General features: G+C 37.4%; 6 protein-coding genes and 1 long non-coding RNA gene across 12 annotated transcripts; 3 read left to right on the forward strand and 4 right to left on the reverse strand.

The window, feature by feature from the left end:
• The first annotated feature begins 268 nt into the window (after nt 1-268).
• Nucleotides 269-20,339, forward strand: LOC113742235 (transportin MOS14). Of its 5 annotated transcripts, none has more exons than XM_027270027.2 (26): nt 269-763; nt 4,011-4,088; nt 4,426-4,488; nt 5,508-5,555; nt 5,640-5,786; nt 6,967-7,098; nt 7,361-7,401; nt 8,779-8,870; nt 10,242-10,369; nt 10,912-10,987; nt 11,184-11,304; nt 11,380-11,479; nt 11,934-12,015; nt 13,686-13,768; nt 14,784-14,903; nt 15,097-15,148; nt 15,387-15,542; nt 16,239-16,362; nt 16,442-16,523; nt 16,630-16,718; nt 16,799-16,873; nt 16,978-17,032; nt 17,385-17,504; nt 17,577-17,815; nt 19,430-19,607; nt 19,705-20,339. In XM_027270027.2, the coding sequence occupies exons 1-26, from the start codon at nt 641-643 to the stop codon at nt 19,981-19,983; spliced, it is 2,883 nt and encodes a 960-aa protein (XP_027125828.2). In that variant the 5' UTR covers nt 269-640; the 3' UTR covers nt 19,984-20,339. The 5 variants fall into 5 exon arrangements, with proteins under 5 accessions (XP_027125828.2, XP_071904165.1, XP_071904167.1 ...); XM_072048065.1 differs by lacking the exon at nt 269-763 and adding an exon at nt 4,244-4,276 and having other exon boundaries at nt 4,021-4,088; XM_072048064.1 differs by lacking the exon at nt 16,799-16,873.
• Nucleotides 20,340-20,827: 488 nt separating this feature from the next.
• Nucleotides 20,828-25,836, forward strand: LOC140006159 (serine/threonine-protein kinase AtPK1/AtPK6-like). Of its 2 annotated transcripts, XM_072048067.1 has the most exons (6): nt 20,832-22,199; nt 23,314-23,396; nt 23,487-23,607; nt 23,731-23,904; nt 25,065-25,172; nt 25,260-25,836. In XM_072048067.1, exons 1-6 carry the CDS (start codon nt 21,492-21,494, stop codon nt 25,542-25,544), a joined length of 1,479 nt encoding a protein of 492 aa, XP_071904168.1. In that variant the 5' UTR covers nt 20,832-21,491; the 3' UTR covers nt 25,545-25,836. The 2 variants fall into 2 exon arrangements, with proteins under 2 accessions (XP_071904169.1, XP_071904168.1); XM_072048068.1 differs by lacking the exons at nt 23,314-23,396; nt 23,487-23,607 and having other exon boundaries at nt 20,828-22,199.
• Nucleotides 25,837-26,600: 764 nt separating this feature from the next.
• On the reverse strand, nt 26,601-28,864 carry LOC140006160 (transcription factor MYB1R1-like). The gene is made up of 3 exons (XM_072048070.1): nt 28,402-28,864; nt 27,803-28,011; nt 26,601-27,313 (listed from the first exon to the last, which is right to left on the reverse strand). The coding sequence occupies exons 1-3, from the start codon at nt 28,763-28,765 to the stop codon at nt 26,882-26,884; spliced, it is 1,005 nt and encodes a 334-aa protein (XP_071904171.1). The 5' UTR covers nt 28,766-28,864; the 3' UTR covers nt 26,601-26,881.
• Nucleotides 28,865-31,880: 3,016 nt separating this feature from the next.
• On the forward strand, nt 31,881-33,911 carry LOC140005681 (uncharacterized). Its single transcript, XM_072046706.1, has one exon. The coding sequence runs from the start codon at nt 31,881-31,883 to the stop codon at nt 33,909-33,911; it is 2,031 nt and encodes a 676-aa protein (XP_071902807.1).
• Nucleotides 33,912-46,217: 12,306 nt separating this feature from the next.
• Nucleotides 46,218-50,814, reverse strand: LOC140006161 (pentatricopeptide repeat-containing protein At1g74850, chloroplastic-like). The gene is made up of 4 exons (XM_072048071.1): nt 48,731-50,814; nt 47,560-47,874; nt 47,323-47,430; nt 46,218-47,091 (listed from the first exon to the last, which is right to left on the reverse strand). The coding sequence occupies exons 1-4, from the start codon at nt 50,548-50,550 to the stop codon at nt 46,752-46,754; spliced, it is 2,583 nt and encodes an 860-aa protein (XP_071904172.1). The 5' UTR covers nt 50,551-50,814; the 3' UTR covers nt 46,218-46,751.
• Nucleotides 50,815-51,718: 904 nt separating this feature from the next.
• Nucleotides 51,719-53,585, reverse strand: LOC140005810 (uncharacterized). The gene is made up of 3 exons (XR_011813377.1): nt 53,369-53,585; nt 52,150-52,540; nt 51,719-51,988 (listed from the first exon to the last, which is right to left on the reverse strand). It is a non-coding gene; the product is annotated as an uncharacterized lncRNA (long non-coding RNA).
• A 571-nt stretch (nt 53,586-54,156) lies between these two features.
• LOC140004566 (uncharacterized) lies at nt 54,157-61,609 on the reverse strand (the record flags this gene model as incomplete). Its single annotated transcript, XM_072046708.1, has 9 exons — nt 54,157-55,024; nt 56,215-56,265; nt 56,441-56,646; nt 56,724-56,982; nt 59,127-59,381; nt 59,463-59,522; nt 59,695-59,884; nt 60,511-60,576; nt 61,449-61,609. Coding segments are annotated over 9 exons (1,539 nt in total), but the record flags the coding sequence as incomplete, so codon positions are not given.
• Nucleotides 61,610-70,820: the final 9,211 nt, after the last annotated feature.

Consider the following 70,820-nt stretch of genomic DNA (forward strand, 5'->3'; position numbering starts at 1 on the left):
TTCTAATAAAAGTAGTAGGAGCATCTTTTGCCACTAACGGTTAGAATGTAAGTATTTGTATTCCAAATCTATACTTGTAGTTGTCAAAAAGCACTTGGTTAATGTATTTTCTTAACTTAAATTCGAAGACAAGAAAAGAAAGAGAGAAAAAAAAAACAGCTTGAACGATGACTTTTTTCGCTACTATGCTGCAATTCTTTGACGATTTTTTTTTTAAAAAATAATCGTTTAAAATTTTTTTTCCTCTAATAAGTTTGTGGAACTGGAAAACAAATAATAATCAGAACCGACCATATCTGAGAGTGAAATAAATCGGACGGCTGGAGTTCATAGTTGTGCGCAGTCGGCCGGACGGATGACGGATGGAAAAACACCAATAAGCCCCTTCTCTAACTGAAGCGCCAAAAAAGTCCAAAAATATTTTACAGCAAAATCATACACAGATTTCTCCTCTTGTCGTCCTCTCCTTGGGAGCAATACATTAACCAGAGACGGAGAGGCTACTCAGAATAGGAGCTGCCTGTTATTGATATAGTATATGCTATAGCAGTAGTAGTTGTAATTGGAGGAGAAGTTTGGGGATTTTGTTTTTTGGGTGGGGGGAAACGAGACGAGACGAGACGAGACGAGACATATATTGATGGAGCTGCAAAACACAGTCACAGAAGCCCTAAACGCACTTTACCACCACCCGGATGACGCCGTTCGCATGCAAGCTGATCGATGGCTTCAAAATTTTCAGCGAACAATCGATGCTTGGCAGGTTCATTCATTCTTTTTTTTTTCCCTTCTTCTTTTATATATACATATATTTTAATTGCTTACCAGTTCGATCTTCATTTCTTATTTTATTTTAATTGGGTGCGTAAACGATCCGCTTTCCATCGTTAGTTAGCTGGAAGATTAGATTGATTAGCTCTTGTGTAAGTTTCTATTTTCTTTTCGCTATAAGAAGATTTTGAACTCATTTTCCGTCTAATTAGGGTCAGTGTTGGTGGCGCTTTTTCTGTGAGAAAAATTAAGACTTTATATTAGGGGTTCCAAAAGAAGAGCTTATTTGCTGGGTTTATTGAGGGAATTGCTCTAGAAAGGGATTGGCGTTTTTTGGAAGCTTCATTTTGGCTGTTATTGAGGTTTAAGTTTCTTTTCTCATTTGTTTCATAGGCTTAATTTGGTGCCTCGTTACGATTCAGATGCTCCATTTGGACGCAAGCACTGGGTTTCTTGTGTCTGAGTTTCATCACACGCAATTCCATTTCAAGCATTCATTCTTGGCACGGATTATAGTGTCTAGTTGCCATACCTTTTTTCCCCATACTGAATTACCACTTTTTCTGCATTTGGCATGATTGCTTGAGGTTGCCGGCAGAGGGTTGTTCTTTTTCTGATCTTCAACTCAGTGCTTTTGGTTACTTTGTCAGCACTCGTTACCGAACCAGAGTCTTGAACTGCGGCGTTTTACATTTTGCGCATCTGAGGGTTGTAGCTTATTAGCTAGTGTTGATCTATGATGGTTCAACCTATTAGAAGTCATCTCAATATGTTTGCTCTTGGCCAAGTGGGTCTGAGGTAATCTTTAGCCATTGAAGTCAAGGCAGGCTCTTTATCTGCCAGCATCAAGTAAGAAAACCTGGAACTTTTAGCACTTATGGAGGTTTTATTTGTCTTGATGGAACAAGATATTCTTTCAATGTGAATGGTTCATTCTGCGAATGCAGATCATAGATGCATTGAATTAGGTTCATCCTCAACCATATCATGGCTTGTCTTTTTGTTAAGCTGCTTATCAAGGAATGTTAAAGCTTCGAAAGCTTTTAATTTATGGATTCATTGCCTCTTTAGCTTCGAATTTTTGAAATATCTAAGAGATTCTCTGTGAATTTTTTGCTAGTAAATAAACTTGAGCATTCTCAAGTGTTAAAGAATGAAGTCTGAGGAGGTTTGAGAAGGTAGTTCAGAGAGATTGCGTTGACAAATTGGTGGATATGACAAGTATGGAAAGAAGATGTCTCTGGTTCCTTTTTGTGTAGCCCTGAATGGATTGGTCCTTTCTGCTTATTGGAGGGAATTCTTGAAATCTCTACAAGAGGGCATTCCTGGAGATGAAACTGTTGCCTTAATAGTCAACCCTAAAAACATAACATCATGTGGTAGTAGACAAAAAAGAAGTTGATCTTCCGTCTACTAAGCCTGGTTTAGCTTAGTAGGAGTTCTAGTCACCAGAGCAATCCAGATGGACGATAATCACTCCCTCCATCCTGTGTTACACGTCATGTTTACTAGTGATAATTTTAGGGTAATTATGCAAGCATAATGTTGTTAGCTCACTTGTCTAGGTCAGAATGGACGTTTTATTGTTAGGGTTTAAAACTGATGATTTTGGGAACATTTTATTTCATGATTCCATCATTTTTTTAAATAGCTGTTAAAAGATATTCTTAGGCTACCAGAAGCTCTATCTGTAGTTAAATATCCTCTGCTTTTTGTATCTTTTCACTTGATGGAGCCTTAAAGAGGACAAAATGAAAGGCCAAAAGAAATGCTTGACAATGATAACTAATGAATTAATTGTTTCAAAACCTAGTATCAATGTCTTTGGACTGGGTCTTTCAGCCTATATTTTCAGGTACCTTAGATTTTCTTCAACATTATCTACTTAAGGGGAAGAAGGAATTTTAATGAAGTCAACTGACTATGCACCATTTTGTGTTTCTTCCAAGATAAGGATGTTAAATTCTTATCTAGATGGATCTTTTAGATCTTTTAGGAAGTGAAGGATGCCAATTGTGTTAAACATCTTCCGTAATGGATACCAGAAAACTTTGCTCAAATAAGTTTTTTATTCTCCTCTTCCTCGTGCTTGTCTGTTTGTAAAGGGTGGGTGGCTGGTAAATCAAGGGAGAGTATGCTGTACAACATAGTGACCACTGATTTGGTGTTGGTTATGCAGCTTGGAGATGTTATTGATCGGGAGTTTAAAAGATACTTTAAGAGATTGACCCAAAACAGTTCTTTGAGCTGATTGAAAGAAATCAACACTCTTTTGAGATTGCCATCTTTAGAATAATTTTTAGAAAAATAGTACTGTACTTCTGGAAGAGTGTATTTGTGATAAGAAAAGTTGGTTTGAAAATGTGTTAACTGAATCTTCTGTGAAAGAACAAACCAAACAAAGTGTCCATTTTTCTTTCTGAAGCTGGCATAGATCTGTTGGTTATTTTGTCTTTCCCATGCCCTCTCTTTCTCTCTTGTAAAGTATGTACATCTGTATGTGCCTTTGTACTTACTGTTGCATGTATCATAAAGTTGGGCACAGTCATTGTATATCTGTATGAATATCATTCTCCTGTTACCACTTATTTTATTTGGTTGTGATATCTGGAAAAGAGTGCTATTATGCCTTTCTTGTTACCCTTTTCAAATACAAGCTCCCTGCTCCAAAACAAAGAAGGAATGAAAAAAATTAAGACATGTTCAAAAAAAAAAAAAAGAAGAAAGATCTTTGATTGTTGCCCATTTGGAAAACCCAAAAATGAAAAAAAATACTTTTTTTTGAATGCTTTTATACCTCTTGCATCTGAGAAATTGGTAATGCAAATATCCAACTTCTTGTGGAATCTATGTTGGTGCATTCAGAGGTTAGATAACTACATAACTTAAAAATGGAGGTCAACCTTTAGCAAATTAGTGCATGTACAAAAGGAAAGCTGGAGGCACTCTATCATGTAATTGTGCTTGGAAATAATGAACTGTACAGCAGTCTCCTGAATTATATGTATCTGTTCTCTTTAATGGATTTCTTGTTTGGCTGTCTCTGTAGTTCAATATATACTTCTTTGCCTTTCTTGTGCTTTAGAATGTCACAGTTTTACAACTAGAATTCTTCCTCCCTTCTCTTTTATTATTGTTATTTTCACATATCACTGTCTGGTGCATTGTACATATAGTTTTTGTTTCCTTTTTCAAATTATTTTTCCTTAACATCTTTTGATGCTTTTATGCTTGTTTAGGTGGCTGATAATCTGCTTCATGATACTGCTAGTAATCAAGAAACTCTGATCTTCTGTTCACAAACGCTTAGAAGCAAGGTAATATAATTTTTGTGTTATCACTTCAGGTTCGGGTAGCCTTGAATTTTTTTTTTTTGTATATTACTCATTTTAATTTCTAGCTGTAGCCGAGTGCTGTGTAATATGTTCTACTACTGCCTTGTGCTTAATGAATGTCAATCACTATGAAACAGACTCCTAGCTTCAAGGTTGTGGAATGACCAAGTGTATGTGACCTTGCTGTTGCAAACACAAGGAGTCTGTTTCCGTGTCTGGAATCATGTTTTCCTAGTTATACAGAGCTTGCAAGAATGCAGAGTTTGGTTTTTAAACCCTCATTACCAGTTTATTTTACTTTTTGTTTCTGGTCCGACAGGTACAACGGGATTTTGAAGAATTGCCTTCTGAAGCTTTTCGTCCTTTACGAGATTCTTTAAATGTATGTGAGAATATACTAAGTATTTGCAATCATTTTATGTTCCATTGCATAACATTTGGAATGTTTTTTGAAGTGGTAAAAATTTTGGACAAGAAAGTTGTGTTGTGAACCTATAAACTGCTAGTTTGTCCATGTATTGCCATAATTTGGGTAAACAGCACACAATTGCTGAAGTACCTTCTAGGTTATGATCAGCAGCTAAACTGGTCTGAAATCCTAATGGTATAATGCTTCACCAAACAAGTTGGAGCAAGAAGCATATGTTTTGTCTTCAGGCTTTTCTCTTTGGATGGAGGTGTTACGCCCATTTCTTCCCTATTTCCAATTACAAATGCGGCCATTCAATTGTGTAGTTAAATGCAAAATGTTTTCTGTTGCCTCAACTGCTTTTTGGGATGTTGGAATCTGGATAGCTTTTTAAGATATATTTGTTGTTGTTTAGGAAATCTATTTTTTAATTCAAGTACTGGGACAGGGGGACTTACCAAATTGATGCACAGGGAATATGACCATGTTTCTTATAGTTTGAACTTACAGCATGAAATGAGTGTTGAAAGTTAATTAGTTTAGTTGCCTAGGCTACCTTTCTCCTGAAAAGACATAAAAAAATGATGATGCTTACAAATATTTGCATAAGACTTTAACTTGATTTTCAGGTGTATAATATCATGGATTTGAGTATAAACTGGTTGTACCTCTTATAACTTTTGTACAACTTTATTTGGGTTATCTCCCACAAAACCATCTGTCCACTCAGGGTGGCATAACATAATTTAGGGGGAGTCTTATGTTGAGAACTGGTTTTACTTTATCTGTTCTTGAATGTCAATGATTTTTGCTGATCTTTGCTGACTTTCTTTGGCTAGGTTTTATTATTATTGTTGTTGTTGTTGTTGTTATAACCGTGCTGTATGCGATCGGGAATGATTGGATGTGTTAAATGTGCACAAAGATGCAAGTTTCAAGTTTATTTAATTTATTACCTTGGTTTTTGTAATCCAATGACTTTTCAAGTGCAGATGCTACTGAAGACATTTCACAAAGGTCCCCCCAAAGTTAGAACACAGGTAGCTTTCAAAGTTCTTGTCTAATGCATCCTGCTTTGTTTAATATATTAAATGGACATTTTGCTAAAGTATCTTCATTTATAGATTAGCCTTGCAGTTGCTGCGTTGGCTGTTCATGTACCTGCAGATGATTGGGGAGATGGTGGTATCGTTAATTGGATAATGGATGAGATAAACTCTCATCCTGAATATCTTCCAAGTTTTCTGGAGCTTCTTAGAGTCTTGCCCGAGGTATATTAAGAATACCATCTTGAAGAGACACTTATTTACATAATTTTATTTATATTTTGTGGATGATTTCTTGGCTTTTAGCACCAAAAGGGATTTCACTTGAAGAGACACTTATTTACATAATTTTATTTATATTTTGTGGATGATTTCTTGGCTTTTAGCACAAAAAGAGATTTCACAATGGTTTTGGACTCTGATTGACAGACACATTAGGTGTTGTTGTGACCATATATTGGGTTTAATGAACATTAGCGAAAAGCTTTGTTCATGCTTAAATAAACTGGTTTGAACTATGATGTTATGGGATCCTAACGAAATTTCTGTGGATTGCACTTGTTGTCCAGCTGACTTGAACACCCTACATGACTCATCTGTCCTTGGACACAAGATTTCAACTTTATAGTAAATGAGCAATTACAAGCAGTTGGCAGAACTCTTTATAGACTGACATTTGATAGTACTGGATAAGTATGAAGACCATGTCTTCTATCCAATGGATTGCAGTCCTGCTATGCCAGGTCCCTTCTTGCAGTTTGCGATGGAAGTATATATGGTCGCCTGTGATAGACTTGAAGCGGAAGAATCATTTTTTACTTGTATAAAAACTGGGACAATCTGTAATTAATTTTTCTTTTCTCTCGGCTTTGCAAAGTTTGTGATATAACCAAAATTGGTAAAGAATTTTTCTATAAATTTCCATCTCCCACCCTTCTTTTTTACCATATAAGTGTGGCCCATTTGTTTGTCATATTCTTGAATATAAAGTTTTATGCACTAAGATAAACTTGAACGGAAAGCTAGTTTTACATGGAGGTAGTGGAGCATGTCTCTGTATCCTACTTCCTTTTTGTAGTTTCCAAAGAAGGGTGCAGGTCAGGGGCCCACAAAAAATGACAAATGTTTCAAATTTGGATTAGTTTAGAATGCAGGCAATATTGGATCTTGAGGATCAAAAATTCAAATGGACTCTGCTGTTACTAAAAAGTGGATGGGCAGAGGGACTTGTGCTTCACGATGACCTATATTCACCTTTTAGAGATGAGGAGTTCTAAGTTGAATGTCTAGTTTCTCTGTGTTGTTTGTTTCAAAGTCCTGATAGTTGAATATTTCGAGTTTGATGTGCCTTCTTTTCTTCCTTTAGTTGCATTTTGAGAATTAAGTGCTTCTATGCTATTATCAGGAAGCATTCAACTACAAGATATCAGCTCGGCCCGATAGACGCCGTCAATTTGAAAAAGAACTTGCTTCTGCCATGGAGGTTGCCCTTAGCATCTTGACTGCTTGTTTGAATTTCAATGAATTCAAGGAGCAGGTTGGGCCTTTCTTTTTTCTCTTGGCTGTTTATTGCTGTTCATATATTTCAAATACTAATTTTCTTATTTTTCACATAAAATTTTCTGACAAAATTTATTGATCATGTGCTTACTTGGTTGTTTTCAATAGAATTAAAACAGTTTGATGGAAGTTGTAACCTTGGAGAGTCAAAAATGGATTAAAGTTAGTTGTTTAATATTTCTAATTGATGGATTTATCGATATTGGTGAATTTTATGCTCTTCACTTTTTGCTTGGCAGATCCTTGAGGCTTTTGCTTCTTGGCTACGGCTAAGGCATAGGTACCACTTTTCTTCATTTGTTTACTTTCCAAGTTACCTGACTTGCACCATGTTAAATGCTTCTAATCGATATCTATTTTAATTATCTTAATCTAGAAATTACTGTTTGATGTCTCCTTTAGACTTTGATTATGATGGGTTTTGCAATAGTTAACTCTGGGAGCTGAAATCGGATATTATTCCAATTTGATTTCAAGAGTCATTTGTCTAACCTTTCTACTTTAATTTTTCAGTATACAAGCAGAATTGATACGTTAAGAAGAAGGCATTTAATGACAGTCCTACTGAGTTGTGTATTTTTTTTAAAGAGGCTAGCGTCCTTCAATTTTAAGCCAGCTCTATTTGGGGAAAGCATGAAACATTGGGTTTTAAGCCAGCTTTATTACATCTGGTCTATTAGGGTGAAGATTGTAAAATCCCAAAGCAGCATGTCCCACAATGGATATCTGGAGATCATTTAAGCGGTTTATGAGACTTTGGTTTTGGGTTATACTAACTATTTTGCTTAAGCATTCAAAAAGTTTTGATGCTGGTTAATCTAGGTGGTCATGATTTTTGGTGGCACTTTTTTGTGTAAACTGAAAATATTAGGTGCGCTTTTCCCCAAAGTGTGCCAAAATCAATTTGGTTCCTTTTCCCATCTCTCTTTCTTTTGCTAACTTCGTAAGTGGAGGTTATCTTGAGTATTAGTGCTTCTTAATGCAAGTTGTGGTAGTCAGCTCCTTATTTCAGTCACTTTTGGTACTTATTTGTCCAATGGGCTGGTCAAGCATACTCAAATTGCCAACTGAATCAAGTTGATGCAAATGCTGAACTAACGCTGTTTCCATGTTTAAATTGCAAAGTGGGGAAAATGAGTTTATCCGATGGTTGGTTGAAATGCCACTCAGTAGCATGGAAGGTGATCAAAGAATTCTTTACTAGTCTTGCTGGCCAAAAAGGGATATGCTTGCATTATAGACTTTCAAGTCTTTCATGTTTTTCACATTTTCTTGGAGTTTCTGAAGCTCATAAGAAGCTTTTACTCTCTGTGTATTTTGCATGGCAAATTACCTGCATTCTTATTTATGCCTGTGGTTAATTTCTACATTTTAGGACGAGTGTCGAAATCACTAGCTATTCATGCATACTGTAGTACCTTCATTGTATGTTTTGCTTATTCAATAAGGAGATTAATTTTTTTGTTGCTTAATGCTTAGAAAGATCTAAATTGTCCAATCTTTTTTTTTCCTTTAATTCATGAGCTTGCTTCTGTTCTCTTGAATGCAAAGCATTTATATAAAATACCTTATTCTGATTGTTGACTTTTACCATTTTGTGTCACAAGCAATACTGTGGAGTATGACTCTTCAACCTTAGTATATGTCATTTTTTCAGGATCCCTGCATCTATGCTTGCTTCAAATCCGCTAGTGCTTACAGCTCTCTCAAGTCTGACCTCCGATGTGCTTTCAGAAGCCTCAGTTAATGGTACAAGTACTTGTTGATGGTAACACCATTTAATTTTTCATGGTTGATGAAGAAAAGGTGAACTTGTGGTATTCTAATTTGGAATGTCATTTATGAGTGTGTCTTGGGATATGATAAGGCTTGTCTTATCTCTACAAAAGCACAAACTTATTATGCTCGGAGTTGTAGTATGGATGGGAGAATTTGGGTTTTATACAGAAGTAGTCAGGTTCTCGAGATTATGTTGATGAAAACTTCAAGGGGTGCATAGTCTTTTGACTTTGATTGCCCTTGAAAACCCTGTAGGCATTTTTTCAATGTATAAATTCATTTTCCAATTACCATGAAAAATGAGTTAATAGACACACACTTGTTTTTGAATTGAACTAGACCTTGATAAGTCGGGATCAAATAGGCAGAGGTTAAACTGTGTTTGGTTAGACCCTTGTATATTGGAAAACTTACTAAAGACATTTAGTCCATATGTACTGTCTGTTTATTAATCTTCTTTATGGTAAAACAAACAGAATTTGTCGGAGGTGAATCTGAAAACTTAAATGAAGACTAAGTTCCCACTGTTGCTTAGTGTCAATTTTCTAGATTTATTCAAAATCTTATTTCTCGTAACTTGCTTTTCTTGGTAAATTGAGCTAGAATTTTGTCTTAAAAATAATAGCTGTTTTGAAAATGTTGATCTATAATAGTGCTTTTCAGAAACAACTGTGTATATTCTAGATTAAAATGAAAGGCGAATATAAAGCTTCAGAAGAAATTTTGGCTTGTAAAACTTGTCATCCTACATCCTATTCATAAATAAAGAAAAGAATCCTGAAAAGAAAGACAGATATCACAGTAATGGGCCCCTCATCTGGATATTTTCCTACTCTGAGTTGCTTTAGTGATGGCATCAATTTTTAACGTAATAATTAGGTAAATTCTCATATCCGTCAGGGCATCATCTGATGAAACCTTTTGGCAATGCAATCTCTCTTTCCCCACCCTTTCTCTCTCTCTCCCTCTTTCTCTCTCTCTCTCTCTCTCTCTCTCTACTCTCTCTCTAGGTTTTAGCCAGTTCATCCAAAGTTCAAGCGTAGGCTAGATCTCTGGTCCTGTCATTCAAATTTTGTAACTTTACAGGAGTCACAGGACCCCCGTTTCCTGTTATGCTTGTCGATAGCTGCTAATGTTTATTAAGAGAGAATTTAATCCATGCAGCAATTATAGGATTCTGGGAAAGGTGCTGGGTGGTATAGCATGGTGGTTGAAGTGCTAGAGTGAATGGGGTGAAAAAAGAAGAGCCTTATGCATGTCATTTTCCTATTTAAAATGTTCTCGCTTTGATATACTTAATTTGATTTTATTGCCTTTTTCCTTACTTTTTCTTTGTTGCAGTTATTTCTGAATTGATACACTACACAGCAGCTAGATACTCTGATGGAGTTTCTTCACAATTACCCTTAATTCAAGTAATTGTCCCACAAGTTATGAATCTAAAGCCACAACTTAGAGATCCATCCAAGGTATCACTTCACGAGGGTTCATCCTTGTGTTTGGTTTATGTGTTTGTTGATTCTTGGTGATGTTTTATTGCTTAACGTGACTGTTTCTTTATCTGTCTTATGTGAAAAAGATGAATAAGCTGAGTAGACTTTTCCTTGTTATGCAGTTGCTATCATCATCAAAAAAAAAATTCATGCAACCTTAATTGCTTCTGGAAATTTATACAGAGAACAAGGTTCAGCAGTGTTTCTTAGTCCTTTAGAAAGTGGGAGATAGAAATGATGTTTTGGTGGTATATGCTAAGTCAGCTAACTAGGTTTGCAGTTGGCCCACTAAAAAAATTAGTTTTTCATTAAATGAGCTACTCAAATATCAGTCTACAGTTGTGGCTTACTTTATAGGCTGAAAAAGACTTGCATTTGTTGTTCTGTGCCGCAAATACATTTATTTTGCCGTTAGAAGTTACTTCTTCATGTTCTTCCATTAGTTCCTTAAATTTGCTGTTTAGTTTCTTTCTTTTCAATGGTTATTCTTGTTTATTATTTGCTTAATGTGCTCTTAGGATGAGGAAGATGTAAAGGCCATTGCACGTCTATTTGCTGACATGGGCGATTCATATGTTGAATTGATTGCGACTGGTATGGATCTTCTTTCCTGCCTTTCTTTTATTTTGGCTGCATTTTGTTCTTCTTTCCTGTTTTGCTGTTAGCTTTCTTGCTCTCATTATTTGATACTTTTGGTCTTTATTACTAATATCTTTTGCAAGCACGTTTAGCATCTGCCAACTTTCTGCAATTTGTTTGTTGTGTCTGAGTAATTGTTACTTGTTTCCAGGATCTGATGAATCAATGCTGATTGTGCATGCATTACTTGAAGTTGCTTCACATCCAGAGTTTGACATTGCGTCAATGACTTTTAACTTCTGGCATAACCTGCAGATGATATTGACTGATAGGTAAATTTTTAGAGGTTTTTATGCATCTCAGTCTGTTAGTGAAAAATTTCTCACTATGACTTTCCAATTTCTCAGGGATTTTTTCATATCTTCTGGTAATGAAGCTTCCATTGAAGCTGAAAGAAGTCGCAGGCTGCAGATTTTCCATCCATCATACGAGTCACTTGTTGCCTTGGTTAGTTATCTGGACTCATCAATTGAGTTACTGTAGTCATTAATCCAGAATAGATGTCATACTTTGTAGTAATAAAATTTGTAGTTTCCTGGAATTGATTTTGGAGAAAATATTTATAGGCTTTTCATAATGTATGAAAAAAAATTATTTGTGTCAGAGCTGTTGTCCCTGAAAATTATGAAATTCTAATGTTTCTATGCTCTCTCTGATTAAAAAAAATGATCATTTTGACTGCTTACGAAAATGTTTAGGGAATTATTTCCACGCAGAGATTTGGAACTTAAGTTGGTGCATGCATGTTGATTGAGAATCAACAATTCTTAATATAAATAAACAGGATATTTATTTGGAAATTTTTTTTTTTTATTATTTTTTATTTGCATACTCCTTTTCTCTGATGAGTTACTTGGTTCAAAGATATATTAGTGTTTTCCTGGTTGCTGTTGATTGACAGGTTATATTTAAAGTTCAATATCCTGCGGATTATGCAGAGTTGTCAAGGGAGGATCAAAAGGATTTTAAGCAAACTAGATATGGTACCAATTGCTTCTTGTTTGAACTTTATATGTTGACCTAGCAGTGAACAATTTCATTTTGTTTCTTAAGAAATATACATAGGCACATTTGATTGTGTACAGAATATTGTTCTGTCAGGATGCGTGAAGTGTATTCAAGTTTTCTCTCATGGACTGGTTACTTCAATCTTTGTAGCTCAGTAATACCATACTTTTTTGTGTTTTCGCTGCTGAAAAGGATAAAAAATAAATAATTGAAATAAATGGAGAAATAATGGCCTTGGATCTATATTGGCTCTGGATAGGATCAGTGCTGTATTCTGGGATAATATTTTATCTTCACAGAGAAGTTTCACCTTTTCCTTTTCTGTCTCCAGACCCCTTCTTACCCTACTGTCTCACTGATGTACGTAGGTCAAGAAAGGTTCTGGACTAAGCCCATAAAATTTAGGTCGGGACCTTCTATGTCATATTTCTGTGAAGAAAAAAGTTATCAAAGGAAAAGTAACCTGCCTGTTCTGTAAATGCTGCAATTTCAGGTGGATTTGAAGTGACTGGTCTTTACTAAAGATCTTCTCTTCCTTTACTTTTATAGATCGCACGTATGGTTTCTGAATGTCTATGCTAGCTGGCCATATCACCCCTTGGTTTCTGAACTTATATGCCAGCTGGCCGTGTTTCTTTTGGTGAACTGGTTTCTATCTCCCATTTGTTGATAGAATAAATTGGGGAGATATATCAAAGTTGATCTTTAACAGATTTTTGCTGGGGATTTGAGTTGGCAACAATCATGGTCATGAATGCTTGAACAGCAAGCTGCCAAGTTTTATCTGAGGGAGACATTTGTAAATTGTGGAGTTAACTGCTTCTAGAGACAATTTAACACCATTGAGCCAACTAGAAAATGGCAATCATGAATTTCAATGTCCAGCAACGTAGCCAAGACCATTGTCTAGGGTGGGCAAACATTATAACTTTGTATTTTGAAGATTGTGATTGGAGTAAACATGCTGTAAGTTTGGTGCTGTTAGTATTCACAAACTTCTTAAACAAAATATGAAAGGAGAGTGAAAATAATTGTGTTAATTAAGATGTTAATGTTATTATAGAAAAATGTGAGGTCAGGAAATGTCCTTTAGCTTGATTTACTTGCAGTATACCTTAGTTAGAAAGCAAGAATGGTGGTGCTATGTGTTGTTTTCACATGAGAATCAAGAACCGAAAAGGCGGAGTGGAAGGATGTTTTCAAAGCTTGTCAAAGATGTCATTGAGAATTTTTTGGAGTTAACATCTTTGCTTATAGAAGTCACATGTGCCCCTTTCATGGTATCTTGATTTCGTAGAGCCTCAATTCTTGGTTGAGTGGCTGATACTTCTCATGTCACTTAACAATTTCCTCTGTGCTGTTTTAGTTGATCTTTTTGTTTGTTTTGGATGGAGAACTCAAATATTTAAATTATTTCTTAGACATTTGTCAAGGTTTTTGTTTTTTCATGATGTGCATTGTATCTGAATTGGGTCTATTCTCCTTTTTCTCAATTTTGTTGTATGATACTTTGTATTTTTTATTGCTAAAGTTATTGTGTCTGGTTGGGAAGATGTTACTTTTATATATGGATACTTCGTCATTATTTGAAAGAATGAATGTTAAATATGCCCAAAAATGCTTATTAAGTCTTTGATGTTTTCAGCTGTTGCTGATGTCTTAATTGATGGAGCACTAGTTTTAGGTGGTGAAGCAACGCTGAAAATTCTGTATATGAAGCTTGTTGAGGTTTGTACTGCCTATTAAATTCTTGTCTTCATAAGATGCTAAGGAGTAACCTCTTCTCTTGTGAAGTAACAGGAGACCTCCTTTGAGAGATGGGGCTTAGACTCTAGGGCATTTTTGTATCCTAGAAGTTTACTACCATTTGCATTCACTAGAAAGGTAGAAGGGAATGTCAAAGAGCGATATCATTAAACCACTTCATAAACCCGGGCACTTTGTGGTTGACCCAGTTAATGGCCACAGTCTCACTATGTGAAATTGGGATTGTCATTAAGTTTGAGTTAAGAATGCAGGTTGGCTAACCAGTGTCCTGGCAATTTAACTACAGACTATTCTCTGGTGCATTTTCTGGTCGTTTCCTGGATATGTCTTTTGGGTTACAAGTTAGCATTATATTTTACTTTTCAATTTCAACAACTAAGATGTCCTTTTAAACAGAATCTTGATTCAAAAGAAGTATTGCTTTTCTCTTTCTGAGTTTTATTGAAGATTTGGAATTTTTTGAGCTAGAAAGATTCAGAACATTCTTTTTGTTGCTGTTGGATGAAATTAATCAGCCTTCCCAGCTTGTTATTAGTGAAAAGATTGAAGAAGGAACCATCCTTCTTCTGCTTTGCTCTTGTTGCTTTTGTAGTATTCTCAATGTGATATAGATAGGATGCTAGAGTCCATTAACTGGCTTTAATTGTCCTTGAATCTCCAAATGGCTAGAAAGTATCAAAAGCTTTCTAGCTTTTGTGAACTTCTTACCTCTGTGCGACTGCAAGGGGGAAACTTCTGATATTACTGCTTGCTCCTGTTTTTCCCTGACTTCAAGATGGATTTTATAGCAAATAACATTGTGGTAATCAAGAAAAAGTAAAGGAGAATAGATTGCTTGAACTTAACATGATGACTTTGCTGTATTTTCTTATCATTTCTTTATTTTTTAGGAAACAAATATCTCCCATGGTGGTTGCACAACTGTGGTATCATGAAAAGTTTTCTTATATCTTGTTTTGTAATATAATTTTCACAGGCTTTAAGTTGCTGTGGGAAGGATAGCAGTACAGATTGGCGTCCTGCTGAAGCTGCTCTGTATTGTATACGCGCTATATCAGATTTTGTTTCAGTCGTGGAATCTGAAATTATGCCGCAGGTTCAGAAGTCCTATGATCTCCTTCACTAATTTTTAATTTTGCTTCAGAGTGTATGTCCATGTGGTTATGATTCCCTTCTAGCTTTGTCTTGTGGAGCCATCTGTGTTTGTTTCTTTGGGTCATTATTTCCCTTCCCCCCCCCCCTCTCTCTCTCTGATAACACAGATCCTTTGTTGTTATTGTTCGATGCAGATTATGTCCTTGTTCCCGAAACTTCCTCATCAACCTCAATTACTGCAGACAGGTAACATTCAGGCTCTGCTTACTGACTACAAAAATCAGATATTTCTTATTTCTTTCTCTCTGCCTCTCCTCCTCATGCACATGCAATCACATGGTTTTGAAATATGATTGTTAAACTTCCTTGAGTGATTTGACTTTTTGAAGCGCCTCTGCTGCTGGTGATACATATTAATGCATAAATAAACTGGTGAATCTGCTGTCTCTGATATCCTTTCCTTTCTGATTTAATGTTTTATCAGTATGTTTAACAATTGGAGCTTATTCAAAATGGCTTGATGCTTCGTCAAGTGGGCTTTCATTCCTTCCATCTGTCATAGATATTCTTGTTAGTGGTATGAGTATATCTGAAGATACAGCAGCGGCGGCTTCTTTGGCATTTAGACACATATGTGATGGTAACGTCTCTTTTCCAGAGTTCCTTGTGCGCATTACTTTTTTGTTGTGATTTTGGTGTCAAGGGGAGATCTGAACCATGTTTCTTTATCTTCATTACCAATCAAATCAGTATGTTGTTTTTTTCCTTTTTGTTCATGACTTTCATGAGGAAAATCCATTTTCTCTTGGTTCTGTCGAGTATGACAATTAGTTTCATTGGTGATACGTATAACTAGAAAGCTTTTGAAGGATGTTACGTGGTTGTTTTGCATTGTGATAACACTGAAGCATCACAATCACCAAATTCTGAGCGAACACTTTTTCCTTTCCTTTTCTTTTCTTTTGCCTTATCAACTTCTTTTCCCCCAAGGATGACGAAATTTTTGTGCAAAAAGTCTCTTAGTTCAAGAATATATATTTTGGCACTTTCATGCGAAAAGTGATTTTTAGACGCTTTGCACTAGAGGCGCCCACACACACACACATATAGAGACACACGAAGCTATTTTAAGTATAAAGTTATGAACTCACACACGAATTTCTTATCTTCTACTTAAATTCCATGATATAGGAATGTCGCCATTTTCTTTTGGTTTGTTCTGGGACATAATTGTTATTTTCTGGTGACATTTTTCTGTACATTACAGTGGTCAAATTTGATTTCATGATTATTTGAGTGTTTCAAGTTTTGGCAGTAATGAATATTTCCTGTGCAGATTGTTGCAAAAAACTGTGTGGGTCCTTAGATGGTTTGTTTCAAATATACCAAAGGGCAGTGATTGGAGAAAGTACTTTCAAGGTTTCAGCTGAAGATTCATTACATCTTGTTGAAGCTTTAAGGTATTGGTGATTTATTATATCTTTGTTCATACTGTGAAATCAGTCATTTGTTTCACTATTTGTTAATTTACTATTGCAGCAAGGTAATCACGGAACTTCCTTCAGAGCATGCTAAGAAAGCCCTGGAAGCATTGTGCTTGCCAGCTGTTGCTCCTTTACAGGCAGGTTTCCTTTATGAAATATATGTGATAACATATGTGGTCTCCCTTCTGTAAAATTTGCAATCTTTTTTTGGAAGAACTCTTAACATATCTGGTCAATTAGCAGGAGATTATTAGTCAAGGACCCTTGGTATTGGGGCAAAAAACTGCTCGTGAGCTTACTGTACATGTTGATCGACTTGCAAATATTTTTAGGTAGACTGGTTCTTTTATCTGTTTCACGTTATCTTCTGTTAGATAATTGTGGTCTCCTGACTGTGGTAGTAAAATGTTAGACATGTAAATCATCCAGAAGCTGTGGCAGACACAATTCATAGGCTTTGGCCACTTTTCAAAGCCATCTTTGATCTGTAAGGCCTGTAATGTACTGTTGTTAGCAATATTTACTTTCATATTATTGCATTCTCAGTTATCTTGTGCCCTGCAATCTGAAACTCTAGTTTCTTTGCTGCAGTCGTGCATGGGACATGCGGACAATGGAATCTCTTTGTCGGGCTTGCAAAAATGCTGTAAGTCAACTCAGTTTGGTTTTTTGCTGCTACAGGAAATTAAGAAATTCATCTCTTCGTAGAGATATAATTCTTCTTGTTACTCATGTTTGATGATGTAAACAACTTTGTCAAGTAAGCCAATTTTTGTGGTGGAGGAAGCAACTGCTACCTTTACTTTGTTGGGAACATCACATTTCAGTATTGTAGTCTTAACAGTACTGGTATATCTTGTTATCAGTTCTCTTTTATGTTGGAACCTACCTATTGTGTGGCAACCACTTGTAGTGAAGGGGAATAATTTTTGGTCATTTAGCTGATACTTATAGCAAAGTTTTCTTACTAGTCATCCCCAAAAAATCTGTTTCTTCAGGTGAGAACTTCTAAAAGGTTTATGGGAGTGACAGTTGGAGCAATTCTAGAGGAGATACAAGGACTGTACAAACAACACCACCAACCATGTTTCCTTTATCTCTCCAGTGAGGTTATTAAGGTGCGTCTTAATTTCCTGGTTTTTTTCTGCTCACTTTTATTGCTTAAGTTTAAGTAAATTGAACTTTTGCAGATATTTGGATCTGATCCTACTTGTGCAAACTACTTAAAAATATTGATCGAGTCTCTCTTTAGCCAAACAACATGCCTGCTAACGCGTATTCAGGAATTTACCTCCCGGCCAGACATAGCTGATGACTGTTTTTTGTTGGCGTCGAGGTGTATACGTTACTGTCCTCAGCTATTTTTCCCATCACCAATATTTCCACCATTAGTAGATTGTTCCATGGTTGGCATGACTATACAGCATAGGTGATCTCTCTCTCTCTCTCTCTCTCACACACACACACACACCCCAATATAAATGCTAATTGTCTTCATTCTTTCTTTAGGATAATTTTCTTGTCTTCTTCGTTTACAATTGCTTAATTGACATTCTGAATGCTACTTAGAATTATATGCGGCACCCGACAAGAGTCTGATGTTGGCTGTTTCACACAGTACATTGAAGTGCAACTTGATATAGCCCCAAGTAATGATTGTGTATGTAATTGCTTTTAAAACTGGCACTTGTAGAAAATTGACGAATCTGAACATAATAGAGGGCAGGAGTAGGAATTTATGAGATAACGGCATTGAGGGAAGAGGGAGAAGTAAAGGAGAAGGAAGAAGTTTAAGGACGCCTAGATTTCCTCGGGAATAATTCACAAGTTAAAATATTAAATAGTTTCTTACTTCTTGTCGACTCACACCTTCATTTTCTTGAGCATCTTTTTTTCACTTTGCAATTTTGCTTACCAAAGTTGAACTTTGCCATTGACAAGATCAACCGCAAGTTCACACTAAATCATGATCCACTCAATTCACTGTGCATTGTCATGTATAATTTTCTGTTCAATAATATGTAATGGTCCTAAGCAATGTATTATTACTGTTCTTAATATGGGTTGCCATACGTGTCCACTCAGGATTCATTTTTTACATGTCAAGGTCATTTTATTTTCACAAGGCCATTCTACTTGTTGCCAGTTGTTTTTTGAGTAAAGCCAAGATTCTTTAATATGATATTAGAGCTAGTCCTGGGTCATTGCACATCCGCTAATGACTCTGGCTCGTTTTGCATTGGGCTTGTCTCCTTTGGTTTCTGCCATGCCGATTGCTGATGCTCTGATTTACTTGGTTTGTTCTCGGTGCGTTGGTCTTCACCTTGTCAGTCCAGTTCACTTGGTTTGTTCAGCCTAAGCCACATCTGAGAGGGGTTGTTAAGTATAATGACCCCACATCAGTTGGCCAAGACCTTCTAAATTAACTAACGAAGATCCTTCCAGATTAACTAACAAAGATCTTGCACCGGTTTGCTCACTGTCAATTGGTTTTGAGTTAGAAGCCGAAGTTCATTAAATTAATAAAATCTTATAGGAATTCTTTATTCAGCCTCAAGTTTGATCTAATTGTGGAAGTAGCAGTTTCAGTGTAAAGATTAATCCACGATGCAGCTTTACTTCGTGATAGATTCAAATTCAAGAATGTGTGTAAGGGAAGTGGCTGATTTAGGGCCATATGTAAGATTAGCGTTGACGTTTTCAAATTGCATGTTAATGTTTTCTGTGAAGAACTCATTTGTTTATGTCTGCCTGACTGAATTGGACAGTGTGATTATTTGACTTCCTTTGCTATATTTTTGTTCTGGGTCTGCGTCCTTTTTTTTTTTTTTTTTAATCTTCCATCTTTTAGGGCATAAATGCATTTTCTGCTAAAAGCTAATTCAGAAAGCACGTGCTCTGGTAACTGAAGCAATGGTGTGACACTCCCGTCATTATTTCATGATCATTGCTGTTAGCTTTTTTTTTTTTTTAATTGGCCTTTCGAAGGACTTGCTGTAGGTTTTTTGCTTTCTATATTAACCTCAGCTGTTTCTTGTTGCAGGGAGGCTTCAAATTCTATATTGAACTTCTTGTCTGATATATTTGATATCAGCAAATCTAGTCAAGGAGAAATTTATTTACCTATAAGGGATAATGTTATAGTTCCTCGTGGGCCTAGCATTACCAGAATTTTGGTAGCATGCCTAACTGGAGCTCTTCCAAATTCACAAGTTGAAACGGTAACCTTTTAACTTTCTGCTTTTACTTTAGTCTATTAATATGTTTGGTCTGTATGCTCCTCTGGTCTTGAACTTACTTGAGCCCTGGTTGCCACAGGTGACGTATGCGCTGCTAGCACTTTCTCGAGCTTATGGAGTTAAAACTCTTGAATGGGCCAAGGAGACTGTTTCTTTAATTCCATCTACAGCTGTTACGGAATTGGAAAGATCAAAGTTTTTACAAGCTTTGTCAAATGCACAACTTGGAAAGGATATTAATGATCTTAAGCTTCCAATTGAAGAGCTGTCAGAGGTTTGCCGGCGTAACCGGACAGTTCAAGAGATTGTTCAAGGAGCTTTAAGGCCGCTTGAATTGCACATAGTTACTGTATCATAGTGGAGAGCAACATACAAGGGCCAATTTTTTTTTCTGCCCTTTATCGGTAGCCAAAAGTAGTTTACATGATTTATATACGCACCCATTTTGACCATGTGCGATTGATCGTCTTTTTGCCAGTTATATGGTCCATGCGGGTTGAAGGGTGAAATTTGTTTGGTGTTTTTTGATTTCTTCTCTCTGCTTCTTTTTTTCTTTCCTCTTCTTTTTGATCCTTTAGGGGATGATAGGGGATTTGAGTGGGTACAGAATTTCAGTCGTGGCTGAAGTTTTTGTGTTGTAATACTGGAATGTTTTGGATCATGACTCCATTGATTTTTCTCAGTTGTACAATGTAAAGTATAAGTTGGTGAAAAGTATTCTATTGCAGTCTGCAGATGAATTTTGTTTACCAGAATTCTTGTTGCCAAATATCCTGGGAAGTCATCCTAGATTTTAAACGGTGGCGTTATTTATCAAAAGATTTCAATTATGCTCTCTTCTCTTATTCTGACAACCTTTTTTGTGCCAATGCAGAATTGAGTTTTGCCTTGGAAAGTTACTAATCGACTAACGAACAGTGTTAAATGAGTGATATGCTGACGATGCTGTAAATTTCATTCTTTGTGTGTCTGTTACTAAATGGGGTCTTTTCTCTCCAAATCGGCATTTCCAAACAACTTGCAAGAGTAAACGCTCATTTGCTTCCTGTCATTTTCTCTTAGTGACTACCCATTTGGCACTCTTAAACAGGTTCAATCTTTTTTTTTTCTCTCTCTCCTAAGTTTCTTAAAGAGTATATGTAATGGTGAAGTTCAAGAAGGATTAAGAAGAGTTTTTTTTTTGTTGTATAAATCAGAGGTATTCACATTCGTTTTAAAATTTCTTGTATCGTTGTCCTTTTCATTTTCATGAGTTTTGAACTCTCATGATAACATGATCAAAAGGGTGACCGGATGATGTTTACCCTTGAGACGAAAGAGGGTGACCGGATGATGTTTGATTTCACACTTTAGAACCTTACACAATTTTTCTACTTTTGGGCCAAGCTTTTCATAGAGTGCTCAAACTTAAAAAGACTCTTTTTTTCTGCCTTCCATTCTAGTAAAATCTTTGGGTAAGTGGTGGGAACAGGATTAAATCCACCCTGTATTTCTGTGTCTGAAGACGACAGCGGAGACTACCAAGTGTTCCGTTCCATTCAGTTCCGGATCTATTCTTTCTTCCTTCTTTTGTGTGTCGGGAACTAACATGGTTGGTTGTATTGCACTCCCTTAATAGTAACAGTAATTCATATGCATCAGCAGCAGCGTTCATTTGTGGCTGCCGCAAAATCTCATCTTTCTTTTGAGCTTTCTCTGATATTGGAGAAAGTAGTAGCACAATGTGATCCTTGCTTCTGTTTAACCTGCCCCGACAGTTCAGACTTGATTGTCTCCTGGCTTCTTTTGATTTGATTATCCCAATTCCCAAAGCCTAGACGCATACTACAGTCGCCGCCGGAAAACAAGAAAGAAGATAACAGGAGGATGTTGCCTTCTTCTTCTACCTCCTCCTCCTCTGGTGATCAGCAGAAAATGCCCCTTCGCTCCATGCTAGCCACCAGGCTTACCCGCCTCAATATCCCATCATCTACTCCTGCTGCTGCTGATCCGGACCTCGATTTCTCCGAACTCTTTGGCCCTGTGATGCTTCCCACTTCCTCCTCCTCCCCCTCCGCTGCCCCTATCTTACTGGGCGAGCCGCAAGTCATTCGTAACCGCTCCCATTCCTTCGTGGGCCCTTCTCCAAGATTCACCTCCTCAAAGTCCCTACCTTTTCTCCAACAGGAATTTCAGCTCGATGACTCTGATGACGAGGACGATGAAAGTGGAAAAATTGAAGAGGTCAGCGGTGGACCAGGGCCTCAAGAGGATCATCTCAATACTAGTAACAATACTACTGCTGCTGCTGCTACTCAGGAGGAGGAGGAGGAGGAGAAAAAACAAGTGATGAAGAAGATTGGGCCGGGGGACTTCGAAATATTGAGGGTCATTGGAAAGGGTGCATTTGGGAAGGTTTTTCAGGTTAGAATGAACAGGGGTGTAGTTATCAACGGTGATGGGATTTTCGCAATGAAAGTCATGAGGAAGGAAACTATTATCAAGAATAATCACGTGGATTACATGAGGGCTGAGAGGGATATTCTCACCAAAGTTGTGCATCCTTTCATTGTTCAGCTTAGATACTCTTTTCAGGTGCTCCTATATTACTCTGGATATCTTACTCTATTAAAGCCTGATTTTCTTTCTTTTATGCTAGAAATTTTGTTGTTTTGTATCTAGTTTATTCTGCACTTCCCGACTGTTTCCAATTTTAGTAATTATCATGTATCTGTCCGACTGTCATTATTTAGCCAATTGCATAATTCCAAGCTCCTGTAACTCACTTTTGCTGGGCAGCTGTAATTCTTGCAAACTGGAAATTTTTGGATCTTTTCTTATGAGTTCATCATGGGAGAAAGAAAAATGTCAGAGGGAAAGCATGCTCTTTAAGCATTAAGGTGAAATCTGTCAGAACTTCTCTGAGTATTTTTTGACTTAATTGGTTATTTAAGTTAGTTCCCATTGTGACTCGCCTGTGGAAGGGAGCATTAGTTTTGAAAAACTGAAATCTCAAAGCTGTTAGAGAACTTTCTTGACCAAAGAAATTGGTTTTAGTGTTAGTTTCTTCATGATACCGACCTTCATTGGTTCATGAAAGATTTCAAGTCAATCATAATTGGGAGATTTTATTGTTGGCCTAGAATTGATGTCTCCCTGATATGTGCTTATTTGGTTCAAATACTGTAGGGCTTGACAGATCTTAGATTTTGGTGATTTAAGGTAACTATGGTTCTTTCTTTTTTATTTTATTTTTTTTTTAAATTTGTCAAGACGAGGTATCTATGGTATGTGCTATGTTACAAACCATCTTCCAAGGCACTGACAGTGGTAACTATGCAATGAAAACCTTTTGCTCCCATTCTTTAAGGTTCACGGAAAGTAGTTTATTATGCAAGTTTAACAAAAGTAGGCCTTTTGACTATGGGAGATACCTGAAATCTCTTGCCTTGATCTTAGTTTTTCTTTTCATTTGAATATTTTTTCCTTGACGTCTAAAGATTTTAAATGATCTTTTGCTGCAAGAACTTTTGTTTTCTTCTAATTCAGCAGGTTTCAACCATATGCTTTCAAAGTAGCATCTTGTTCTAGTTGTTCTAGTTTTTTTTTTCCATATTTTCTTGGCATGATTTCAATATGATGTTTCACATTCCAGCCTTTGCATTCTTTTGTGCTTATCTAACATATTCACCTCTCCATATCACAACAGACAAAATCTAAGCTTTACCTAATCTTGGATTTTATAAATGGAGGACATCTTTTCTATCATCTCTACAGACAGGGGATCTTCAGGTACCACTTTCAATTACCATGATTGTATGAGTCTAAACCATGGTATCTACAATTGATCTGAATACTACTTCTTGGGTATGTCTTGGGTAGTGAGGACCAGGCAAGGGTTTATACAGCTGAGATAGTATCTGCCGTTTCACACCTTCACCAGAGTGGAATTGTTCATCGAGACCTTAAACCTGAAAACATTCTGATGAATGCTGATGGGCATGTAATGGCTATGAGGCTCTCAGTATAGCTGCAAGCAGTCATTCATAGAATTTGTCATTCATGAGCAGAATACTAATTTTGATTGGTTTCTGACGATTCTGATCTTGATTGGTTTCTGGTCCAGGTGATGCTCACTGATTTTGGACTTGCCAAGGAGATTGATGAATCAAGTCGATCCAATTCCATGTGTGGGACAACAGAATACATGGCTCCAGAAATCTTACTGGCCAAAGGCCATAATAAAGCTGCAGATTGGTGGAGCGTGGGGATACTTTTGTATGAAATGCTCACTGGAAAGGTAAGTGGTAAAAATGGAATATTTAGTTTATCTCTGATGCATGGCAGTTTAATGTCTCAGTTTTTAATTCCAATGTTGGGCTTTTTAACCCAACTTAATCAAACTTAACTCTTACTAAACTGAAATTTTCTACCCCTAACTCTCTCTCTGAAGCAATTTGGTGATAGAGGAATTTGTGAGGAGGGCATCTTTTGCCACTCAAAAGTATTGAGTCTTTTATTATGATATCTATGAGGTTTGAAGGAAGGTTATCTAGTTAAACTTGTCATGCTCATAGGAGTGATAATCTAAGCATGGTTTTAAGTGTCTTTGTGAGGGTATGATTCACCTCATTTAAATCATGAAAATAATTTCACCTTTTTCAAATCATGATAATAAGTTTGTGTGTGCTATTAGGGGTACTTTTGTTTTAAGCCAGTCATTTTCTTTTCTCATCCTTGTACAAATTATCATCCACTGATAGGTTTGCTATGAGAAGCTCTTACGAGCCATATGACATGTTTGCTATACTTTGCCTAAGTATTTGTCAAACATGAAATGGGAAATATTTGCGAGAAGAAACTACTAAAACATCTTGTTCTGAAACCGTTCCTTAGCCCATGCTAATGACTTGATAAAATGAGGCTAAGTACTATAAAATTAAAGGGCCATGAGAAATCCTTATCTTGGAAAATCGAGTAATATGCAAAGAAGTATTCTTAAAGAGGGAGAATAAACTTGGAGTCAAATTCCAATTAGAGACTATCCTTTAGAAGATGCCAACCAAAACAATCAGTACTTTTGTTCTTCCTGTGTGGTTCTTTTCTTTTGCTCAGCTTTGACTTGTTCATTGTGAAGACATTTTGTCAAGATACACTCTGTGTTGGTTAGTTTTGAATTAACTTTTTAGGTTCCATCTACTGACCCTTACCTGTGAAAGCCTGTTCCTTTTGCATATAGGAATATGAAAAACCAATATAATCATTTATACAATCTGTTATAATAGCCTGGTCTTATGCTCACAGTGCTAATTGCTTTCATAGGTCTGGTCCTCTCTTTAAGTTTTTATCTGGGCTGCCTGCATGCACCAATAGGATGTTTTAGATGACCAAATTTTAACTATTTTCAGTTGAAATTTCAAAGCAAAAAAAACTGCACTTATGCTGATACATGTTTTCCAGCCACCATATGTCCATTCGAGCAGAAAGAAGCTTCAGGAGAGAATCATCAATGAAAAGTTGAAGCTTCCACCTCGCTTGAGTAGCGAAGCTCATTCTTTGCTCAAAGGAGTATGGTTCACTATTTTCTGTTCCTGTTTCACCCTATCCATTTTGTTACATAACAGAGAGTAATTTAAAACAATTGTATCTCATCAGTTGCTACAGAAAGACCCATCCAAAAGATTGGGCAGCGGGCTCAGGGGAGGAGATGAAATCAAGTCTCATAAATGGTTTCGGTCAATCAACTGGAAGAAATTGGAAGGCAGAGAACTTCAGCCTAAGTTCAAGCCAGATGTGAGTGGCAAGGATTGCACTGCAAATTTTGATAGATGTTGGACGACAATGCCTCCAGATGATTCACCAGCTGCCACCCCTACATCAGGCGAGCTCTTTCAAGGGTACACTTATGTAGCACCCAACCCGTGGCTGTCTTCTCAATGAACCAAAGCTTACTAAAGAATTCGAAGAAAGCCTTGGAAACTGTCTCACCTTATTTCTCTTTCGATGCAATGCGACATAAAGATGACTGGTCTGTCTATCTATCTTGTTAGCTGTATCTTGTTGGACCCTGCAATATTGGTGCCATGAAAATTCTTGTGCACAAAACCTACTTTTTTTTTTAAGGAAAGAACCAAAAGGACAACAACAAAAAAAGGTACATCAGGCGGAAAAGTACATGTTTTTTGGGGTAACTCTTAGTAATAATAGTACTAGTAGTGTTTGGATAGTGTTATTTGAACTATTATTTGGAATAATCAGTGTAACATATATTTTTTTTTATAAAGATTTTTTTTTTTGAAAGTTTAAAAGTCCATTATTGGCATGAGAAAATTCTTTTAAACGGTATTACAGAAAAAGAGAGGCATGCAGATGATGCAGGTACCCAAGCCTCAAAAGTACAATCATTTTCGTCCTTCTGAAACTTTGCTTCTTGCATTTCATGCTTGAAGATGATCGATGATTGATACAAAAATCAAAGCAAGTCTGCTGCTCCTCCAAATGCTTTGCTTTGGCACATTGGGACCAACTCCATAAATCAACTTTAACTTGCTCTAAGTTGTCAAGTTTTCTACTTTTCTTAAAGATATACTATAAATTATAAGCCAGATATAGTGGACCCTTTCTGCAAATGGTAGTCCCGTCCCGGATGGGATAACGCAGAATAGATTATCCGATAGCACCACCGACCGGCCCTACCAACCACTGTTGTTGTCAGTACAAAGTTAACGATGATGACTCATCCACCGCCCCATCAATCATCCACTTTCATTCATGATTTGATTCATTCAAGATATCATTCACCCGGAAATCTCTCCTCTTATCCCAATCGCATCCGGAAAGAAGAGAAGATTGATTTATGCAACAACACCCAAGAAAACTTTGTGATGTTTTCTCTTCTTCTCCATGAAGAAAGCCAAAACCACTCGCTCAGCTTACTTGAAAGCAGCACCATCCCCAGCAAGCAACAACAAACAAAAGCAGCAGGCAAATAATCCAGAATCTAAAACAGTAGCAGTATTAGCTAGCATAAAGACCTCAAGTCTTAATCAAGGGATGCCACATTTATGGTCTGTACAAAACAAAAAGGTCCAACTCTACCTCATCATGTAATTTACCTAATCTACGTCCTAAAAACAACAATCCCCTTCCCCAAAAAAAAAAAAAAAACCCCAAAAAATAATTAAAAAAAAAACTCAATTTTCTTTTTCTTTTCTTTTTTTTTTAAATTAATCTCTTCCGAAGTTCTCCTTTCAAGAACTTACTTTAGCCCCAGTCCCTCAAGCAACAGTAATAATGCTATCTCCATTCTTGAAGCTTGGCATCCTCTGGAAGGCTGGGTGCCTTGTAGACGACTGCCTCTGATGATCAGATGATGACAGCGACAGCCTCAGAGATACTGATTCAGCTGCCACTCGCTGGTTCAAGTTAAAGACGGTTGATGTGGCATAATTAGGCACCGGAACTGGGACGGGCCGCACGACGAGAGCTGATCCATTACCGAAAGCATCAGCCTGGCAGACGGTCATGCTTGACAAAGGATTCCGAACCTGCACTGGTACCAAAATGGGACCAACTGTGACTGGGAATGGTGCTCCTGCAAATCCATTGACGCTGGAGTTTTCGTTGGGAGGCATTGATGTTGCAGGGAGGGCTGGATTCGCTGTTTCATCTAGATGACCGTCTCCCTCTTCCATTGGCACACCAGTGACCTGAATAAAATAATCATCACAAAAGATGCATAAATGACTCTGATGATAACATCTGTGCGGTAAAAGCAGGATGATTAAGAAAAAAGAACTTTAAACGAATCCCATCATAATCACATTGAAGGAATGCTCTTGTTTCAGCCAATATCTCCACATGAATACCAATATATATCTGAGTTGTTATTGGTGACTACTGTTCATTATATTCAATCACATCCCAAAAGAATGTTAATTGTTTGACCGTCCTCAATCTGCAAATCCAAATTCCTAGCAACCCTTTCTTTCAGGACTAAAAGCAACTCATAGGCAACATCCATACAAATAATTGGTGGGCAAAAAGAAAAGAAAAAAAGGTACAACGATTTACAGCTGCAAGAGCAAGCCAAAAAAGACGAACTTGGTCACTTTTTCTGTGGACAAGTCAAGCAATCAGGATACATTACCCCTATATATGGTGAATCAGGTGATAATAATTAATCAAAAAAAAATTACCGAGTCAGGGGTGAGGTCAAAGAGGCTGGATCGGCGGCGACGGCGATTGAGGTTGCTTTTGCGGAGGAAGTACTTCTGGGCGTGGCTGGCAACTTGGGTAGGGGTGCGAGTCTTGACGAAATTCCTGGAAATACCCCTCCAATCCCCTTTTCCCACCTTCTGCAATCCTAACAGAAACAACTTGTGCTCCTCTTCAGTCCAAGGAACCCCTGATCATATCAAATCAAATCAAGTAAATTTTAATATAAAAATCAAAACTTGTAATACCCTCCACCCCCCCCCCCCAAAAAAAAAAACAATTTATCTCATTGGATCGACAGAATTTACACCATCTTTACATTGAATTCTTCCTACCGATAAATTCTCAAACAATCAAACGCCAACACCAAGGATCATATTTGTAACAAAAGCTCTGAGATGCCAAAAGAAAGTTCTTTTTTTATTTTTCCCCTTTCTTATCTCATCCATGATGCCGAAAGAAAATTACTCCAATACATAAACAGATAGACTAGAAAACAGATTTTTTTTTCTTAACATAACATAAAAATAAATAAATAAATAGATAACTAACAAAAGAGATGGAGTGATCTCGAACAAACCTCGCTTACGCTCCCTAGCGGCGGTGGAAGAGTGATGGGTGGGGAGGGCGTCGTCAGCGGAGGCATAACCGGCGGCGACGTCATCGGCAGCCTTGGGCGCAGACGCATCAACGTGAACAGAATTTTTTTGAATAGTAGAAGCGTTAGAGGGGTGGTGCTCGTAGTCGGACAGATTATTCATACTCACACTTTTCCTCATGGGATCCACTTTAACTCTCACCCCGAACAGCATGAACTCACTGATAGGCCCGGAACCGGAATCGGAACCACCACCACCGTCCGCGGCCGACGCCGACGACGACCCTCCTCCACAGGTGCGAGAGTTGTGGCCGTTGCTACCACACTGCGAGCAGCAGCGTGACATCTTTCGCCTTCTTGCTTTTTCTTCTTCTTTTCCGAGAATTAGGATTGGAGAGGGATAAGATATATAGAATAGGAGAGGGATAATATACGGATAGATGGGTAAGGAAATTAAAAAACACACGGAAGACTTAGGTTGTGTTTGGATTGCATTTTCCGTCATTTTTCATGGAAAAATTACTGTAGCGATTTGATATATGTGAGGGAAAAAGGTGATAGGGAAATGTGATCACGGAAAACGATAATATTTTCCGACGAAAACCTTCAATCCAAGCAAGGCCTTAGGCTTTGCTTGGATTGCTATTTTCCGTAGAAAAATTTCGTCATTTTCCGTGAACACATTTCCCCATTACCTTTTTTCCTCACATACATCAAATCGCTACAGTAATTTTTCCATGAAAAATGACGGAAAATGCAATCCAAACGGGACCTTAGTACTTTCTTCCCCTCTTCTGCTTGTCGTAGTCGTATGAGGCGGAAGTATGTAGGGCTATTGAGTCTTGTAGCTGAGTCGGGTTTTGGTAAATTCCAAATTTGGCCAGCAAAACAAATTTAGGCTGTTGGCAAGTCCAGATTTTGACAATTTTAAATTTAGCTCACAAACTAAATATAGCTTTTGAGATTTGGACAATACATGTAAGGCTAGGGGTAATAATATTTATAAAACTCATATATATTTGATTCACAAAAATATAAAAATTTTGAGAACCTCACAGTAAATTCGTTCTTGTATATAACATGATATAAATTCTTTTACCAATATATATAAATTATAAATTATGCATCCTATAATACATATAATTATTAGATGACACATATTCAGGTTTAGTCTCATAAAATTCAAACGCGGCTCACAATTAAATTGGGCCTAATTTTGAGACCCAACCTCAATCCAATCTAATAATACACGAGAGGGTAGATCTAGGGGTGTCAATTAGGTTTTTTTGAACTGACTTTAGCAATTACAAACTCCGCTCACAAATTATATGAATTTTTGGGGTTCGAGCTTTTGGATTTCGGAATCACATTAAAAGGTTCAATCTCAACTCACGCTATTATGTGTGTTTCAAGTTCAAATCTAGCTTGGTCCAAACTTATAATTTAAATACATAATGATATATAATATATATTTTATAACTATGTAATACAAATTTATATATAATTATTGACATTTTATGTCGTAATATGTATAATTATAAATTATAGATATTATTATATATATTTTGCATATATAATTATACCCATATATTGGCGGTGTTTTAATCAAACTTGAGGCTAGTATGATTTAAGCTCAACTCACATTTAGTTCGAGCCTAATATTTAAGTCCAAACTCAGCTCGGCTCAATTAAATCTTAGACTCAGTGAAATTTGTTCGAATCGAGTAGGTCGAGCTCGATCTGGCTCAGCCCGATTGACTGTCCCAGGTAGACCTAATTTTTCTTGCTAAGCTCAGGCTAACTCGGCCTTACTTATAGCCTGGAGGTATTGTAAGTAAAAAACTGAATAGAGTCACTGTAAATTAGAAAAAGAACAGTCTCAATTCCATATTTTTTTTCTTGTTTGTTTGCATAAGCACTTTTTCCTTCCCAAACTTGGTAGGGTTTGCTAAATAATGAATTAGATGTTTGGCATCCATAAATGCTTCTCTAAGATTTGGTATATATCAACTGCATTTAATTCTACATAAGGATGAATGAGGTATTTAATCAATATACTTCGATAATCTTCACTTCTTAAGTTGTTGTTGCCTAATACATATTTTTCAATCTTACTACATGCAATCATCCTATATTCAATTATTGTTACTTCCATTCCCACCCTTAATTTCTTCATGTACATCTCGAATTACTATGGATATTTAATTTCTGTACACTCAGAAAAGGGGGCAAAAAAAAAGGCACGAAGGGCTTCACTCTTTAATTACTTGTATGCCAAGATGTTATAGGAACCCCTACTGGATGTTCACGCAAAAGTCCTTATCACGCATCATCCTATATGTGAGTTTTGAATTGCATATTTTATTTTGTCTACATAGTTATTGGTGTAAATCTATCCACATTTATGAGCCCAAATTTTCAATTTGTTATACTTTTTGACCTTTTTTGTTTTATTTTTTTTTTTTTTTTTTTGGGGTTGAGGAAGCTCTAGACCAATCCATGCTAGAACTTTTGGTTAGTAAAATCGCTAATACTTGTAGGGTTAAAAACAAAAAAGCCCCATGTGGTATACCTAATACATAGAAAAGTCCCATGTGATTTCAAAACATACAAAACGACATCTCATATTTTGAACTAAATTGTAAACTAACAGAATTCGTTAAACTTAACGAAAATAACGGTCTCGACTGTTAAACTTACCGGATTCCGTAAAATTTACCGTTAAGTTTACCGGATTCCGTTAAGTTTTCCGTTAAATTTACCGGATTACATTAAGTTTAACGAATTTTGTTAGTTTACAATTTAATTCAAAATATGAGGTGTCGTTTTATATATTTTGAAATCACGAGAAACTTTTCTGTGTATTAGATATACCACAGAGGGCTTTTTTGTTTTTAACCCATACTTGTATTACGTCTTGGGAGCAATTTGTTATACTTTTAGTTATTTTTTAGGGCAAAAAACCCCAGCAGCCATTCAATTTTGAGTTGTATGAATTATGATCGCTAAACTATATTTTGTTTTAAAACTTAGCACTGAACTTATAAAATTGGCATGCTACTGGTCATTCTCTTAAATTGCATTGTAATTCTATTGAAAGAATTATACTGTTAGGAACGGGTAATTGGGTTAGAAATTGGGTAATCGGGTCAGAAATGGAGGGCATGAAACGATGTCGTTCCAATTAATAGGAATTGGATTGGGTAGGGCGGCTAATTTGCTTAGTCGGCTGAATGTATTAAAGTGGGTCCCACTTGTGTCCAATGAAACAAGAAAATAACTGAATTAGTTGCTTCCCTCTCTGATCTTTTCTCTCTCTCTTTTCTCTCTCTTTTCTTCTTTCTTACTTCTTCCTGGATATCCCTTTCCCCCATCAGATTCAACTCAAATTGTATGATTATTGCTTCAGAGCTTAACAATTGGTAATCAGAGCCTTAGATCCTTGGAGCAAGATCAAATCCATGGCAGAAGGTACGAGATTCAGGACATTGGAGGAACAAGTCAAGAGGCAGGAAATCAAGCTCCAAGAACTGATGGAATCTGTACTTTCACATCAATCAGAACAGCTACAGCTTAAGAACAACTTAACAATGGAATTGGAAGAAAACAACAAACGGATGGAGAATTTGTTGTCAGGAATGGAACAGAATTTCAGCAAGTCTCTGGATCAGAAATTCAATGCACTGCTATCCAGGATGACTACTGCGCAGGACAAGGTCGCGGACAGGGGAGAAAGAATCATGATGGATCAGGGACCAATTCTTCCTACACCGCCGCCTCATCAGAGATTGCAACCAGAAGGAGATCAGCAGAATTCCTGCAAAAGAGATTGGAGTAAGTACCAACTTCCTAATCCTCCTAAGATAGATTTGCATCTGTTTAGTGGAGAAAATCCTAGGGAATGGTTGCGCAAGTGTGATAAATACTTTATGAATTATCAAATTCTGGAAAATCAGAAGGTTGAAATCATAGAAATGTACTTAGATGGAAGGGCGGATAAGTGGTTCCAAGGTATTAAACTGGAGAGGCCTGGATTGAGTTGGACAGAATTTGGAGATCTGTTATGCAAACGATTCACAGACAGTATTTGCAAGGATATAGTAGAGGAATTTAATAAGCTGCAACAAGGAGGTAGTGTGAGGGAATATCAGGAGCAGTTCGAAGAATTGAAACCTCTAATGTTAATCAAGAACAGGAACTTAGATGAGAACTACTTCATTTCTAGCTTCATTAGTGGCTTGAAGGAGGAGATCAAACCTATGCTACGGATGCTGAAGCCTGCTACTTTGACTGAAGCTTTTGAGCTGTCTCAGTGGCAGGAGTACTCACTCAAGGTGCAGAATAAGAACTCTAAACAGACGGGAGAGGGTAGGTTTGGATTTTCAAGGGGTAATACGTCAGTGGTAGACAGCAACACTTACAAGGTCCCTGTCAGTAATGCTCTTAAGGGCCCTAGGTACAGTAATAAGGTACAGGAGGATGCTAAAGAAGTGAAGAGGATCTCACCTCAGGAGTTGCAGTTTAGGAGAAGTAGGGGACTGTGCTTCAAGTGTGGGGAAAAATATGGCGTAGGCCATCAGTGTAAGCAAGGGTATGTTAACTGTATGATATTGGAGGATGAAGAGGAGGCAGTCTTTGAAGATGCTGTGGGGGAGCAGGATGAACAGACAGGGAATCCAGGACAAACTATGGAGCTGTCCCTACATGCATTGTCTGAATCCCTGAGAAGGAAAACAATTACATTGACAGGCAACCTGGATGGGGAGAAAGTTTTTATTTTGGTAGACACGGGTAGTTCAGACAGTTATATCAACAGTGAAATGGTAATTGGAATGGATATTGCCTACAGAATGGTTAAGCAGCCATTTTCTGTCATAATGGGAAATGGAACTACTGTGACTAGCAATGCTATCTGTCCTAATGTGCACTGGAATATTAACCAACATAGCTTCAGATTTGATTTGAAGGTGATGGAGTTAGAAGGATGGGACATAATTTTGGGGGTAGATTGGATGACACACTTTAGTCCTATCACGTTTGACTTCCAACAGCTCAGGATATCCTTACATAGTGAAGGAAATGAAATTCACTTACATGGACAAGCAGAGGATAGTGATATGGATTTAATCAGGGGAAGGGATATGAGAACCTTCATAGAGTATAAAAGACAGATGTGCTTGGCTTTGAACTGTAGGAAGGAGATAGGAGAAGAGGTAGCTGTTATTCCCCAGGAAATTATGGAAGTGCTTCAGGATTATGATGATGTGTTCCAGACTCCAAAATCCTTGCCCCCTCCTAGAAGTGTGGACCACGAGATCCTTCTCAAGAAGGAGGCACAACCTTTCAAATTAAAGCCCTACAGGTACCCCCACTGTCACAAGGAGGAAATGGAGAAACAGGTGGAAGAAATGCTTCAAAAAGGGATAGTTAAGTACAGCAACAGCCCTTTTGCTTCCCCTGTGCTGCTGGTTAAGAAGAAAGAAGGGACTTGACGTTTTTGTGTGGATTATAGAAAATTGAATGAAATGACCATCAAGGACAGGTTTCCAATTCCCAACGTGGATGAACTACTGGATGAGTTAGTTGGGTCTGTTTACAAAACAAAATTGGATCTCACCTCAGGGTACCATCAGATCAGGGTTAAGCCTCATGACACCTTCAAGACAGCTTTCCAGACTCATTGTGGGCACTTTGAATTCTTGGTCATGCCCTTTGGGCTTACTAATGCACCAGCTACTTTTCAATCATTAATGAATCAGATATTTCAACCCTATCTGAGAAGGTTTGTGTTGGTTTTTTTTGATGATATTCTGGTGTATAGCCCTACCATGGATGCTCATGTTCAACACTTGAGGGCTGTATTCGAGATTCTAAGTGAACATCAACTTTATGTGAAGAGGTCTAAGTGTGCTTTTGCTCAGAAGAAGGTTGACTACTTAGGGCATACTATCACAGATCAGGGTGTTAGCATGGACTGTTCAAAAGTTAGCAGTATTCTGAAGTGGCCTGTGCCTCAGTCAGTTAAGGAGTTGAGGGGTTTTCTAGGCCTTACAGGGTACTATAGGAGGTTTATTCAACACTATGGTCTGGTGTGTAAACCACTCACTGAGTTACTAAGAAAGGATAACTTCAAATGGAACAGTCAAGCTCAGGTTGCATTCGAACACTTAAAAAAATTGATGTGCTCAGCTCCAGTTCTGCAGTTACCAGATTTTTCAAAACCTTTTGTGGTGGAGACAGATGCGAGTGGGGGAGGAATTGGAGCTGTCTTAATGCAGGAAGGACATCCCATTGCCTTCCTGAGTAAGGCTCTTTCAATCAAAAACTTGGGACTCTCAGTTTATGAAAAAGAGCTTTTAGCTCTGGTGATGGCTGTCACAAAATGGAGGCATTATCTAGTGGGAAACCATTTCATTATAAAGACTGATCATCAGTCACTGAAGTATCTCTTGGATCAGAAACTTAACACTGCTCTCCAACACAAGTGGATGACTAAACTCTTGGGGTTGGACTATAAAATAGAATATAAGAAGGGAGCTGAAAATTTGGTAGCAGATGCCTTATCCAGGAGGCATGAACCTGCACAAACAAAAGAGCTGGGGTCCTGTTTAGCCATCACATCTGTTAAACCTGGTTGGATGATGGAGTTGCAGAGGAGTTATGAAGGGGATTTGCAATGCCAAGATATCATGAGCCAACTAGTTTTAGATCCCAATGCACACACTGAGTATAGCCTGCTGGATGGAATTCTGAAGTATCAGGGGAAGATTTATGTAGGGGGAGCCAACAACATTAGGAGACAACTGATTCAGACCTTGCATGACTCTGCTTTGGGGGGACACTCAGGCCAGAGAAACTGCTGGCAGAAGCTCAAATCCTTGTTTTATTGGCCTGGAATGAAGCAGGCAGTGATTGCATATGTGCAGAACTGTGATACTTGCCAGAAGAACAAAGCTGAGCATGTTCCTTATCCCGGATTGCTACAACCAATTCCTATTCCTCAACAAGCATGGCTCCACATTACTATGGACTTTATTGAGAGATTGCCTAAGTCACAAGGGTATGACACTGTCCTGGTAGTGATAGACAGATTCACCAAGTTTGGACACTTCATTAGACTTACTCATCCTTTCACAGCTAAGACTGTCGCTCAGATGTTCCTAGACCATATTTACAAGATACATGGACTACCAGAGTCTATCATCACAGATAGAGACAAAGTGTTCACCAGTGTGTTCTGGAAGGAGCTTTTCAAACTGGTTGGAGTGAATCTTCATTATTCATCAGCTTATCACCCTCAGACTGACGGCCAGAGTGAAAGGTTAAATCAGTGTGTAGAAAGTTACCTAAGATGCATGACTGGTGAGCTACCTTCCCAATGGAGTAAGTGGCTACCTCTAGCAGAATGGTGGTACAATTCCACTTTCCATTCTAGCTTGAATATGACCCCTTTTGAAGCCTTGTTTGGATACAGACCTACACCATTGCCACTAGGTCCATATCTGGACTCAGTGGTACCTACAGTGACTGATATGGTCCAAGAGAGAAGCAGAATTTCAAGCTGCATCAAGGAACATCTTGCGAAAGCTCAACAGCGTATGAAGCACTATGCAGACCAGCACAGGACTGAGAGGAGTTTCCTGGCAGGAGATTGGGTGTTCTTGAAGCTACAACCCTATAGGCAGCAAACTGTAGCAGTAAGGAAATGTCTTAAATTGGCTGCCAAGTATTACGGACCATTCCAGGTGGAGGAGAAGGTTGGAGCAGTAGCCTACAAGCTTAAACTACCAGCTGATGCGAAAATTCACCCTGTGTTCCATGTTTCTCTTCTTAAAAAGAAGCTGGGACCGCTGCAATCTAGCTCCTCTAAGTTACCAGAATTGGACGACTGTGATCAATGTCCATTGAAACCAGAGACTATACTTAAGCGAAGGGCTATCATGCGTGAAGGAAGGACTGTCATCCAATTTTTGATCAAGTGGAATCACTTGGGCTATGATGAAGCTTCGTGGGAAGATAAGTCATTCATTGAACACCAGTTCCCTGAGTTTCAGACTTGAGGACAAGTCTGTTCTTGTGGGGGAGGAATTGTTAGGAATGGGTAATTGGGTTAGAAATTGGGTAATCGGGTCAGAAATGGAGGGCATGAAACGATGTCGTTCCAATTAATAGGAATTGGATTGGGTAGGGCGGCTAATTTGCTTAGTCGGCTGAATGTATTAAAGTGGGTCCCACTTGTGTCCAATGAAACAAGAAAATAACTGAATTAGTTGCTTCCCTCTCTGATCTTTTCTCTCTCTCTTTTCTCTCTCTTTTCTTCTTTCTTACTTCTTCCTGGATATCCCTTTCCCCCATCAGATTCAACTCAAATTGTATGATTATTGCTTCAGAGCTTAACATATACATCCATCGCACATGCCATAACTCAAGGGCAAATTCGTCTAACCAGATGAGTAAACATAAATAGCGATTGAACTATATAAATTTGTATATATTTTGGTTTAAAACATGCCACTTAACTTAATGGCTAACCCATCATTGTTAGATTTTTTTTTTTAGTTTCAGGATTATTCGTATTAATTCACAAGTAATTTTTTCCTATAAAAAGGTGTAATATCACTTAATGGTATAAAATATATCGAACATGTCACAAATATAATATATCTAAATAATCACTAGATCTAATAGATTTGAAGAGCTTTGATTATATAAATTACTTAAGGAGAGCAAACAGTTGGATAAAAACAGAAGAAGGAAAAAGAAAAAGAACAAACATATATAACTCATATATTAAAGTTTTCTTGAATTGACATAAATAACCTTTAAAACTAACTGAAATGCAAAGATATAACTGCAAATCAGAAGAAATTGTCATTAGCATATCATTTTTCATCATTGAGAAGGCAGTTTAAAACAATAAATAATTTAGTGGTTAAAAGCAATAATTAGTGCCAACAATGTTTCTTGTCCTCTAGCTAAACAAATTCGTGCATAATTTTTGGCTAAATCAAATTCTAAAGGTATTTGTTCTATTAAATTGCACTTCAGCAATTTGGATGTATGTGGTATAACCGTTTCAGTGAATGCTTAATTAAAGAAAATTATACCTATGACCCAATATGCCCAATGTGTTTTTATAAAGAAAAGTATATCAAATTTTGTAATTATTGCAGCATATGTTGATGATTTTAACTTGATTAAAACTCCTTAAGAGCTCCGAAAGGCTATTGAATATTTGAAGAAAGAATTTGTGGTCAAGAATTTTGGAAAGACTAAATTTTGCCTTGGTTTACAAAATGAGCAATTGAAAGATAAAATTTTGTCCACCAAACTAATTATATTTAGAAGGTATTAAAGTGATTTTATATAGATAAAACACATTCATTGAGTGCCCTGATGGTCGTTTCGTATTTTGATCCGATTAAGGATCCCTTTTGATCCGATTAAGGATCCTTTTTGATCAAAAGAGGAAGGTGAAAATATTATTGACCCTAAAGTACCATATTTTAGTGCAATTGGTGCACTAATGTATCCTACTAATTGTACAAAATCGGATATATCATTTGTTGTAAATCTATTAGCAAGATTTATCTCCTTTCCTACAAGACAATATTTGAATAGTATTAAACATTCTTTTCGGTATCTCTAAAGAACAATTGATCTTAGCCCTTTTTATTTGAATAAATTTCGGCATGAATTGCTTGGTTATACTAATGTTGGGTATTTATCTAACCCACATAAAGTAAGATCTCAAACTGGATATCTATTTACATGTAGTGGTGTGGCTATTTCATGTCGATTATAAAGCAACCAATGGCTGCCATTATTTCGAAATCGTGCTGAAATAATAGCAATTCATAAGATTAATCAAAAATATATTTGATTAATATCAATGACCCATTATTTCGAAAAAAAATAGCGGGTTATCCTCTAAACGAGAAAATCCTCCGATTACATTATATGAAGATAATGCGGCTCGTATAACTCAATTGAAATGAGAATAAATTAAAGGAGACAGGACGAAACATATTTCACCAAAATTCTTCTTTACTCAAATTGATGTGCAACAAATTCAATATAGCAATAATCTGGCAAAATTATTTACCAAGGTATTGCCAACTATGACATTTGAGAAATTAGTGAAGAATATTAGAATGCATCGGTTAAAAAATCTCAACTGATGTTTGGATTAGGGGGAGAAATTAAAACACAAAAATATTGTACTCTTTTTCCTTTACTAGACCATTTTTTCCACTGAAATTTTTCCTAATATGGTTTTAGTGACACATATTCTTTGGGTCCGTTTGGTTTATAGGAAGACACAAGATTGAATTAATCATTCTGTGTCATCTTATGTTTGGTTGCATTTTATACGTGGGATAACACATCCTAACCAACCGAATTAATTCCCTGTACATGGGATAAAATAATCCCATGAAAAATGTGATATTAGTCATTTCGAAATGACTAAGAGATAGGATGATGAAAATTTAGACTAATTTATCTTTATAAATAATATTAATTTATACTCTCAAAATTATATGACCTTACTCTCACACGATATTATGACGTGAATAGACTAATTTACCCCTACTAATTAATTTATGATTTTTTGACTAATTTGGCACTACTACCAACATAATAATATTTTGACTAATTTGCCCTTGCAAATGATACAAATTCATAGTGAATATCATATAACCATACTCTCACATAATAATATGATAATAAGTAGACTAATTTGCCCCTATTCATTATTTTAAATTTTTGACAAATTTACCCATTAATTAATTTAGATTTTTTGACTAATTGGAAATAATAATATGCTAATAAGTAGACTAATTTGCCCCTATTCATTATTTTAAATTTTTGACAAATTTACTCCACTAATTAATTTAGATTTCTTGACTAATTGGCCCCTACTTCATAATAAAAGAACTATATTACTCTTGGACTAAATTGTCCTTACAAACCTTATTTGCTCACCCAAATTCTATATAAATATATAACTTTATTAATTGGATTTTGCAAATGAGGGCTTCAATAAGCTTAAGTTTGGCCCAAAGAAAAATTTTTTATTGATTTTATTCAGTGTAACCCTAACTTATCGAAAACTTGGTTCATTATTCAATTGAATTTCAAATTTAGATTCAAAAACTAGGTTAAAACCTATTGTTAAGGTCCCGAATAGGCTTAGTTTAAGTGAATGCAAATTTTTATATATCAAAATTCTTGATTTATTTTATAATTCTAAAGTTTCAAATAAGTTTATTTTAATAAAAGTTATAAATTATTAAGTTATTTTGCTAAAATGATCCTACAAATTAAGGGGTACTTTGGTCATTTAAATAGTAATTTTATCACATCCAATATCCAATCAAACACAAGATAGGATTATTTTCCAATATATTCTATCCAATCTAGAGTCAACTAAATACTGGATAACTTGGATTATTAATCCTAGGTTAACTCAATCTAGGATTAATAATCCCATCTCACGGAGAGTGTTGTGAAATAATAAATAATTATGCACGCCTATCACATCTATCTTATCCCCTAAATGAAGACATCTAAGGGAGAGTGTTATGATGTAATAAATAATTATGCATGTTTATCACATTTATTTCATCCCCTAAATTATAACAAATCTATCACGATTTTTGAAGTGATGTAGTTATCATGACTTTCGAAATGATAGAACTACCATGATTTTCAAGATAATAAACTTATCACGATTTTCAAGATAACATTTTTTTTGGGTTTTACGTGTATTATGTATTGTGACTAAATTTTGTTTTCTTTGCTTGGTGTGAAGCCTTGAACCGTGTGATGAATGAGTTCGATATGAATAGGTAATGGCAGGCGTCCAAGTCGTCGTTAAGCGTCCAAGCGAGAGAATATTATTACTACACAGTACACGCCACGTCGCCACGGTATAAATTTGACTTCAACTCCTATTATTATTCTTTCTTTACCATGGGATTGTGGAATAAGATGACGGGGCTCCACCTCCTCATTCACAGTAACCAAAGCTGTAATGATCCTACAATATGTTACTATAAAGACAAAAAAATAAGATAACAATCAAACAGTTGCTTACCCACTTGAAAATGAATAGGCTGCTGGTTGGGCGATTCACAACCCCACAATCTTGTCTGCAAATACATATTTTTATTTAGGGTACAATTAATATTTTACTCATTCCTAAAATCCTCTGAAACTCTTTGACTGGGGCGTGTTCGTGTTTTATAGTTCTATTCATAATACTATTGGATGATATTACATGCTACGATTCCAACGCGGTTCCATTCCCCCTAATCTTCATTGTTTGGACTGAAATAATGTAGACCAAACAATGGGGATGAATTAAAAGTGCATTTTCCCTTGCCTCAACCAATATGACTCCTTAAATAGTTCATTAATATGTGGAATAGATTGCAATAGGCTCTTTGCATTGGAATATGCTATATTTTATTACTTATTATAGTGAAAATTCAACGAGAGTGGTATAAGATTTGATGGATCACTTGCTAAATTGAGTTTTACACTCCTTCAATCAAATACCCAATATTTTGCTGAGATTTTTTTAGTAAATGACTCTATATTGGCAATGGCGTTAGTTAGGTAAGGCATTTTGTGTCTGCGCAGGTGAGGCCTCACAAATTTTAAAAATTAATATTTAAAAATACGAAAAAGTCATAAATAGTGTAGGGGTTAAAAAAAAAAAGTAAACGAAGAAGAATGTGCACCGGGTCTATTAGCCCTTGTCCGAATCAAAGGTGCAAGAACTAGAACACTTGTTGACCAATTATGAAAAGTCACAAGCTTTCATATATTTTTGGGTTCGTTTGAGTGGGATGCTTTTGTGAGCTCGTTTAAAACTTTATTGAAATTTATTTGCCTAGAACACTCTATTTTTTTTTTAAACACCACCTTCACCTCCCGTCACCCATCATCGATATAACCCTCGCCATTACTACCGCTGTCTATCTCTGCCACAGATATCTTATTTAATGTATTTTTTTTAGTGTATATATACATATTTTAAATTTGTGTGTGCTTTTGTGTTTTTAAAAACTCATAAAATAGGTATGCCAAATAGACTTCTTCTTTTTTTTGTTTTTTTCTTATAAGTATTCTAGATCTCATACTTATAATCCCTTTTATCTTACCATCAAACCCAATCCACCCCTCTTCGTGCTAAATACATATTTTTTAAATGCAGGATCTTTTATTTATAATCCTTCCTATTTTATCATACAACCCAACGCTCCCTTTGGTTGCACTTACTATACAACCCAACGCTCCCCTGCACCAAGTAGGCTTAATAGACCCTTTGGTTGCACTTATAATCCTTTCCTATATTACCTCTCCCCTGTCCCAAGTAGGCTCAATGGACCCTTGGGTTGCACAATATTAAGCTATGAACATTGGTGCTACATTTTAAGCTTCTTCAAAAGTGAGAAGGACAACGTGTCCTTTACATCTGTTAGGGGATCTCTTTTCGTGCTTTTCATGTTTCGTTCATGCTTGTTTTTTACTGTTCTTTGTTATCATTTCCTTAGCTTACGCTATAGTTATTAAAACCAACTCGGCATCGATCCGACAAGAGGACCGAATTGACAGGTCAGTGGTTCAATCGATGGATCACACTATATAATAAAAAATATATAAAATATAATTATTTGTACAGAAATTTTTAAATATTAACAAGTCATAAGCCATTCATATATCATAATTCATATACACAAAGCATACCCATATGTATTCCTTAGTTTATGAATTCATATTGATACTATACACAAACATAAATAATAAATCCAAGTGCCAAAGAAAGAAAGAAACAAAACTAATTTTCAAATTCTTTTTCAATTATTCGCATCTAATTGTCAAAAGGATGACAATGCCCATATTGGTGTGGTTGGTCAAATTTAAAAATTGGGTAAGAAAGTAATTTCAAAAACATTTTCAATACCTACTGGATTTTTCATAAAATACCGTCGAGTTTAGTGGGGCATCGATTCAACCGTTCGGATCAAACAGTTCAAAGCGAGTCATCTACAACTTCTATCCAATTGCTAAATCGGTCCGGTTCCATTTACGGGTCCATCGATTTGACCGATTTAACTTTCGAATCGAATCGGATTTAATACCTATGGCTAAGACTACAATTAAAATCCACTTGCCAAACTACTACTATGACTCCATCCCTTTCAGAAGATGACAACAAAGTTTACTGGTCAGAGAGAGAGAGAGAGAGAGAGAGAAAAGATTTGTATTCTCGTAATCCATGTACCAACGCACACCAGGAATATTGATCTCTGCATGAATAAATCCCAAGTCGAAAGAATTCTGGCCCCATAAGTATCACCATCCGCAAAAGCAAAGAACCAATTAAAACCATCGGTAACGATGCGTACGTAGTTTTACAGTGCGGATTCGACAACTGTTTGTGTGTGTGTGTGTACATCAATTATAACATAACTATATATAGGTCCCATAAATTTTTTTCATATATTTACAAGTTATTAAACATCTTGAATCAACGAAGTTATATCTTATGCGTTTGAACAAAAATCGGTCCACATGATTTTTTTGAGAACCCTTTCCGGTCCATATAATTGGGATGGAAGAAGGAGGACTTTTGAAAGGGGTCCAAACTCCCATTCTAAATTAATTACTAAGAAACAAAAGATGTGATGCAAATCCACATTTTTATTAATGACTAAACGTAATCTCTGGATGCATGAATCCTGTGGAGTAATGTGATTTGACATAGGTCATCGAGTTTTATACTTTTATATTGTCCAAAAAAAAAAAAGTTTTATACTTTTATATTGTCCAAAGAACAATTGGAACCTTTGGGATCTCGATGCATTCACCTAGTCAACTTTTATGTACTCCTTAAATAAATAAATAAAAAAAAAGAATGGCTGTGTACTGTTTATCATCTAAAGTCGCATTATTGCTGTCTGGACTCAGGACAAAAAAAAAAAAAATCATTAATTTTTTTAGAATCTTCTGGCTTAACCATTTTGGTTTTTTTTTTTTTTTATAAAAAAAAATTAATTTTGCCATGGATTTTCTGAAAGCGACTTTTTTTTTTTTTTTTTTGGGTTTGCTGTTGACATTATTGATGGTTCTTTAAATTCCTCCCATCATCCCATTAGTGAATAATTAAGTGCTGCGATATTTTGACATGGAAAATTAATTTTATCTTGTCTTCATTCGTTCACTTAGGAATGATCGGAAGAGAGTTGTATGTATCTAAATTAAATTAAATTTAAATTTGGCACTACGTACGTATGCTTAATGTTCCAGATTTTGGAAGTAGTTTAATTAATTGGAGTCAAAAAAAAAAAAAAAAAAAAAGATCTTTCCCCACAATTCCAATGCAATAATCCATACATAACTTTTTTGTTGCATGTGAATGTATAGTTCCAGATTTTGCCGTCCCTCCCTCTTCTTTTTTTTTTTTTTTTTTTTTTCTACAATAAAGAATAAGAGAGAAAGAGATTAAAATCTTATCATCCTTTATGATGACAATTCATGTTTCACTAGGTAAACTATTTATCAACGTCAAAAAAAAAAAAAAAGAGTGAAAAAGGAAAGTGAGTGCATGAAGCATCTTAGTACTCAATTTATGAAAGAATTTAGAGAAACTATGGTAAGCACTTTACTTTGGCAGTGGTGTCTTCTCCTTCTGCCTTTGTTGGTTGTCAAGCAGAGAAACTAAAAAGATGCGTCAATTACTACCACTTGATAGTGTGACCTTTTTCTAACATTTTCTGGACGAAACCCAAGAATTCGGCAACTTGATAGTGTGACCTTGTCCGAAATGTAACCGAATATATCCTGTTCTGCTACTGCTACAAAGCCAATCATCCACGGACGGGAGGGACGACTTCTAAGTTTGGCAACTAGTGGTAAAGGGTGCTGGCCAGCCGAAGCGCATGCCAAATTGCTACTATTATACTACTATAGTTGTAAGGCAAGAGCTGCAAGCGAGTCGAGTTGAATCGAATTTTAAACTTATCGAGCCGAGCTCGGCTTAATAACAGGTAGGTTCGAGTTCGAACTCGAACTCAACGAGTCAAGAAAATCGAGCTCGAGTTGGACTCGACCAAGAAAAAGTCAGGCTTGAGCTCGAGTCGACAAGGCTCGCAAGCTGTAGCTCAATCGTGTGCTCGAGTTTCTGGAAATTAATCTAATAAAAATAATAAATAATTATTTTTTCTTAATAAATAATAAAATATTAGAATATATATGTAATTTTACTATTAATATATATATATATATACTCAAATTCGCGAGTCGTCTTATGAGCTGACGAATTTAATATTTTGAACTCGAATTCGATTTGAGTTTTGACTCGAACTACTCGCGAGTCGGATCGGTTCGTTTGCAGTCCTAAGTAAGAGAGAAAGAGAGAGAGAGTCTTGGATACATTGTGTTAACATGGACGATGGACAGTCGTGAGTTAAAAGGTCGCATTTCTCCAGCTATTACAACAAGTACCAGTAACTGTAATTTGTGTGTCCTAATGATCAATGTTGACATATTCGGGCCTTTCTCCTTGGATTTAGGGTCATACACCTAAAGGTAATCCACATTTAATTTAATTTAATAGACGCATAAAATCTGATCCAATCCCACTCCCCCAGTCCTGGTCAACATTCTTTTTTTTATCTGACGTGAAAGTAATATGTCTCTATAGTATATTTGACACCATTGGGATTGGGCTCATCCATTGGACGCTTTCCCATTCTCTGGCCTTTCTTTCTGGTCCATCCAATATGTAAAAGTAGTAGGACCAAAAACTCTGTAAAGTTGCTGAACAAGTCCCCCCCCACCCCACCCCTCAATTATTAGCAATCCGGATGGGATGCTGCTCTTTATCTTCAAGATGCATCCCTGATTTCTTTATCATATCTTTCTTTTCTTTACCATATCCCAAGTCTGTTGCATCAAGTTTTGTCCGCCATAATCATCATTAAGCTACTAGCATTATCTGAAACGAAACTTAAATATTCTCCTTTTGAGCTCCATTTGCTGCCAGAAGAAGAAATAACAGACCCTCTTTCTTTGAGATCAATCCCTTCCCTCTTTGCTTGAGACTAATCCTTTTCCCCTTAAAACCCATCAGTGCATATTTAGCACCACAACCTTAACCTTTAGAGTTGTCTTACCCTGCAACGATCCCTTAACTACCATCTCCATACGAAGCATGGTAAGATGCTTGGGAAACTATATATATATTAAGCTGGTCGTGCGTAGACGGTTTCTTGTAGAATAATAAGAAGACCTCATGTTAGGAAAAAATTTTCTTGATCAAGTCCCTTAAGTTAAACCTCACCTGAGAGGGAATAATGGTATGGTATAGGTTACAAAAACATTTCCAACTACAGGTTGAAAAAACACACTCGTTTTTTCTTAAATGGGGAAACTACTTTTCAAATTCTAAAACCTAAAATATATTTTTGTAAAAAAAAAAAACTGTTTTAGGGTGGATATCAAATATTGGATAGAGAGGAGGACAAGCAAACCACTAGAGTGAGCCAACATGGCCGCATATTAACTCTTAATGCAGAGTTGGTAGGTAAAAGAACCTGTCAAAACTGCTATGCCGAAGCAGCAATAGGAGAGGGAAGAAGGGCCAAAAGGGGAAGAAGGCATTGATAGAATTAACACAAGATTTCATATTGCAGTCCGCCATGACTAGTCAGCCAAATATGAGACCAACAACATTAAAACCTGCCCTGCCAAAAAACTTTTTGAGGGTTAAGCCAAATCAGAACTTGGCAAAGTTTCAACAGCATTAACTACTCAATTATATTTGTGTCAGTAATTCATCACAACAAAATTGGAGACAACATATTGTACATTCATTCTTCAGTTAATGGATGGCCATTTTTACCTACAATCAGCAACCATTACGTAACAAAAGCGCTGATGACTGCTAAAAATCCAAAATGGAAGTCACTTGAGCATTTTGAATCGGTGTCAGTGTCATTGATTACAGGAATAAGATCTTTCACCCACAACACATCAAAGTGTGTTCCGCCCTGCTCTCCACTTGAAGCCACGGACAAAAATTTTGGCTCCAATGTCATCTGCTGAGGGTTCAACTAACCAAGCAGGCTAGCACCACCAAAGTCAAAAATCAGGTCACATCTGCTCCAGCATGTGTGTCTATGCTAGCTAAGATCGAAACTTGGTCTCCAACATGATGCAATGTTTTAAGCGCGCAGCTTGGTCCAGAGCCCTCATCCATTTAACTCTTCCACTGGCTAACACTTGCCCAAATAAAGCAGCTGAAAGCAATTCTCTCTTCAAGCTGTGCTAGTAGTGAGTTCAATTCTTGTTCTAAAGCCTGTCTCAATGTCACCACTCTCGCGTCGCCTTCTCTTGACGTCACTCCTGGAAGTTCCCGTTTCCACAAAGGGCAAAGGAGAGTTACTTATATTAATCACAGCATCACTGTTAGGTTCTTTGGAGGATGATTCAGTGCTAGAGAGAATCCGCTTTAGCTGAGATTTTTGGCAAACTATTCGTCCCTTGTTCCATCCCGGGAAACAAAAAGATGATGAAACACTATCTTTCAGCAAAGAATATGCAGCCTTTGCAACAGGGAAATCTCGTGTTATGGAACTCCTCTCCATATGTCCCCGTCTGCAAAACAGGAAAGAGCACGAGCGTCAATCACCCAAAAGAATAATATCAACAGAAAAGGACAGGAATTTCTTTCCTGTATACTCTGTTTCACTTTTTATATTTTGCCCATTTCCACGTAATACCTTTTGTTTTCTTTGGTAGGGGTTACTGGAGCTGGAATAGCATGTAAGAGCAAAAACCTAGTACACAAGGTTATTATATAATTAAACATAGAATAAAAAGACCTACACCACAACGACGGATGCCAGTTGAGGAAGATCCTCCCCATCATCTACCCGACCTTGCATATTCTTCAGCCAGACAGAAATTGCTGTGCATGCACCACCAGGCCACATCCTAAAAGGGTCAAAACAACGAAAGGACAAGTAGTACATAAGCAACCACAGCTTGCAAATCTTTCATCTTTGTCATACTAGATTTGCTTCAGAGGAAATAGAAACTCAACGGGCGGAAGCAGCTCAATACCTGTGCACATCCACGGACCAGACAAATTTTTTAATACGAAACAGTTCAGGAAAGAGTCCCCTCTTTGTTGCTTCATTTAGCACTTTTGCAGCCCTTTCCTTCTGGCCAAGCCACCAAAGTGCTTCTAGAAGCGTATTGTAGAATCTCATTCCTAGACCACAACCTTCAGAGTTAAGTTTGTCAAGCACATACTCTACCATCTGCCAGTTAATTTCATCATCAAAATCACCTCTGATCATCTGCCCCATGACCTGGTGGATATTGGATGCTTTAGTGGACAACATCTCATCCAGCAAGTCATAGGCTCTGTCCAACCTGAAAAAGAAGAAAATGTAAAATTTGTTGAAAATATGAATACAGAGAAACTGCAAAAGTATTCATTCAAAACACGGCATCATAACTTCAATATACTCTCAGAGATCTGAAACAGCCAAAGCTAAACATTTGATATCCAAAGTCAACATCCGAAGCCTTAAAAGCTCCAAAGCCCACTACAGGTTTGGAGAAAGTCAGAAATTCCCTATGCATACTACTACCTCATGTAATATAAAACTTCAAGTCTTCTGCAATAGCCAACAAAGCACAAAAGAAATCACAGGATTACATATAAAACGCAACTATACATTCTTTGCAGTAATATCACACAGTCCAAGCTACATGTACTTCAATTACGGGAAAGAGAGAGAATCAAATCACAACTACAAATTCCAATAGACTGAAAAAAAAATAGCACATTAAATAAATAAAAAGTAACATGAAAATTCAGTAACTCGTCAATAAGGATGAAGAAAAAGTCAGCGCATCTTAGAATTTTATAGTTAGCTAACTGCTAAAGCCAAAATCATACCTATGGTCAATATATATATATATGTGTGTGTGTGTGTATCTTTCTTTACATTATCGTTCAACAACTCGATTAGATTGTGATACGCAAAACATCATTTTGTATTAGGTAAAATACATCTACACATAATATAAATGTGTTAACTCGAGCAGGCACAAGAAAAAATGTGAAATTCAACTGTAGATTATGGCATTGTAGCAATGTATGACTCGAAACCTTGGCCGCCCATTAATGCAGCAATGCCAGTCATAATACAACTGCACAGAGGGCCCCCAAAAAAAATTTTTTTTTTTTTTAAATTTACTTCATAGGCAATAGAAATCTGACCTGTCATTTTTTCCATGAACTGCCAACATCATACAGTAGCACATGACACTAGGCAGTATGCCCAACTCCTTAATTTCTTCAAACTGCTGCTCACTCTCGTCTGCAAGACCAGCAAAGCAGTAAACACTCAAAATTGCCTCAAGAGTACACTCATCAGGATCACATCTTGCCTTTTCCATTTCCACATAAGCCTTCATAGCATCTTCAAACTGCCCTCCCTGCCTGTATCCTTCAATAACACCATTAAACGAATCCCTGTTCCTCGGAACACCCAGCTCACCCATTCTCATAATAATCGCTTCAAACTCCTTGTACAGCCCTCCTTTAGCAAATGCATGAATCAATGAATTATACGTCTCAACAATTGGCTTGCTTCCCACCTCATTCATCGTGTTGAACGCAACGAGAGCCTCCTCATACAACGCAGCCTGACCATAAGCTTCAATTACTGCAGTGTATGCCTTAGAACTCGGCACAATCCCCTTCTCTTTCATGTGAAGAAGAATTCTCTTTGCATCCTCGTGCAGCCCACCCTTTCCACATGCATACATCAAGCCCTCGCAGGTCTCCATATTCGGCTCCACATTTTCCTCAGCCATATCATGAAACAACGTCACAACCTCCTTGAAATACCCTCCTTCCCCGAAAACCTGTATAAGTATGTTATATGTGGCCGCATCGGGATGTATGTTACTCACCTTCATCTCAAGAAATAGGTCTCTAACCTCATCGTATCTCCCTTGACCCCCGTACAAGTTGAGCAAGATGCTGTAGGTGGAGGCATTGGGCACGCACCCTGCAGCCTGCATTTGCCTAAACACCCCAACGGCCTCTTTGATGGACCCTGAATCCGCATAAGCCTCCAACAGCACGTTATAACTCGTAACCTCGGGTAAATTCCCCTCTTCCTCCATTTCCCTCAACAACACCCCAACCTTGTCTAGCCTCCCCAACTTCCCAAACGTCTCGACCAGATACCTATAGGTATTTATATCGGGTAAAACCCCACCTTCGTTCATGGTCTTAAACACCATCTCCGCCTCGTCCCCCAGCTTCCTACTGGCGCAGGCGCTCAGGAGAGTATTGTAAGTGACTAAATCCGGCTGAATCCCTTCGTGCCGCATTTCGGCGAACAAGCCCAGAAGCCCCTCCCACTCGTAGCCGCCGCGAGCGCAGGCATTGATAACGGTATTGTAAGTGAGGATGCTAGGAAGAATTCGGTCTCTCTTTTTCATCTGGTCCAGCAGACTTAAAGAGGTTTGGTACTGACCGTTTCGGCCATAGGCATTAATGATGGCGGTGTAGGAGAGAACGGTCCTGACGACGTTGTGCTGGGGCATTTCGTCGAATACCTCAGAGGCTTTCTCGAGAAGGCCTTCGCGGCCGAGAATGCCGATGAGGAGAGCGTAAATGTGCTCGTTGGGCTTGCACCAGAGCTGGCGCTGCATGTACTTGAAGAGGCGGAGGGAGCGCTGCCAGTCGGCGCGGGAGGCGAACTCCTTGAAGACGAGGGAGAAGTCGGAGAGGGAGAGCTTGTTCTTGAAAGCGTCGAGGCATCGGGCGATGCTGCCGCGGGGAGGAAGACTGGAGAGCTTGTTGATGAGGGTCTCGACGTCGTAGCTGTACTTGCCCTTTTCGACGAGAACAGAAGGGTTGCCGAGGATGAGTTCTTTGGGCTTGGCGCGGACGGAGACGGCGGTGGTGGAAGGTCGCGGGAAGGTGGTGAGGAAATGGAGTTTGGGGGAAGAGGGGAAGGAGTAGGAGGAAGAATGCGTACAAGGGGAAGGGCTGTGGAAGCGGGGGTACAAGGCGAGGGACATTTTCGTCACTCGCTCACTGTGACATCGGTGTATGGGGGGCTCTCAGCTCTCATCTCCAAGAAGAAGATGACACAGAATGAAGATGTTGACTGCTCCTTTCGTTTTTTGTCTTGCCCTCAAAAAAGGCTTAGCTTTGCAGTGGAATTGAGCCTTCCGTTCTTCTTGAGAGGAGAAGAAGAATATTTAGTATAAGATACACTTAGAGCTTCATTGTGTTTGAGGAACTTATCTACTAAACCATCATATTATCATTAAGAAACCTTCTTCTTTCTCCCACTTATCTACTAAACCATCATATTATCATTAAGAAACCTTCTTCTTTCTCCCTTTCATAACTCACAGTTTTTTGTATGAGTGTTTCGATAAATGGACTCTGCGAAGACACTTCAAAAGCCGGTAACTTTTGAAGTGCTCCGCAGCACTTAACTACTAAACCCCCCAAACCCCCCCAAGCGATGTGGGAACTTAACCCCACAGGGTGCCCTGCTGCTAAGAAGTAAAGACCCCCCAGACTCCCCGAGACAGGTTTTTCCCTTTCATAACTCACAGTTTTTTGTATGAGTGTTTCGATAAATGGACTCTGCGAAGACACTTCAAAAGCCGGTAACTTTTGAAGTGCTCCGCAGCACTTAACTACTAAACCCCCCAAACCCCCCCAAGCGATGTGGGAACTTAACCCCACAGGGAGAAACCTTCTTCTTTCTCAAGTCAGAGTTTAAGTCAGAGTTGACAGGTTTTCAATTCAGAGTTTCATATATCAAACCTGATCTCGACTTATCAAGTAATTTAATTTAGGGATAATTTCAGAAACCTCCCCTGAGGTTTCTGACAGTTTCACTCCCCTCCCCTGTGGTTTCTGAAATTCCACAAACCTCCTCTAAAACTTGATAGGCAATGCCAAAATAGACCCAATTTAAAAATACAAACAATAAAAAATTAGTATCTGGAGAGAGAAACAAGTGTATACCACAAATGCCCTCATTATCTTGGGTTAGAGAGCTAATCTGATGTGAAGAATTGGGAGGGAATTTAAGAAGAATGAAACTTGGGGGGTGTAAGTGAGACCAATCAACAGACAAGCACACAACGTCAGGGGAGGTTTTAGTGGAGGGTTCTTACTTCTGGTTATTAGATTAGTGGAGCAATGCTCTTTCCAAAGTGTTCATAGTGTACAAAACAAGATTTAGAGCATTTCATTCATGTAGAAAGCTATGATGAACATTGAGTGTCAGGAATTAAAACAACTGAGCAGAAAATCTCTCTTGTTTTCTTTACTTCAGCCATTCAGCAATGCTGTCAATCCACTGGTCACTGAAGCCTTAAGAGTAGGAGAAACTGAATCACTTCCCAGAAATACATCAAAAAGAGCTAATATCACATTTGTTGACTCAGTAGTTGCATCAACACCAGAAGGCAACCCATCACTCGATACAGAAACCTACAGATTTTTTAAGAGAGTCAAGCTGATATGTTTACAAGAAAGAAAATAGCACAGTAGAAGCTCAAGACTAAGAAGAAAAGAGGAAACACATCTTTAGCAAAAAGCCATCAGCATATAAAGAAATGCAGGAAAATTGAATTTTACTACATGCAACTTACAAGCATTTTGGTAGAGTCCGGCCAAGTCAAGAAGATAATGGTACCCTTATTAAGAGGCCTTCCTTGAAACAGAGTACTAAATGTAGAAAGAGCAGCGGTATCAACTGGAGCAGGCGATTTAATTCTTGGAGAGATGGCTTCATCTAAGGCATCCCAAAACGTTTTACCATCCACATCTCTCACCAGAACAATTTGCAGAGATTTTTCCAAAGGAGCTGCAGTTTCCAATCAATATTAGCTTCTTAATTTACTTTTCCCTCTCCTCTCTTTCCTTGTTCAATCAGATTTGATAAATGCAAACAGTTTTATCCTAGTGAAATTGACTGATTCACATATAGCCCAGCAGCATACACCTTGACACCAATGATTGCAAAAACTCTCTCCCTGTATCCTGACATTATTGCAATAAATTTAATATTTGCAGAAGATAATTTTTTCAATCAGCAGCTACAATCCCAAATTGAATGGAATCATTTCAAAGTTCAAGCAGCAAGCTCCTTAATTTGCACTAAAAGGATGTTTGAGAAACTGACCAGTTCCAGTTAATGACATTGAGGTGGAGCAGCCTAGAATGATTAATGACGTTCGGAACTTTACTTTTGTTGCAGGCTCCTCTGTATATTCTTTACTTTCAACTAAAGCATAACTCAATGGTAAAAGTGTCAGATTTCAGGCAGGATGATACATTATGATGCTATGACCTATTTTCATCGTTTGTATTTGATTTATAGCCCATCTTCTGCAATAAGCAAACTTGCTGCTGCATTCTCTAATAAAGGATGTCTAATGTATTTTAGGGATCTACCTTAGCCACTCTTACTTTTCTTCCCATAAAATGGAGCACAATATCATGAACATCAGTGTTAACCATCCTACAATAGACAATCATAGCCTACTGAAGTTACAAATTAGTTATTGAAGTTACAGAAAATATTAGTTACAATATTAACCATCTTGCAACATTGGTTGCTGAAGTTACACAGAGAAAGAATGAGCTCTCAAAGTACTGAGGTTTGGCATCTAACTATATCAAACAACCCAAGTACGACGAGAAATATAGAATCAAGCAAGCATAATCTGGTAGAGGCTTAGCAAACCAAGTCACATGACAAACCAGAAAATCATAAGCAAACATATATCAAGCTTATACAAACAACGCACAAATCATCATAAGCTGCCAAGGAATGTTGAAACAGTCTCCGAAATCTTAAACACTTACTGGTCGAGCTAAGAGACTCTTCAGCAAAGCTTAGAATCAACAAGTTTGTTTGCCAACCATTAAGCTCAGTTGCTCTATCTCAACAATGGCGGGAGTCCAGTAAGTTTCTTGCTTCTATATGCACAGATTTTTTTCAAGCTGTTATGTCAATCAGATCAAGATCATGGCGCCTAAGTTTGGCTCCATTTCACTACACTCCCTTTTCTATTTTGGTTGTTAGGACTCTAATTTATGGTTAATTACATTAATTGTGTTTATAACTAACTTAACTAATAGCTTTCAGATAATCACGAAATATTAGCAAAATTGTAAGGGTCTTTAAGTCTTTTTGGCACCAATGATGTAAGAAATGGGACCTCACCATCTGACAAAGGAGGTTTATGGAATTTCAGAAACCACAGGGGAGGGGAGTGAAACTGTCAGAAACCTCCCCTGAGGTTTCTGAAATTATCCCTTTAATTTATTCAAATTTGAACTCAATCAACACAAGTTCGAATTCAAATTTTTATTGTTCAAACTCGAACTCAGTCAATACGAGTTCGAACACGAGTTTTAATTGAACTCAAACTTGATTAGAGTTACAAATGAATCGAGCCACTCTTGAGCAGTTCGAATCCGAACTCGACTCAAGCTCTGTTAACATCAAACTCGAGCCCGAACTTGGAGCTTAGAACTTGGAACTGAGAGGAGAAGAAGAATGAGTAGGATACACCAGGAGCTTCTTGATTGTTGCGGATATATCAAACAGCTTTTCATTGTTTGAGGAACTTACCTACTAAACCATCATATTAGCATTAAGAAACCTTCTTCTTTTTTGAGGATTCATTACACATGTGCATGATTTCTCTCGCTGCACAAAAGATACAACAATATCCTCATCATCAACTTCCCCGACACCCCATAAACTTCCTCAACCAATGTACAAACACACCCCTATGAAATTTATCACCTAAATCTGCTATTATAAAACATGTATACAGTAATAATTAACTAAAAAAGTACACAATCTACCTAACTAAATACTACTCTAAATACATAGGTACACCTTAAAGGGGTGGGGGTGGGAAAAAATGCAAAAAAAAAAAAAAGGGCTTTCAGCCAAAAGCGGAATTGCTTTCTCAGTGAACTGCCCATTTGTTACAGCAAAACATCATCCATCCACACACCTTCACTCAGCTGCATCCTTTAACATTCAGATTTAAGCTCCACTCCCAGGGGCAATGCCAAATCCAGAAACCATAAGTTGGCTGGCCTCCCTCCTCACTTCAAAAATTGGAGGTCACACAGCCATCAAAAGCTCTGGTTCTTTGTCTTTGGTTAAAATCACCTATACCACAAAAATGGGAGAAAAAAAAATTCCTTGAATCACCGGAAGAGTTCTGGGAATGACCACATAAGGAATCTGGCAAATATGTCTGACTCCAAGAATTCTATATGAGCTGCTCGTCCAATGATAGTATTCAAGCTCCTCCCATGCAAGGAGATATCAAAATTAACATCGCACCGCATGAATACTCTGGGTTCAGACAAGGGCGCACGTATCTGGTCCAAGCAATCATTAAGCATCTCCAGAAAAACTTTACCCTTCTTCGAGTTGTCCCCTGAAGATGCTTGACACATTTCAATTCTTGCAGAATGATATGGCACGTAACCATCCTGAGACAAGAAGCAATTCGCCACTGCCATCAGTAGTTTACATAACCGATCACAAAATTGGATAGACGAGCATCTAGCAAACTGTTTCTCACTTTCCTTATTGGGTCTATTAAGGGGATCATACACAAAACTGGAGCTCAAAAACCATCTAATGCATCAAAAAATTCATCCACGACAAACAGTTCTCCGCAGAGTAAATTAACCTCAACCCCAGCTATCCCTTATCATGCGGTGCTACAGTTAAAGAATTCGACTTCAGAACTAAAACTTGTTTTTTGATAAATACGAGTTAAAATAATATATAATTTTTACTCCAATAGTATCTAAAATTGGATATGGTGTAAACTAGTTTGGTATGATGGATGAATATGACACATGGCAAAGGCAAAAGTTGTGGATATGAGGGTTAACTGTAATGCAGATAAGCATAACATGTAAACCTGAAAAGCTAGCGGCAACATGTTAGTTCTGAAAAGTACAAAAAATAAAAAATATATATAAAAAAAAACTCATGAGATGGAGGAAAGAGATGGAGAGGTTGATGGAGGCGATTGCAGCCATAAAGTTGGCGAAATACAAGAGTTTAACATCTGCACCTATGAACACACGTGCAGCTATCATTTATTGGTTCTAACACATTCAGTGCCATTCAAAGAGTAAGGGATATTTACATTTGCTTGGTACTCAATACTATTAACTATGGCACAAGTCAGCGGCTTACAAGAGGAGCAACTCAAAAAAAGATGCGTGTTGGCATATTCTCTAAAGAATCCATAAGAAGTTTCATCCTAACATATTATGGTATTCTATAAGTTGGAACTAACCAACAAAAATAGATGTTTAACGATAACCTACAATGCAACCGTACAGCACCTGAGAAGGCTAACAAAAGGCATCCAAATATTCTTCACCATCTCAGTAAACAAAAAACCTTTCCATCACAACAGTCATTGTTCCCACAAGTGGTGGAAGAACATCATATCACCAGAGATTTAACTTTCTACACGTCTGATACACGGTGTCAAACTCAATAATTAAAATCATATGGAAGTTTTGCAGATCTGTCAGTGTTTTGCAGTGTTATGTCTATAAGGTTATAGAAAATAAAGAAGATGAAGTTGTTATAAACAACTAGCAGAAGAAAACCAGAACTCGCTACACGTGATAAATGTTTGAGGATTAAATAATACCTGCGGTGAAGATAAGAGAATAATGTTCCTGAAGTTCTCCAAGGTCTTTTGCTGAGAGAAGAGAAATAAACATAGAAGATATATATTCAGTGACAACAAACAAAGGTTTTTTCCAACCCATCAGAAAAGGAAAATATGAAGAAAATTTTCACTGGAAAAGGCTAAAGGAAAAAAGAGTCCAGAGGCAAAGAAAACTTCAGAGCATGCTGTCAATCAAAATCATTACCTTACAAAGTCCGTACAGAAAAGTATTTTGGAGATCTGGATCATCCGTGAAAGTAAGCTGATGAATGCATTGTGTGCCCTTGAGCTTCTTCAAGAGCCACAATCCAGAATTGAATAAAGAATTTGAGCTGTACAAATATCCTAGATGTGGACCAGAAACAGATACATAGGTATAAAGGAATCTGAGGTATGGTTCCATAACACTCTCTGCAAAAAGTAAAGCACAAAATCAGCATCCTTCCAAGTTGATCTTAGAATTGCATTTTTTGCCACAGCATTCGAACCTGTTAATGCAGTTCTCAAAATGATGTTCCCAATTGAATGTCCAACGAAGCTTAGCTTTATACTTCGTAAGCCTCCAGATCTAGAGACCTTATCCATCTTCTTCTTTATGAAAGAGACTACTTCTTGAGCTAGTCTCTGTCCCATTTCTCTAAAATCTCCAGATGTTTTCTCTTCATTAACCTCTGACATTAAAAATTCTACCTTAGGATCAATCAAAAGCCATTGATTACGAACTAGTCGCAAGTCCAGGTGATGCCCCTGCACATTTTTTAGCCCACATGCTAAAAGGTCAGCTCTAAATTTGGAAGAAAACCTAATAGATAACATTTATAAGACAGTCCCATTCCTTTCTTCCCGGCATATTTTGTTACACAATTTGGTAGTTGATTTAGCTGTACAAAATAATATGGATATCATACTCATAATCCAACAGAAAAGGAATTTATTCAGGAAGCTAATAGACCACTATTTCGTATTTGCGATTTATAAAATTTTCAGTGAGCACACCAGCCAAGACACACGTTTGCGAGCGCAATGCACAGAAATAATGCTCAAGAACTTTGGCGAAAGGTTATCAAAGGCTTCACAAGTTGATATGATGAAAGTCACCAAATTGGATCTTTCTGGCTACAACTTTCACTTAAGTTAAAATGAGAAAGGATTCAAAAGCAGACTAATTGCAGGTAACAAGAATAAAAGATCATATTCTGTTATTTTAGCCAAAAAATAAAAATCAGACAAACAATTGTTCTCCCTAATCTAATGTACTGGAATATGCACAAAAGGAGAAAAGAAAATGGCGTATATTCAGTAAACCAATATTAGGGGTTTGTTAAAATCTCATTAAGATACCCAGAAAAGCACATGGAAACCTTTTAACTTTTAGAACAAAAACGTGATGAATATTGTTGTATAAGAACATTTGGGGTTGGGCATTATTTGAAGAAGATGATTTTATTAAGGGATAATTTCAGAAACCTCCCTTGAAGTTTTTGACAATTTCACCTAGTTCCCTTGAGATTTTAAAACTTAGACATAACTCGCTTGAGTTTACCATTTTGGTAACAAAAACTAGTCAATGGTCAAAATTTTGATGAATAACCCAAAACGCCCTCATGAAATTGTCAAATTCATTTTACCTTCTTATAAAATTCTTTAAAAAATTATGGAATATGCACAAAATCTCAAACCCACTTTCAATGCTCATCTATACAATTTTAAACCTTTCTTATTCATACATTTCAAATTCGTACCATTATCAGCATGACCACCACCGCCATCAGCCCCTAAATTCTAAAACCTCAATCTAAGTTACAAATTGAAAAAAAAAAAAAAAAAATCAGCACTGTTAAACTCAAAAAATTTCGCCAACTGTATTAATATAACATCCTATCCCTCAAACGTTGGAGTACCAACACATGTTCTGTCCTTTTTAAACCTCCAGCTTACATCTTCTATTCATCTTCATATCCTCCAAGCAAAGTTAAAATTAATTTGTAATATGTTAGAGTTGTGTTTAGGACATAATTAGTTATTCCATGAGTGAATCTTTTTTTCCATTAAATGTTTAATTGTGTGGTGCATTCCTATGCACAAGCTTAGGAGTTGTTTAATTGCATGAAAATATTAATATATTAAGGTTATTATGGTCATTTTATAGGGCCAAGGGAGGTAAGTGTAATATTGAAAACCTCAAGGGTACTAGGCAAAATTGTCAGAAACCTCAAGGGAGGTTTCTGAAATTATCCCTTTTATTAATCAGGGTAAACGTTGTAAATATGGATTAACATGTCCTACACAGTTGGTTTTAAATGTGGCTTGGATGCATGCCAAATGTGCTAAAAGAGAATTTAAAGTTTGAATGGAGGTTATCTGTCATGTACCCAGACTGCCAGTGCGAAGAAATTTTAAAATGAAGGTGTAGCAAAAATTAACCCTTTACAAAATATGTGCTTAAAATCTTTCTCAAACTATTTCTTCCGTGTCCGAACCACTTTAGATCAGAGCAACCACAGAAGTCAATAAAAGATTTGAAATAACACTGCAGGCAGATCTGTTCTCATCCATCATCAATCTCCCCAATATTAAGGCAATCTTATTCAAGGTATGTTGATTTTAGTCTCTCTTTTTCTTAAATCGTGCAACCATATAAAGCACACAGGTTCTCAGTTTTGTCTTAATACAATGTAGTTACACATATATGTAAGACCATGGATGCAACAGCTGTGCATCACATGGAAATGAGGTAAAAGCACAATAAAACTAAAATTATTCTCAATTAAGAAATAGTAGCAAAGCAAGAGAGCTCAAGTAGCTACAGTAGCATTGTCATGTAGGAAGAAAATATTAAAAATGTCTGCTGAAACTTTTGAAGGTCTACAGCTCAAAGAGAAGGATAATACCTGAAACCCATGGACAAAGACAACTATTTTCAAAACACGACCACTTTGCCGGGAGCTCACACCAGATAATTTGTCCATCGCTTTGGATCCAACTTCTGAAAGTGGGCTAACTTTGTTCTTCTGATCCGCACGGCTGAAGTATGAATTTCCACTGGTTGAACGTAATGGTGCATTTACAGTGCGCTCTACAAGCATGATTGGAATCCGTGATGGATCTCCAAATATATGCAGGTCTTGAATGGATCTACTATTGATCTACAAAGAAGCAATGCAAGTTCAGATGTCCATGCAAATGAACATAGACCAGCAAACCAGAAATATTATAGAGTGACCCACTCTCATTTGGGCAATACTTCGTCTATGAAGCTCAGCTCGCATAGCTGCAGTTTGGGCTGGCTGCAGAAAGCACAATGAAAATTTTCACTGGACCCTGCCAATGCTTTGTCACAATAAACGAAGAAAAAAACACAACAATATTATGTAGAACACTAACTGCAGTCCCCAGTTAAGGAGAACTATACAAGTACTAGAATAAAACAGTAGAAGACACAAGTGTTGAGAAAATTACATCCTCAGAAATTTTCCGCAAAACAGGTGCTCTCCCATGAAAACCATGGTAGGACGAGTCATCAACAGCACTACTTATATATTGATGAGGCATCTCAACCTTAGAGTGAACCATCCATATTGACCATTCCGCTCTCCGATCAATAGCCCATTGATCTTGTAAATGTTCAAGAATCTTTATTTTGTTAGCCCTGGTCAGAAGCAAAAGAAAGTCTTAGAAGTTAATGTATGCAGCAGCAAGCACAGAAAAATAGTCAGTGCATTTCATAAATGTAAAACACAAAAAGCTACTCACAATGAAAAAGCAAAAGACACATAAACTCTCTAGTACAAATGGTTTGTCGTTCATTTTTCATCCAGTTAACGTCATTCCACCAATAAATGCAGAAATCAACAGAATACTCAGCTTTGTGTTGAGTTAGGGATCCCTTTTTCTGTTTTTAGGTCTTGATTCTGTATATTCTAATAGGACTTGTATAGCATACTTGTCTGATAGGATGATGGTTTAACTTCTGATACATCATCAGAGATAAAAATATATCCCTGAGTCTCAGAACACAAACTTCAAAATGGCCGCATACAGAAAGTGGTCTAACAAAGATCACACTAAGATGGCTGAAGGGAAAGGGACTAAAAAACCTGACGTTCTTTCTTCTTTTTTTTTTTGGAGGCGTATAATCAAATTTTATTAATATAAGCAGAATTTTGGCCAGATTCTTGAGGATTAACCCAGTAATATAAGAATTCTTATCCATTAACCAGCATTTAAAAGCATCAGTAAATCAACTCAAAGACACTGACTAAAACCCCACTCTACCAGAAGTTCCCAATTGGTTCTATTCCGTTGAACTCCTCCCCATGAATTAACCATGTCTGTGCCTTCCTGTACAATAGGATGCACAATATCAAGCATAAACATTCCTCTCTTTAGAAACAAGCATAATTTTCTGGTAAATGAAGCAGTATAATACTTCAGTCTACAGAACTTTGTTGATACCTCTATTTTCACTTGGTTAAGATTTCTTACTTATATTTTATTTTAATTACCTGGGAGCACAAGAATCCTAGTAATTGTAGAAAACAATATTAGGCATTTATAAGTATGGCTGTTCTACTTGTTTAGTGTTTTTATTTGACTATTAACTTAGCAAAGACCCCTCAATATGTGCTAGATCCACCCTTCGGCTTGCATCAATTGTTATGCCACAGACAACCAGTAATATAGTTGCCTAGGAAGCAGCTTATGTTGGTGAGCTTGAGTTGATACACAGACAAAATTTTGAGTTTTTAAAAACCACGGAAGCTGAGGATAAAAAGCATGGCCATCAAAAAGACTTGGACATAGTAACATGTAGTTTTGACTGCAGTACTTAAAGTTCCCCAATTAGCCAAACTTAAAAACAAGTTAACTGAACCAAGCTCAACAGCTTCAGCCCCTTGAAATTCCATAAACTTTTCAGCCTTGCAACTTTGTGCCACAGCCTATTTCTGGGCTCAAACTTAAAGATCCTGCATCAACATCCCAATGCATTATCCACTTTCCTTTTTTTCCAAAAAATGCATAATAAACATGTCTCTGCTCTTACTTGCGCTGAAAATATCATTACCAAACAGGTAGATAGTCTATAAGATTGTCTTTCCCAAAGTTTCAGTAAAATGAACCTTACATAGTTGTAGAAAAGAAGCTTTATCTTTACAGCCTAGAGAATTGCAGAAACATGTGATTGATTTAAGAATATAACACAAATGACAAACCTGTGAAACTTCGAAAACGTACTCCACAAGTGAAATGTTTGATTCCCAAGTAAGTGAAATGAGCAGAGTAATTCATCATTAGATAACGAATCCAGAGTTCTAAAACTTTGAGTGTCAATGTTTCCTTTCTGAAAGACACAAGAAAAAAAAAAAGCATTGAATCATCAAATTAAACCCTAAACCCTAAACCCTAAACCCTAAACCCTAAACCCTAAACCCTAAACCCTAAACCCTAAACCCTAAACCCTAAACCCTAAACCCTAAACCCTAAACCCTAAACCCTAAACCCTAAACCCTAAACCCTAAACCCTAAACCCTAAACCCTAAACCCTAAACCCTAAACCCTAAACCCTAAACCCTAAACCCTAAACCCTAAACCCTAAACCCTAAACCCTAAACCCTAAACCCTAAACCCTAAACCCTAAACCCTAAACCCTAAACCCTAAACCCTAAACCCTAAACCCTAAACCCTAAACCCTAAACCCTAAACCCTAAACCCTAAACCCTAAACCCTAAACCCTAAACCCTAAACCCTAAACCCTAAACCCTAAACCCTAAACCCTAAACCCTAAACCCTAAACCCTAAACCCTAAACCCTAAACCCTAAACCCTAAACCCTAAACCCTAAACCCTAAACCCTAAACCCTAAACCCTAAACCCTAAACCCTAAACCCTAAACCCTAAACCCTAAACCCTAAACCCTAAACCCTAAACCCTAAACCCTAAACCCTAAACCCTAAACCCTAAACCCTAAACCCTAAACCCTAAACCCTAAACCCTAAACCCTAAACCCTAAACCCTAAACCCTAAACCCTAAACCCTAAACCCTAAACCCTAAACCCTAAACCCTAAACCCTAAACCCTAAACCCTAAACCCTAAACCCTAAACCCTAAACCCTAAACCCTAAACCCTAAACCCTAAACCCTAAACCCTAAACCCTAAACCCTAAACCCTAAACCCTAAACCCTAAACCCTAAACCCTAAACCCTAAACCCTAAACCCTAAACCCTAAACCCTAAACCCTAAACCCTAAACCCTAAACCCTAAACCCTAAACCCTAAACCCTAAACCCTAAACCCTAAACCCTAAACCCTAAACCCTAAACCCTAAACCCTAAACCCTAAACCCTAAACCCTAAACCCTAAACCCTAAACCCTAAACCCTAAACCCTAAACCCTAAACCCTAAACCCTAAACCCTAAACCCTAAACCCTAAACCCTAAACCCTAAACCCTAAACCCTAAACCCTAAACCCTAAACCCTAAACCCTAAACCCTAAACCCTAAACCCTAAACCCTAAACCCTAAACCCTAAACCCTAAACCCTAAACCCTAAACCCTAAACCCTAAACCCTAAACCCTAAACCCTAAACCCTAAACCCTAAACCCTAAACCCTAAACCCTAAACCCTAAACCCTAAACCCTAAACCCTAAACCCTAAACCCTAAACCCTAAACCCTAAACCCTAAACCCTAAACCCTAAACCCTAAACCCTAAACCCTAAACCCTAAACCCTAAACCCTAAACCCTAAACCCTAAACCCTAAACCCTAAACCCTAAACCCTAAACCCTAAACCCTAAACCCTAAACCCTAAACCCTAAACCCTAAACCCTAAACCCTAAACCCTAAACCCTAAACCCTAAACCCTAAACCCTAAACCCTAAACCCTAAACCCTAAACCCTAAACCCTAAACCCTAAACCCTAAACCCTAAACCCTAAACCCTAAACCCTAAACCCTAAACCCTAAACCCTAAACCCTAAACCCTAAACCCTAAACCCTAAACCCTAAACCCTAAACCCTAAACCCTAAACCCTAAACCCTAAACCCTAAACCCTAAACCCTAAACCCTAAACCCTAAACCCTAAACCCTAAACCCTAAACCCTAAACCCTAAACCCTAAACCCTAAACCCTAAACCCTAAACCCTAAACCCTAAACCCTAAACCCTAAACCCTAAACCCTAAACCCTAAACCCTAAACCCTAAACCCTAAACCCTAAACCCTAAACCCTAAACCCTAAACCCTAAACCCTAAACCCTAAACCCTAAACCCTAAACCCTAAACCCTAAACCCTAAACCCTAAACCCTAAACCCTAAACCCTAAACCCTAAACCCTAAACCCTAAACCCTAAACCCTAAACCCTAAACCCTAAACCCTAAACCCTAAACCCTAAACCCTAAACCCTAAACCCTAAACCCTAAACCCTAAACCCTAAACCCTAAACCCTAAACCCTAAACCCTAAACCCTAAACCCTAAACCCTAAACCCTAAACCCTAAACCCTAAACCCTAAACCCTAAACCCTAAACCCTAAACCCTAAACCCTAAACCCTAAACCCTAAACCCTAAACCCTAAACCCTAAACCCTAAACCCTAAACCCTAAACCCTAAACCCTAAACCCTAAACCCTAAACCCTAAACCCTAAACCCTAAACCCTAAACCCTAAACCCTAAACCCTAAACCCTAAACCCTAAACCCTAAACCCTAAACCCTAAACCCTAAACCCTAAACCCTAAACCCTAAACCCTAAACCCTAAACCCTAAACCCTAAACCCTAAACCCTAAACCCTAAACCCTAAACCCTAAACCCTAAACCCTAAACCCTAAACCCTAAACCCTAAACCCTAAACCCTAAACCCTAAACCCTAAACCCTAAACCCTAAACCCTAAACCCTAAACCCTAAACCCTAAACCCTAAACCCTAAACCCTAAACCCTAAACCCTAAACCCTAAACCCTAAACCCTAAACCCTAAACCCTAAACCCTAAACCCTAAACCCTAAACCCTAAACCCTAAACCCTAAACCCTAAACCCTAAACCCTAAACCCTAAACCCTAAACCCTAAACCCTAAACCCTAAACCCTAAACCCTAAACCCTAAACCCTAAACCCTAAACCCTAAACCCTAAACCCTAAACCCTAAACCCTAAACCCTAAACCCTAAACCCTAAACCCTAAACCCTAAACCCTAAACCCTAAACCCTAAACCCTAAACCCTAAACCCTAAACCCTAAACCCTAAACCCTAAACCCTAAACCCTAAACCCTAAACCCTAAACCCTAAACCCTAAACCCTAAACCCTAAACCCTAAACCCTAAACCCTAAACCCTAAACCCTAAACCCTAAACCCTAAACCCTAAACCCTAAACCCTAAACCCTAAACCCTAAACCCTAAACCCTAAACCCTAAACCCTAAACCCTAAACCCTAAACCCTAAACCCTAAACCCTAAACCCTAAACCCTAAACCCTAAACCCTAAACCCTAAACCCTAAACCCTAAACCCTAAACCCTAAACCCTAAACCCTAAACCCTAAACCCTAAACCCTAAACCCTAAACCCTAAACCCTAAACCCTAAACCCTAAACCCTAAACCCTAAACCCTAAACCCTAAACCCTAAACCCTAAACCCTAAACCCTAAACCCTAAACCCTAAACCCTAAACCCTAAACCCTAAACCCTAAACCCTAAACCCTAAACCCTAAACCCTAAACCCTAAACCCTAAACCCTAAACCCTAAACCCTAAACCCTAAACCCTAAACCCTAAACCCTAAACCCTAAACCCTAAACCCTAAACCCTAAACCCTAAACCCTAAACCCTAAACCCTAAACCCTAAACCCTAAACCCTAAACCCTAAACCCTAAACCCTAAACCCTAAACCCTAAACCCTAAACCCTAAACCCTAAACCCTAAACCCTAAACCCTAAACCCTAAACCCTAAACCCTAAACCCTAAACCCTAAACCCTAAACCCTAAACCCTAAACCCTAAACCCTAAACCCTAAACCCTAAACCCTAAACCCTAAACCCTAAACCCTAAACCCTAAACCCTAAACCCTAAACCCTAAACCCTAAACCCTAAACCCTAAACCCTAAACCCTAAACCCTAAACCCTAAACCCTAAACCCTAAACCCTAAACCCTAAACCCTAAACCCTAAACCCTAAACCCTAAACCCTAAACCCTAAACCCTAAACCCTAAACCCTAAACCCTAAACCCTAAACCCTAAACCCTAAACCCTAAACCCTAAACCCTAAACCCTAAACCCTAAACCCTAAACCCTAAACCCTAAACCCTAAACCCTAAACCCTAAACCCTAAACCCTAAACCCTAAACCCTAAACCCTAAACCCTAAACCCTAAACCCTAAACCCTAAACCCTAAACCCTAAACCCTAAACCCTAAACCCTAAACCCTAAACCCTAAACCCTAAACCCTAAACCCTAAACCCTAAACCCTAAACCCTAAACCCTAAACCCTAAACCCTAAACCCTAAACCCTAAACCCTAAACCCTAAACCCTAAACCCTAAACCCTAAACCCTAAACCCTAAACCCTAAACCCTAAACCCTAAACCCTAAACCCTAAACCCTAAACCCTAAACCCTAAACCCTAAACCCTAAACCCTAAACCCTAAACCCTAAACCCTAAACCCTAAACCCTAAACCCTAAACCCTAAACCCTAAACCCTAAACCCTAAACCCTAAACCCTAAACCCTAAACCCTAAACCCTAAACCCTAAACCCTAAACCCTAAACCCTAAACCCTAAACCCTAAACCCTAAACCCTAAACCCTAAACCCTAAACCCTAAACCCTAAACCCTAAACCCTAAACCCTAAACCCTAAACCCTAAACCCTAAACCCTAAACCCTAAACCCTAAACCCTAAACCCTAAACCCTAAACCCTAAACCCTAAACCCTAAACCCTAAACCCTAAACCCTAAACCCTAAACCCTAAACCCTAAACCCTAAACCCTAAACCCTAAACCCTAAACCCTAAACCCTAAACCCTAAACCCTAAACCCTAAACCCTAAACCCTAAACCCTAAACCCTAAACCCTAAACCCTAAACCCTAAACCCTAAACCCTAAACCCTAAACCCTAAACCCTAAACCCTAAACCCTAAACCCTAAACCCTAAACCCTAAACCCTAAACCCTAAACCCTAAACCCTAAACCCTAAACCCTAAACCCTAAACCCTAAACCCTAAACCCTAAACCCTAAACCCTAAACCCTAAACCCTAAACCCTAAACCCTAAACCCTAAACCCTAAACCCTAAACCCTAAACCCTAAACCCTAAACCCTAAACCCTAAACCCTAAACCCTAAACCCTAAACCCTAAACCCTAAACCCTAAACCCTAAACCCTAAACCCTAAACCCTAAACCCTAAACCCTAAACCCTAAACCCTAAACCCTAAACCCTAAACCCTAAACCCTAAACCCTAAACCCTAAACCCTAAACCCTAAACCCTAAACCCTAAACCCTAAACCCTAAACCCTAAACCCTAAACCCTAAACCCTAAACCCTAAACCCTAAACCCTAAACCCTAAACCCTAAACCCTAAACCCTAAACCCTAAACCCTAAACCCTAAACCCTAAACCCTAAACCCTAAACCCTAAACCCTAAACCCTAAACCCTAAACCCTAAACCCTAAACCCTAAACCCTAAACCCTAAACCCTAAACCCTAAACCCTAAACCCTAAACCCTAAACCCTAAACCCTAAACCCTAAACCCTAAACCCTAAACCCTAAACCCTAAACCCTAAACCCTAAACCCTAAACCCTAAACCCTAAACCCTAAACCCTAAACCCTAAACCCTAAACCCTAAACCCTAAACCCTAAACCCTAAACCCTAAACCCTAAACCCTAAACCCTAAACCCTAAACCCTAAACCCTAAACCCTAAACCCTAAACCCTAAACCCTAAACCCTAAACCCTAAACCCTAAACCCTAAACCCTAAACCCTAAACCCTAAACCCTAAACCCTAAACCCTAAACCCTAAACCCTAAACCCTAAACCCTAAACCCTAAACCCTAAACCCTAAACCCTAAACCCTAAACCCTAAACCCTAAACCCTAAACCCTAAACCCTAAACCCTAAACCCTAAACCCTAAACCCTAAACCCTAAACCCTAAACCCTAAACCCTAAACCCTAAACCCTAAACCCTAAACCCTAAACCCTAAACCCTAAACCCTAAACCCTAAACCCTAAACCCTAAACCCTAAACCCTAAACCCTAAACCCTAAACCCTAAACCCTAAACCCTAAACCCTAAACCCTAAACCCTAAACCCTAAACCCTAAACCCTAAACCCTAAACCCTAAACCCTAAACCCTAAACCCTAAACCCTAAACCCTAAACCCTAAACCCTAAACCCTAAACCCTAAACCCTAAACCCTAAACCCTAAACCCCTAAACCCTAAACCCTAAACCCTAAACCCTAAACCCTAAACCCTAAACCCTAAACCCTAAACCCTAAACCCTAAACCCTAAACCCTAAACCCTAAACCCTAAACCCTAAACCCTAAACCTTTGGGGCTTGGGTCTACAACAACATATCGAGAATCTTATTCAAAATAAAAACCCGAAGTTCAAGCCCTAAACCCTTAAACCCAAGGCCCTTAGCCCTAAGCCCTAAACTCGAAGCCTTAAGCCCTAACATGGTTTCTGTAGCTAGCCGATCAATGTAGGAAATGGAAATGCACATGTTGTCCTAGTTGTTTTTGCAATTAAACTATTACATACAATGCACAACTAAACAACATAAAGGGGAATATGGAAATTCTTCATGATTTTTGCCGAGTTTTATAACTCATTTCTAGTAGACCCCTTCAAAGGTTTAGCGATATGTGCTTCTTTTTCGTTATTTATTAGGCATATGTGTAAAGACTAGGAGCCAAATTGATTGATGATATTAAACAAGTTAAAAGGGATATAAAATTGAGTTGCAATTTGAAGATGGTGAAAAAGGTTAAATTCCACTTTATGCATTTAACTTGTATCTAAATTCTCATTTTGATTCTTGAATTTCAAAATTAGATGTTTTAGTTTCTAAAGTATCAAATATCTTTTAATTAAGTAAATTGTTATCAAAAGTGAACAAATTTTAAACTTTAAAAACCAAAGTGAAATAGGTATACTTAAAAACTAACGTGAAATAAATTTTACTTAGGTGGGAGTGCTTTAGGGACTAAACTTTCACTATGATGTTTAGAGACACAAGTGAGAATTCAGGAGTAATTGAGTAGTGTAGAGTTGAAATTAATCCAAAAAATGGTGCAAGATTGAATCATGCTCTAAATTCAAATATTTTAATCATTCAAGTTGTTGAATTACTAGCATATACTTGTAATTCTGGAGACTGCTAAAGTGGACCGAGAGTTGCAAAGAACAATCTGCGCTTTTAACTCTTGAGGCTCGTGATATTGGGTCTACCCTTCTATTGAAGTGAAAATGCACTTTTCTCTTCTTGAGTTTCGTTTTTCCATCTTTTGATACCAGTACAAATGACATATAATCCACAATAGGGAATCAATGTATATCCAAAAGACAAAAAACATAATAACTATTTTTGCTCCAATCAATTCAGCTTCTCTTCCTACATAGAACCTTTAAAGTAGTGTTCCTCTCAAAGACGAGTAATATATTCAAAACAAAGTACAGAATCAAGAATAGCCAAATACACCATCAGCAAAATAAGGACCAACTGGGAAAACAAATCCCTCAAGCACATTGGGTGCAACCTTTGCTAAACCTTCATGACCCCTGGATTCAGCCCATGAATTTTTTATTAGAATATAAAGTTTCCCACCCTCAAATCCATACCCCACAACTAGCACAGCATGGCCCAGGTTGGACCTATGAGCATCCACAACATCATCTTCAATAGATGTAGGGCCCTCATAGATACCCAAAATTCAAGCATGATATCACACACTTATACATACACACTTAAAATTACATAGAACCTAAAATATATAGAACCAAAAATTTGATATGTACCTTGCCCATATAGGCATAGAAACTAGGAAATACATGTCTGATCAAACCAACCAATGGTTGGCTCTTGATCAATTTAAGAAACATCGTTGAAGTCAGCACAGTATAACTACCTTGAGTTCAAGGAGTTCTTCAGACACCGTTTTAATGATTTCGTCAAGCATCGCCATTCCATAACCTTTAATAAATAGCTTTTCCTTCTGTAGGAGAAGCTAAGACAATTATATTAAGGGGATGGATATGATATACCCATATATAAAATATATTTAAAAAATATACATATAAATGAAAAACAGACCGTCCAACAAAAAAGATCCTCCACGGTTACTAAAGACAAGCAATCAGACAGAAACTTGGGAAGTGCTAAACTTTTCTAACAAAACTATCAACAACTCTGGCTTCTAGAAAACTTTTTTGCACAACTCAAGCAGTGAAATAACAAAATAGATACACTTGTGCATATAAATTTTGGAAAAAAAAAAAAAAAGCCTGAATTTCACTCAGGCATGTCATCAAACAGTTGATAGTCATTTGTGTACTTAACCAACTCAGGCTTGATAATGATTTTGGCAATAGCTTTGTTAGCAGTTTTCATTTGGGAGAAAACAATTCTAAATTGATTAAATATGTTTGGTTATGATAGGTCGTTCCAAAACACTATTGTCATAGGTCGTTCATAGCCCTCTATTTGGATTAATTATTTTTTAGGATTAAATATGTTTGGTTATGATAGGTCGTTCCAAAACACTATTGTCATAGGTTGTTCATGGCCCTCCATTTGGATTAACTATTTTTGAGGTGTTTTTAAAATATTTTACAATAACGCTGTATATAAAAAACTTTTATTATAAATATTTTTTTGAAATATTTGATAATTTCACATACCTTTCCTAAGGCTTTTAACAATTGCAAGAAGCTCTCCCCAAGTTCTAAAAATTATATATACCTCCCTTATTTTCATTGTTTAAGTAACATTTTAGACCCAAAAGGCAAGACTTTTTCTGAAAAATCATATAATGCCGTTGGGTTATAACTCACAACAAAAATAAAAAGGAAAAAAATGGTTTGCTGCCTCTATTTCATTCATCCTTACTTGCTATTACTGTCGCCTACCTATCAACTTCCAAATCACCACTAAGTAAACACTTACTATTGTTCTAATGCCCTCTTTTACCTAAAAATTTTCAGTGTTAACCATTATATCAATTAGAACGTCACATCAGATACCCAAAAATTTACTTACAATCTCATATCAATATCAGATTTTGTTCAATACACAATAATATTCATCAATATCCCAAAATTTATTCCATGACTGCCATCTACTAACATCAACATCTAATATACTCCATCCGCACAGAGTTCAAAATCAATGAAATTCTCTCTATTGGAATAACATCACTAACAATTGCAAATAAAAAATAGAAACACAATGCAGTTAGAAATATATTAGGAACATTTTTTTTTCATAACAACCATAACAGTATAATCTTTATTTAGTCACTATTCTACTTCCGATGCTTAATTTTTTATTTTTTATCAATGCCACTATCTTCATCTTCATCTAGTTTGATAACGAAATCATCAC

This window comes from Coffea arabica, chromosome 4e, assembly GCF_036785885.1.
Source record: "Coffea arabica cultivar ET-39 chromosome 4e, Coffea Arabica ET-39 HiFi, whole genome shotgun sequence".
Taxonomy (NCBI): Eukaryota; Viridiplantae; Streptophyta; class Magnoliopsida; order Gentianales; family Rubiaceae; genus Coffea; species Coffea arabica.

Excerpts from the sequence above, each read along its gene's own strand:
- LOC113742235 (XM_027270027.2), top strand. The coding sequence starts at position 641 with ATGGAGCTGCAAAACACAGTCACAGAAGCCCTAAACGCACTTTACCAC. Across the intron at positions 4,489-5,507 it reads CTTTACGAGATTCTTTAAAT|ATGCTACTGAAGACATTTCA; the intron begins GTATGTGAGAAT and ends TTTCAAGTGCAG. Across the intron at positions 7,402-8,778 it reads TGGCTACGGCTAAGGCATAG|GATCCCTGCATCTATGCTTG; the intron begins GTACCACTTTTC and ends TCATTTTTTCAG.
- LOC140006159 (XM_072048067.1), top strand. The coding sequence starts at position 21,492 with ATGTTGCCTTCTTCTTCTACCTCCTCCTCCTCTGGTGATCAGCAGAAA. Across the intron at positions 22,200-23,313 it reads AGCTTAGATACTCTTTTCAG|ACAAAATCTAAGCTTTACCT; the intron begins GTGCTCCTATAT and ends ATATCACAACAG. Across the intron at positions 23,905-25,064 it reads ATGAAATGCTCACTGGAAAG|CCACCATATGTCCATTCGAG; the intron begins GTAAGTGGTAAA and ends CATGTTTTCCAG.
- LOC140006161 (XM_072048071.1), bottom strand. The coding sequence starts at position 50,550 with ATGTCCCTCGCCTTGTACCCCCGCTTCCACAGCCCTTCCCCTTGTACG. Across the intron at positions 47,431-47,559 it reads TGGTCCGTGGATGTGCACAG|GATGTGGCCTGGTGGTGCAT; the intron begins GTATTGAGCTGC and ends TGACCCTTTTAG. Across the intron at positions 47,092-47,322 it reads CTGGCATCCGTCGTTGTGGT|ACGGGGACATATGGAGAGGA; the intron begins GTAGGTCTTTTT and ends CCTGTTTTGCAG.
- LOC140005681 (XM_072046706.1), top strand. The coding sequence starts at position 31,881 with ATGGCAGAAGGTACGAGATTCAGGACATTGGAGGAACAAGTCAAGAGG.
- LOC140006160 (XM_072048070.1), bottom strand. The coding sequence starts at position 28,765 with ATGTCACGCTGCTGCTCGCAGTGTGGTAGCAACGGCCACAACTCTCGC. Across the intron at positions 28,012-28,401 it reads CGCTAGGGAGCGTAAGCGAG|GGGTTCCTTGGACTGAAGAG; the intron begins GTTTGTTCGAGA and ends TGATATGATCAG. Across the intron at positions 27,314-27,802 it reads TTGACCTCACCCCTGACTCG|GTCACTGGTGTGCCAATGGA; the intron begins GTAATTTTTTTT and ends TATTTTATTCAG.